This window comes from Anopheles ziemanni, chromosome 2 (genome assembly GCF_943734765.1).
Source record: "Anopheles ziemanni chromosome 2, idAnoZiCoDA_A2_x.2, whole genome shotgun sequence".
Classification (NCBI taxonomy): Eukaryota; Metazoa; Arthropoda; class Insecta; order Diptera; family Culicidae; genus Anopheles; species Anopheles ziemanni.
In genome coordinates this window covers 44,692,600-44,755,157 of record NC_080705.1, presented here as the reverse complement: position 1 = coordinate 44,755,157, position 62,558 = coordinate 44,692,600, and the positions used below count along the sequence as shown (strand labels likewise).

The following is a 62,558-nucleotide window of genomic DNA, read 5'->3' as shown; positions in this document are numbered from 1 at the left end:
CCGGTGGTGTTTGCAGGTCGATGCTGCGGTGTGAGTACGGTCATGCTGCCACGTACAAGCGGCACATGGTCGCCGAGAGTTCAAAGAAGAAATACCGCTACATGCGGCTGGCAAGAGGCCGGCCCGGCTAGACGGGTAGCCGGGAAAGGTGGCTTCCATTCAACCATCCATCCGCCAAAGTGTCCGATTTGAGCATATGTGTTTGTGGGTGTGTGAGTGTGTCGGTGCGGTCAGGCGCGATAAAGGAGTCTGTCGTGGTGGTTGTACGAATGCAGCTGCAAATGCATATTAACGCTTTGATGCTGTTTCCTGTTTATTTATTCCGTTTGGTCTCTCTTCTATCGTTGCCCATCCATGGCAAATCGAGATCGTGATCGGAGCTGTCCGACTCGGACTCGTGGATGCTAGTAGGGTAGGGGACGGGTTGGCATGAAAGGGCAAGCACACATCACGGGCGGTGTACTTAGGGATTTGTTCAAGCAATCCTGATGATAATGATTAGATGATTTTAGACGAAAGCTCAACCAGAGTTCATGAAGCGATAGCACCGACCGTTGATCTATCAATTTGCTCAGGTGAATACTACGCACCATAAACCGCCGGCAACATTGGCTTTGGCGTAGTAATTCCAGCCTCGTGTTTTCCTCGTTACTACAGCCCCACAAGTTCTAATTAGACTCCTAGTGGCTTCTGCAGAATCGTAGAAAACCGTTGGTTGATACTGGGTGCCACATTGGGTCGCAATCTTACAATAACCATTTTGAATAGATGACACGATAAAATCGAGTTTAATGTTTCCATCTCCCAATGATAAACCCGCAAAAGACGAAGTTTTTCAAAAAATTACGAAAACTTAGAAGACTATTGAACTATCTGCACATTTTTGCAAAGTTTTCATTAAAAACTGGGAATGGTTTCAAAACGCCATATTTGCACCGTAGACATACTTCTTGAAGCGCAAATACTTTTGCAATCAATTGTAAACTAGATTTAAGAAAAACGTAAAATTTTTATTAGAACAGATTTTTTTTATTTTATTAGTTCTTGGACACACGGTGAAAATGAAGGTAACAGTATAATATGGTGAGTGAGCAATATCCGAGCATAAATAATTGAATTCCTTTTAAACTACTGGTTTAAATGCTATTAACCATTGTTTACTAGTAGGAAAAATTTATTAGAAATGGTTTATTAACTTTAAGGTATCGTTGATATCGTAAGTCGTCAACAAAAACTGCAGATCTCAAACCTCAGACCGCAGAGGGAGAGGTAAAACAATTCTTCTTCTCTCGAGTTAAAAGTCCTCTCTGTTTTGTAAATTCCCCATGTAACGAAACGCTGTGATTGGATGACGAACCGGTATTCTCCGATCCGAGGATAGGTAATTTCGACCTTGATGCGCAAAAGCCTTCGGCTGTATTCCTCTGAAGGTCATTTCACCGGTAATTAAAGCTCATCGGAAGCGGGGAGGAGAATTGAATAGCTATAGCTGTCTCACTCTCATAAAGTAAGTAAATTTTCTCAAAACATAGAACAGATGGTAAAATCAGTTCTTGAACAAAGTTGTGTGCATTGAAAAGACCTTTCAGTTGAGGGGTCAATTACAAAAATCGGTCACTGGAGTAGAAAGTTTCAAACGAACTGGCTATCGCCGCCAAAACCTGACATCTAGAGGGTTGCTGTCTCTTTTCCACACGATTATTTAGGAACGTAACGTATCCCTCCACTTCAGCATAGCTCTTTCATTCAGTACTGATCCATTCGCGGCGCCGTGAGCACACACGTTCCTGTCCGTTTGCTTGTCAGTCGGTCGGAATCAATTCGTCTTCTGTTTTTGTGGTGCCGTTGTGTATGCTCGTCGACGGGGCCCAATTTGTAAACAGCCAGCATACACCGATCGTTTACCGTGCGCCTCTCGGACGGGACGAGTTGGGCGTCTTTGTACGTGTGTGTTTACAATTTTGCTTTGACTCGCTGCTGGATCGGCAGCTAAGCTTGCAAGTGAAACAAAAAGGAGTAAAAATAAATGAAAAAATAACCGACAAAGCTCCGCAGCGGAAGGATGTGAGCTTCACACCAGTGCAGTGCCAAGATTCAGTGCGTCCAGATCCCGACGGCGTTACTTTGAAGGTAGTCATGCTTTCCGGTGTGGTTGACACGTTTAACGATACAGTTTCCCCGTGACAGTCATCATACCCGTGTCGGTGGTTCTGTTAACGAGTGTAAAACCACGTGAAAAAGAGAAATAACACCGGGGAGTGTTGCTTTTCAAACCCCTTTGATGAAGTGGTCGTTGTCACGGAAACGGAAGAGCAGACCCAGAGATGCGAGCGCAGAGTAGACGTTTTACCCGGCGTAGTTGAACGGAATGGAATCAAACAGAAATGACCGTCGTGCAAACAGGTTAGAGTCGGTCCGGTTGGTGTAGTGACGAATTCTACCCATTCTACTCTCATCTTGTACGTTTGTGTGGACCACGACATCAGAGGAGCGACAGTGAAAAAAAACAGCGATTTAGACCTGAACACAATTTTGTGGACGACTCCATTTGTAGTAAAGTAGTGAAACCAAAAATTGGGTCCATAGAAATAGGGCGATAGAATTGCGCAAGCCTGCGGAAAGATCGCCATACCTGACGGATTTGGGGTCGTAGTTTGTGGCCCTCACGGTTTATGAATGTAAAACAAACGCCAAAGAGGGAGAGAGAGAGAGAGAAAGAGAGTGCAGCAAGCTAAGATCGCGAAATTGTGTGTGTGTATTAGTGCAGCAATGCAGATCATGTAAAACCGATTTGTGAGCCCCAGCTGGCGATGATCGTTGTTAGAAGTGTCATAATTGTTTCGAGTTCATTAACTCTAAGCAGTTTATCTACCTACGAATGGTTCTGCAGTTTTACAGTAACAAATAAGCAATTTGAAGGGGTCTCTCGAAAATGTTTCATTTTTCCTAAACTGACATGTTTGTAAACGAAATACCGATACTGACCGTTTAAATTAGTGTTCATTACCTGCACAAACATGGGATGGAAGAGTAAAACGGAATCTACCGTCGAAGAGAATAGCCGAATCAAACGATGATTTCAAACTCGAGCTGTCGTTGATGATGTTTATATTCAACCCCGCAGTGATCGTTCAGCGAGTAGAAGGAGTTTCTGTTTTCGGTGTAACATTTCCTACCCGATTTCTCACGGGAGCGGTCGACGGTAGAAGATAAACAAAAACAACTGCTGTTAGTAGTTCTGAAAATAACAGTCTGCAAAACGCTCCCCTCTCAGGTGATGTAGTATGCACGTGCGTGTACCATGTATGATGCACTGTTCAGAAACACGTGCGATGGAGCAGCTTCGGCGTGAAGAAGTGGTGTTGTTCATAAGTGCAAAATAGAAAAAAAGGAGGAGAAAGAAGGGTTACTTTGAGTGATTCATTAATTCGTGTCACGAAAACTGTGTCTAAAACAGTCCCAGGCCAGCAATGAAGCGGTCGGCAGAAAAGTGCTTCACAATGGCATCTGGTGAGAGTTGTCGTAATTGGATTATTGTGCTCTGTATTGGCACGTTCATATTCTCTTCAAGCAGCGATGCCTTGGGTGCTGCACCAGGACAAGGACTACCGACCTGGATGTAAGTATGAAAAGATGTTCTGTTGTAGTGCTAGAAGGCGATGTTGAGGTTCTATTGCACTGTCGTTTCCATTGCAATAAGTTATGTGTTTAAATGTTATGCAGATCATACGGGTACAGATGAGTTGAAAAGTTATAATAGATATAATAGATTTACTTACTTATTTTCAAAAAACAAGATGGTTGCAGAGGTTCAAATTATGTACCAGTGATATGAAGCAGAAGTCACAGTCAGCGGCTAAAACAAAGTTCTCGATGTCACAACAGCTACTAGCAATCGTTGGGGTGTTCAAGTATTCAGATAAAATTTACCAATGTTGCGGGAAGGCAAATATTTTCCTGGGATCGTATGATTGTTGTTGATAGACTCACTGTTCGTTTGAGGAATGAAATAAAAGTAACAACAAATGTTTATTTTTGCCATCGTTCCATTGTGCCAGTATCTGGTTGCGGTTTCAAAGTTAGCAAAACTTAAACAAATGACGGAATCCCACGAATCTGAACACCGTTCCAGGGCTCAAATGAAATGCGTATGTGTGCGAAATTGTATGCACATTGGCATAAAAAGTAATGCAAACTAAAAACATACATCTGGCGCGTTATGAGAAGAGTCATAAAGTCTCGATTGGAAATGGTAGGAAAAGGAAATCTGATTCTGTTTACAGAGTCAAGATTTGTTAAGACGGATAGATGCTCGATTACGATTAAATTACAAATTTTCAAATATATATTTGAGCTGGTACAGTTTATCTGCAAATATTGTATTAAAAAACTATAATTTACGAACATTTCAGTACGCAGACTACCATCTTTCGAATGGCAACCACAAATAGAAAGGTGTGTTAACCGAAACAGAACTGCGAAGCTTTTCCGAACATCAATATTTTGACTTAAACTACTCGGAAAGCGGACCATCGCAATGTATAGAACACGTAACACTCATCGTTTGTAACCGACAATCGTTCTATTTAAAGTCGATTTATAAAATTCCGAGCAGAACGTCTTACACGGATGAGCGGTAAGGGTAATGATGGACGTCCCTGGTTCCGGCTCCAGACGACTGTGTCATGTGCGCGGAGGTGTAATTTAGACAAATTCCAGCTAGCAAGTGTTTAAAACCGTGCGGAGGTGTCGCAAGCATCCTTTGTGCGTAACCGGAAAGCGCAATATGAGCGAAGAAAGTGAAATAAATTGGCTATAAGTAGCACTGGTGCCTGCTTCGGACGTGTCATGAATGAAGTTAATTTTCTACAACATCAGAATGAGCTAGCTTTTTGTAGGTTTACTTTTATTCCTCCTTCCGTCAAAGCAAGGGTGACTGAACGCCTTGTCCTTCGTGCACGTATGGTTGACCGTGTGTGGGTTTGTATTCGCTTTTTAAATGTTTTAATCACATAGGAAACATTCAATTATGTCTGACGAAGGTTGTAATACAATTACATAATGAAATAAAACGCAATTGCAGTCTTGTAGAAGGTCCTAGGGGTGCTTTTACCGCTAGGCAATTGCATGCACGGCGACAAGAACGCTATTTCCGGCGGAATGGTATCGGGGCCGACCTACCTTTACCGTCCCCGTCCCTCGTCATAGTGGTCGTATTCAATTTCGTTGGAGCCTAATGATTGGGTATGAATCCTTTCCCAGATACGTACACAAACACGCGAGTACAGGCAATATACAAAAAACATTCGTCCAGGGACACGCATCAAGATTCACGTGACGGTTTGGAAAACCCACATCAAACCGATGCCCGCGTTTTCCCTGCGTTTTGGCCCGAGAGCTAAAGGACGTCTTTTGGGAGCGCCCCGGGTTTCGTCGGGAGGGTTGCTACCACCACCTTAAAGGATCGGGGTGAACTGGGCCGGTACGCTCGCTTTGTGGACGGTTCGGTCGGGCTGCTCGATTCGGGAACATGATATCGGTAATCCGCTTTCTTTAGTTGGATCCGAACAATGGGCTTCCGAAATCAGTGGCAACAGCTGGCTGACTGGCTGGCAATAGTTTGGAGTGGCCTCCGATTTGATTCAGAATGGCAAGTCAAGCATCACGTCTTGCCTGGAAAGGGGTTATGCGCACTTCGCATATACGCTTTCGCCTTCTGCACGGTCGCTGTCACCGCCAATAGTGTGCGGACGGACCGGTGGGTTATTATGTCCATCACTCCGTGACACAATACTTTCTCCCTGTGACGAGTTGATGACTCTGGATGACGATGTGCCAGGGGTCGCAGGGCGCTTCGGAAAAGGGTGCCACCGAAATGTGTCGATCTTGGGACACATTACACAATCACGTACAATGTCGAATAATGCATGCGCATTTAGAAGTGCAAAGAATAATACTGCTGTCGTTCTCTGCATCGTTCCAGTTGAATGCATTTAATGTTCTATTGTGGGGCGATTATTTTATCAATGGTTTAGTCAAACTTTGTTTACTGGTTTATTTTTATTTACGACAATTTAAGGGAAGAAATTCGGATGTTGCTTTAGTGATACATATATTCCTGTTCGTCGAATATATAGTTGCATAGTTAGAACAAAATTATACTTTCTTAAACATTTTCTGGAATCTCAAACAGGCAGTGGGTTTGTATGTGTGCGATACGATCTCTTCATTTAAGAAAAGAACCTGCAGAAGCAGGCGAAGGCATTGCAATTATGAAACCAACGTTGTTCTACGTTTAGTTCAGTTTAGTTTGTGGTATTTTTCTTGCATAAACATATTGATGCGATTATGTCAGTTATGAAGTAACAGCGATCTAACTTGCAACTAGAATGAATATATTAATTTTTCGAATTTTTTTTTATTTTTTCTGACTTAACCAAAAATCAAATTTAATTTCGTTTTATGTGACACATACCACAAAGTAATAAGAAAATATTTGTAGGTGCTATATTTTCTTCTAGACCTTTAATTCAAGCTATCTTGCCTGTACAAGAAGCTTCTGACAATTGACCTTTCTTGTAATCGATTTGCTCATTCTAGTTTGATTTCCGGATATTGCAACATTAAAAAACCTTACTGAATAGCAAAATATTATCGTGAGAATAAATTACCTGTCTTGAATAATGATTTATTTTGATATCAAGATCAATACATCGCCAAAAGGCCTTTTTTATATATTTTTAGAAAATTGTGATATGCATTCTTCACAACACTTCAAATTTGCAGTCTTGTATCTTCATTGCGTTGAGAAAAACATACACTTATTAAGAGCCTTTCTTCACAAAAAATTCTGTTCGTCGAAAGCATACCAAATTTTCAACGGCAGATGCGTTATTCAAATTATTTTGCTACACGATCGTACTATTCGTTTTTTTTTTCTTTGAAATTGTATCAAGGGTTTGAGTTTGTTTGATCAACCCCGAGGTGGTTTACAGGAGATAAGTATGACGAGGGCTGTTTACTTTTCCAGGCCAAAATTGTCTTTCATAAAGAACTGTTTAAGAGCATGCCGGATGGTTCTTGAATAAAGCTCTACCAGAGATAGGTCATGTACCGGGAAAAGGTACTGACTGATCGAATCGTTATAAGCTTAAAAGTAAACCTTAAAAATCTAACCGTTCCTATGCCGCAACGGGGTGGAGATAACCCTGCCGCCTTGCTGCCCTCTGGTGAAGGCGTCCCTTAGTCCCGATTCGGGCGGGATTCATTAGTTCGCTTACCCTTATCCGTGTTTCAGGGAAAGTTTTAATGGTATGTGCATAACGCTTCCCATCTGGGAGAATGGATACGATTTTTATGGCCTCACCAGCACCGGTGACGAGATTTTCCTACACTGTCTAGTCTGTCCCAACGTCCGGTAACATCTTCCAAACAGCGCTACGAAGGAGCAGCCGGAAAGTTAAAAATATGATAATAGGCACTTGATTTTATTATGATGCCTCTTGAGTGGTGAGGCCCATAAGTGATAGAGGTGAGAAAAATTTATGTATTATAGTTATTAATTTCATTGACCCAGCTTACACGGTTCGGTGATTATGGCGGTACGTTGTTAATAGTCAACCATTTGTTTGAAAATCAAAGAAAAAGGCATCGGTGGTAGATATTTGCATCACAAAGTCGATGACAAATGGCATTTAGGTGCGGCTACGGCTAGTGGGTTCGTGAGTAAGGCCATGATACCGAAAACACCTCCCTTTTCTGGGTTAATCCTTCTAAGCTCAACTTAGGGTGGCTAAAATGTGAGAGGATAAATTGTCTGTTGTCCAGAGATGCTGGTTCTTGGGCTATATGTTGGTGTTAGTATTACATTGTAGCACAAACCCAAGCTATAGCATGGCTGTAACATCGAGTGTTTTAAGCACTCGTTTTAGTAATACGTGAAAGAATCGTTCATGGAAAGTGAATCGTGTGTATTTAAAAAACTGTGTAAAAGATGCGATCGTTTAAGCAAGTATATTGTACAAAATGGGACGGTCAATTAAATAACTACGTGGATTTACCCGAATAATGAGTGTAATATGTTGTGCTCAATGGTGTTTTCTATAGCATTCAGAGCAGCATCCGTACAATTAATTCGTGTAATCGGTTTTCCAATGGTGGTGAATGATGAGACACGGTTAGATAGCTAAGACCGCTCGTTTATTCTTCAATCCTCCTTTTGAGCAGATTATAGCTGTACTGGGGATTTGGTGCCTTAAAACTTATGAGAATATCATTTTTTTTTTTGCATTGACGTTTGTATTTTTGTTTTTCAGACGTTTATGAATGGTCTTAAAGATTTTTGTTATTAGTGTCAGTGTGTCTTTTTTTACTTCACTTGTTACACGACCAAATTTCATATATTAGTAACAAACAGCAAAATGTTGAAAATATTTTGATTGCTCAAGCGACATTCGGAAGGTACAGTTTCACTCTTTCGATTGGTATATAATTCTTGTATGCACATCACTGTGCTAGGGTTAGACAAAATTAGTCGGGCTGGAGAGAACCTCGCGTAAAAATGAGATCTGCATAGCTGACACAGTCACCAAAAGTTTAATCATTTTAAGATGAAAAATTAACTCCACAAATCATACAAAAAATCTTTATCAGATAAGAGCTTAATTTGAAAGGACTAAAAATACAAAAGTTAAACCTGGTACGATTCACAGAAATATGCGAATTGAAACAGTAAAAAAATGCTAAATCTTTGATGAATGTGCAGGTCTAACTCAATCACAAAGTCTTTTTATTTGTTTTTCGAGTTATAACGGAGATTGAGACCCAAACAAAGTAAAGACCGTATTTGCATCAAATTTACGCACTAGTATAATAAGTGTTAAGCTTATTTTACTCTCTATCGACTAAACTAAACATGTGTGTAAAATGTAAAATATGCTCGGAGTGTAAGTTTAATTAAACTAAACAATTTATTGGTATCAATATGGAGACTTAGAATTTAAGTAATTTGTTTTGTCATACACTCTTTCCGATGCCTTATAGCACTTTTTTACTTTAACTGATAACCTGCCTAAAATCATTTTATCTAAACGGAAATACAAATGCCAATATTGTATGTCTCAGGGTACTGTTTTTACTAGTTGGATGTTATTAAAACTGTACACAATTTATACGATTATGACTACAGCATCGATGGAATATGTACTGACTGTAATTTATTTTTCCAGATCACTTGGGATAAAATCACCGTTCGTTGTGTTCCGCTCCGAGCATGAAGTGCTGTCGAACAACAGCGTTTTGCTAAATCTAACCGAAATAAGGAACAAATTGAAAGCCGTACAAAACCTAGACCACTTCATCCGACCCATCGACAGCAGCAGCAGTAGTCGCAGGGAGCTAACCACCGGGGGGAAGGGTGGTGAAGGGACGCTCAGGCACGTCAGCGGTACAGAGCCACCGACGGTACCCCCCGCCGCACCCCCCGTGTTCAGTGCCGAGAGTGCGTTCAGCGGAAGAAATGTGTCGATAACTTTCCTAACCACGGTGGCTCCGTCGTTCGTGAACCACTTCGAGAAGACCTCCAGAGGCGGCGGTGTCCTGAGCCGGCCAACGGCAGCGATGGGCCAACATTCTGCGCCTAGTGTGATCGGCACGGCAGACCACATGATATCGGATGACGATGGCGGCAGTAAAAAGGAGCGCAAGTACATCATTCCCCTCGCGCTGAAAACATCCACGAATGAGAAGGAGAAAACCTCATCCGTATTCCACGGGTCATCTACTAATATCGATGACCTGAAACGGCACATTTTGATGTTGCAAAATCTCACCCAATCGGATAAAAACTTCCAGAGCAAGTTCGTGGTGTTTCCCTCGCTGCAGAAGAACGGAACGACGCCCGGTCCGACGCCATCGGTAGCAGCAAACCCGTCGATAGCTGGCATCCCGAACACCGATCCGCAGCGCCAGTTGGCAATGGCAACGGGACTCCCGACACCGTCGAGGGGTGAGGTGTCGCAGAAGGAGTATCGCAACGTGCCCATCCCAGGCCGTGGCCGGGCAGCGATGGGAGAGAAAAACAGTTCCAGTCAACAAGCGACGATGCGCACGGCGGGCTACGGTGCCACTGCTAGCGGATCGATCAACGTGCCAAAGAAAGCGTTTCCCGAAGCACACGACATACTTTCCGATAGGAAGGACGCCGCGGTTGGCGAGGCGTCCGGGGGCCTGCAAATGTACAAGACGGAAAAAATCACAATTGTGCCCCAAGTATTCCTGCAGAACGATCAAACAAGTGAAACTGTCAGCGATAAGGAGGAGAACTTGGGTGAACCTGTCGCTAAAGTTGTTTCCGTGCCCGCTGGTGGTAAAACGATAGTTCCCATCGAGCAAGAAAATCCGACGCTGTTGAGAACACGTGCAACCAAGAGAAAAAACGCCGCACGAAGGACCAGCCATAAATCAGTGACCTCAGCCAGCATTAGTGCCGAAGGAAGCAACCAAACTGGCCTCATGAGAAGTAGTACCGTTTCTGCTGGTGGCAATAGCAAGAAGTTGGTGAACTTGAAGGCAGACGGGCAGCAATGGGTGCCGAGCGATGGACAGCTGGTCAATGGTACCACTGTACCGCTTGTGGCTGGTTCTGGAGGTCGGAAAGGCGAAGGCAAGAAAAAACGCAAAAATGGCCGTCGGCGGGGAGACGGTGTTGGCGGACGGAAGCAAACTGTCAAGAGCAACGACGAAAGCGAACTACCGAAAACTGTAATATTGAATGACGATGCTTCAATACAAATTGACGGTAACGATCGCCAAGATGCGGGACGCGACAAGGACCATGCCGCCAAGTTGCAGCAACACGGTCCTGGCATCTCCGGAAGTCGAAAGTGGAATCCGTCTTCTCGAGTGCGGCGAAACGACTTCGGGGGAAGACAACAAGTGACCGGCAAGCAACAGCAGCAGCACCAGCAGCAGTATTACGCCACAAATGGGCGAACGTACCCGATTGGGAAGGGCGAACGCCATGATAGCCGAATGATGACCGGATCCCTGGAATCTCTCTTTGTTTCGGAAGCCAGCGGAGCCGAGGCATCCAGCGAATACAACAATAGAAACCAGGGGGACCACCGCAATCGAACGTCCGGTGATGGCATCGAGAAGGATATTGTAGATTTGAATCCGGATCTATGCTACACGCTCGGTGCCCTTAGCAGCGGACAGCAGAAACTGTGCTCCCAGCACACGAGCATCATGCCCGCCATAAGCCGAGGAGCACGTGCAGCGATACAGGTGAGCAGCATGCTTTTGTATGCGACCTTCTATTCGTGGCCCGGGGGCACCGGAATGCATGGTACTCGTGGTGGTAGATTGCTATGTTCCGACGCCATCGCTACAGAGTTTACTACATTTACTACATCATCCCCTCTTCTGTACCTTTCACACAAAGGAATGCAAACATCAATTCCGGAATCGTCGATGGAATTGCAGTATCGTCGATGATGATACCGTTTTCGGCCCAATATCGAATATAGGTGAGTACAAACATTTACAATGATAAGGATTTAGGGTTTTCACCGGACTGGATTGCGATAATTGGATTGCTTACGTGTATCACTCGAGGCTGGCGATCAGTAACACGAGGAATAAATTGAAAACTCGAGATTGTTTCGTGTTAATAGACTAACGTGTTAGGTTGTTTAGAAAATTCTTTGAAACATTTCTTTGCCATATTGAGCAGATGGTTGGCTAAAATGAAATAATTTGTGTAACCATTTCTTGTCTAATAGAAATTACATATAGTTTTTCCCCCGACAGAGCTATCTCTTGTAATCAAATTATTAACTACTATGTATTTTACTACATCTCAAAACAGAATCAAAATTATACTAAAAAATTACGTTTCCCTTTACGTACATTGTTATTCCTATCGTAGAGTCCAGGGTAGTCTGGGATTCGAACAAACCCCTTAGAAGGGGTTCATTAGGGCGCACGGCTTGATTTTCTTAACTTAGTTTGAAATAAAAATTCTAAATATTAGTTTAAGATTGTTTTGAACTTTTGGTATAGCGATCTAGCGAGGGCTAGTTTTGTTTAAGTGAATACGTATTTTTGTCTTCATAAATAGACTCGTCCCAGGATTTCTTCTAATATTAATAGTTCACAAAAATTACTTAAAGTTTATCAACAAACTATCCTAGATTAATTTGAAACTAATTTTAGCATAATAGAAAAATTCAAAACTAAAAGTAAAATCAACATTCCAAGGAAGAGAACTTTCCGGAGTCTCGCAGTGTTATGTTAAGCTTTCGACGTGCGTCAAGAAAACGAAGATGTAACGTAAACTAAGAATGTGTACTAACAATCTAAGAAATCTGTAAGAACCATCCAGCTTGTTCCTACATTTTTTCCCTGGAGAATTATTCTCCTCCCGAACTGTTCGAACTATCGAACAAGCAAATAGGTTTCAAACTCATGCTTCAAGCTTTAAAATAACAACTAGTATATGCTATCTAAGATACAAGAATTTCAACAGAACTAAGGATATTTCGCACTCCAAAATCATACAGTCCCAGATGGTAAAACTCATACAAAGGTTTAAAAGGTTTTAAGTGAAATCAGTCAAGAACGACTTGGGCTGAATTCGCTAAACCACGAACGCTTTCGACGGAAAAGTTCGGGTCCCTGTAATGGGGCCTTGTTCTTCAAACACTTCCTTTGAAGTCCACTCTTATTTTCGTTGGCGTTCATCTCTCAGTCATATTTAATTAGCCTTGGTTCACAGAATACACGATAACAGATTGAATTGTGTAGATAGTGTCAAAACAGTTTGCTTGGAATTATTATCATTTGGAATTGGCTTCTGATCTAAAAAGATTCGCATTTCCATCCCTTGAGACACACTGTAGGCTTTATTTAGGGTTGCAGCTCTGTGCTGAACAAGATTAGTGAGTATGTTTAAGAGGTGTCAACTTTTAAACTTCTTGGAACATGAACGTTGATTTGTTTAGTTTGCTTAGAAAACTTGGCTGAGTAAAAATTTATCTTTTATTACAAGCAATGTCCTTTATTAGATATTTTATAGTACAAAGACTTAGGCATTGAGGTTCGTGTAGAATAAATTAAAATAACGCTAGGAATAAATACGATCTCCATTACGTATGATATCGTTCGCTCCAACTGAAAAATGGTTATCGTTGGAAGAAATGTGTACAAATAGTGCGTATGAGGTTAAAAATATGTATTAAAAGTTGCAACGTATGCGTATGAACAACGTTTGCAAAAAAAAGGCCATGACTAATTGCACAGCTAGCATGCTGGTGGTATTATACATACATACGTACGTGCTCTTGGGTAGCATCAACCCTCCAACTGAGGCTGCCTGATACCATATCCCTGTTCCTTCGAAAATGTTCCGCTACATTAGCAGCCAGTAGAACGGCGGTATGAGGGTACCCGAGGAGACCTCGTCGATGTTCAGCTGTTACACAATTTTACCATAAGTCCGTAACGAATTTCCGATTTTCCATACATAAAATGGCGTGACCGGTGCGATGAAACTGGCACAGGAAAAGCTGAAACAGGCCTCTCTTGGCCGGACCATGGTGGCCGCTGCAAAGTGAAGGATACCCTCCCTAGGACGCAATCTCGTTTGATAGCGGTAGAACAGTCATGCCAGGCACCTATTGCTTGCATGTGGTCGAATTATCATAGAGCCTATTGTTGAATATCACGGTGAAAACGCGACAGGCTGAAGGGACGACCTGGGAAAGGCGTAGGACAAATTCGTCGACCTACGGCACCCGTTCATATTTTCCCCTCTATCACGCAGCGGGTGCATATCCAGGATTCGGGGGAATGAGAAAAGATGCTTTGACTCTCGGTTGAAGAAATCGGTCTGCTCGGGAGACCAAAAGCTCGATAAAGAGAAAGAACGTCGTTACTCGAGAAGCGGTGAACGATGAAAGTAATATAACACGGGGCGAGCACGAAAGACTGAACGCTTCTTTCTCCCTGGAAGACGTATTGCTGTGGTGGCCGCTCGACTGACACTGCAACAGGTGGTCAATTAGTGGCGGAATCACGTTGCTGGAAAGAATCGGTGTCAGCCAGAGGGTAAACGCATAAGGTTGTCGAAGACGTCAGAGAGCCCGGGACAAAGCGTGCTTTGTGGCCAGATTTTATCTCGAACGTCTCCCAAGCTGGATCGTATTGTGCTTCCTTCCATCGCTAGGTTCCTCCAACGCAACGAAAGTGATAAAAAAACGTGGCAATCGATTTCGTGATTTCGATGCTTATTTTTACGCATACGGGGGCAGTGAGTGGCGGGCTCGATTTTTCCCGATTGTAGCGGTGCCCTTCCCATCTCATCCAACGATTGACTGTGGCTTGGGGGTTGCCGATTCATTACAAATTTTAATGAGGCTGGGTTTAGTTACTCTAATATTCAATTAATAAGATAGAAGAAAGCGGAATAGCTAAGCGACGTCATGCGGCAAAAAATGCGGTTTTACCCAGCCCCAAGGATTTGCTACAGTGATGACCACTTAAACATCACAAGGTAAAATTTCAAGTGTTGTTGATTTGAAAATAGTACATTTAAAATTTGGTGGCTACTTTTATAAGTAAACCCGTTGCACAAAGTACTTATTGTAAGAAATAAAATGTATTATACAAACATCGTGTAAAGTAATACTATAACAAAATTTAAGTTAAACAGCGCTTCCTCATAGTTATGTTGTAATAGACAAAATTTAAAATGTTCAACAGTTGCATAGCACATTGTGATTTCACGATATTCACAATTTCAGCACGCAGTGATTCACTGTGGGCTGGAGGTAATACCATTTTTCCAACAACCAACATTGGCAGCCGGACCAATTGGGAAAGAAGTAATGTTGCTGCTTGAAAACAAACGGCTCGCTTTCTCTCCATTCCCCTGCGGCGGCATAACTCCTCACCCACCAGCCATGTTCTGGCTACGTACGAAGGTTTGAATCGTTTCGCAAAAGTATTCGAGGCAAGTTCATCAAAAAATGGTTAATAATGTATCAACATTGCATAGAATTATACAAATTTAATGAACTCTAAGGAAAACCCGCCCGAATGAACGAAGCGCCGCATGGCGTCCTAGTCCTGTTAGCCGTGTTGCGGTGTATGTGTACTGGACGTGGTGGCACGAGCGATGCTGACGGTGCACCGCGAGGAGAACGGGAAATTGTAAAGCAAAGAAAATCTGTACCGACGGAAGCACCGACCGCAGCTAGCCAAACCCACTCGCCCGGAAAAACCGTTCCCGTTCGTCTTCGAAAATGAGATGAACTTCATTACGCATACAAAAGACACACACAATAACCGGCAGTATGGTCTTTCGCCAGTTCTGTACCGTCCTTTCGCTCGTTCGTTCGTTCACTCGTTGGGTTGGTTGGTTTCGTAGTGGAGTTCCTCTTTTAACATGCTCGGGAAAAGAATTTCCCAGGATACCACGCGGGAGCTGATGGCGCAACGATCAGCAGGCAACGGAGGCGGATAAATTGTCGTTATCAGCGCAAAACCATCCCCACAAATTGCCGCAAGGAGTGGAGCCAGCAGACATACAGACTGTATGCTCGGTTACGATGATGGAATTTAGTTAGTTAATAATACCGGCTTCTCTTGTTCCCCTGACGAAATGGCGATAGTCTTGGCAGTGGTGAAAATATGTTTACAAAATCAAATACGAACCAACCGCGCACGTTAAAGAGTGACCAGATTTATAATCCAATCTCCGGCAGTCCTGAAAAAGAGAGTCAATATTTACTTCAAGCGAACAGGAGGAAGCACGGAGATAAGCAATGGGAATTGGGAGTACCGAAGGGTGCGAAAATCCGTAATAACCCATTAAATATTTACTGGTACGAAGTTTTTGTCTGCTTTCGTATTCGGTTGAAAACTTGTCATGTTATCGGTAGCAAAAGAACGTTATGTATGTTATGGTTTACTGTTTGGTAAAGCAAATGGAACAATCAAAGTTACGATCAGAAAAATCCTGTAGCATTGTCAACATGAAACCGTTTAACAGTTCGTAACAACTCATGCTAAAGAAACTAGTGCATGTTTTATTGAAAAACAAAAATAGTTTGAAAACATTCTACTACAGTTAAATAAACAAGTTTATTCGTTTACACGTTCGGAAATAATATTAATAATGCTGTTAAGACAATTAACAAAACATCAAAAAACATTTCATTACACTTTAACTCAAAGTGCAGCTCAAAGTTGGCCAATAGTTGACCATTGTTGAATTTCTACGAAGGTCCATGTTTTCCCCCAATGACGGTTTTTAATATATATGTATGAAAATTGGCAGCTCGATCGATCGGATTAATTCGATCGAAGACCGTGCTAAGGCTGAATGTCTCAAAGGGGACAAAAAAACTTCAATAAGTTTGCATATGTAAGTGCAATTTGAAATTAAATCATTTCCTTAATATGGTGAAATCAAATAAATAAAGCTGTACTTGTAGTCAATGCTAGTAAAATTAATTTATTCATTTATAATTTATTACAAACTGCCAGTTAAGTTACATTTGGAAGCACATACGGCCGACCAGGCGGTAAAGTGTATCCATATTGGATAACAACACCACCCGCCTCGGCTTTCATCTTTCCATAACAAGATGATTAAAACATGAATCGCTTCCAGCGTTGAAGGATTTTAGGCACAGCGTATAGTATAGCGTATAGCTATACACTGCGCCCCAAAATGATAGCTTCACCTAGTTTTTTCTATGCAGGGCATTTTCTACCGAGCATATAATTTGTTTCTAAAAATACACAAATATTTTTTAGTAAACAATGACTACTTTGTATAAATATTGTTGAAAAAAACGAATGAACAATCCCTTTTGTACCAAGAAACTAAAATCAGTGGTGTCCCAAAATGAGAGCCTCACTTAGGATTTTGATTAAATTATCAACAAAAATAGCATAAATGGATTCAAAAGTCATAATTTATCTATCAGTGGGTCCCCCATTACGATTTCTTGCTTGGAAAATTCTTGATGGCATGATCTCCGATAATTTTTCTAACGTATTTACTGATAAGGAACGCCAAGCAGTTCGGATAGCAAGTTTAAGCTCCTATATGGTCTCGTAATGTCTCCCATCTTCATAAATCTCTTGAACTAGCCTTCCACAAACAGTTTCTATTGGATTTAGGTCGGGGGAAACGGCTGGCTTGTTTCGATACTCGATCGTGCATGGTGAGTTCTTTCACCAACATTTTCTTGCTTAAAAATGAGCTGTTGAGCGTTGTGATTTTCCAGATAAAGCTTTAAATGATTGTCCAGGATGTCGATAAACATATTGTTGTTCATACGTGATGGTAGGGGTGGATGGGGTAATACGCACCCCTTAAGGAAAACTATAAAATTTTCTAACAACTTGGCTCTTGATGGTTGATTTTATGACTGAATCACCTTTATGAATCCTAAAGGTTCAAACTATTTACCAGTTCAGGAATGGTTGTTTTTTTTGCAAAGAAAAACGTAATTTTTTCAGTTTTGAAAAAGTTCAATTTTTGATCGATCTGTATCTGGTTGAGGCAAAACGCACCTTTGCTAGGGGTAATACGCACCACAACAAAGAGGCAATACGTACCACAACAAAGAGGCAGCATAGACCGTCAAATAAAGATAGTTTGTTTACAAACTGGTGCATTTTACCCCGACATACTGGGTGCATATTGCCCCCATTCATAGTTGAACACATTTTCAACTAAATTATGAGTAAATCTGCATACTTTCCGAAATTTTCATGAACAGTCTCAAGCACTGATTCTTAATTCACTAAATTTCGTATTCCTCGTGGGTAAATATCGGTTTTTGCACTTAATATTCCTTAGCGGAATGGTACGTCACATTATAACAAAAACTGTCTGAGCTGAGAATGATTTTGTTTTGCGTTTATTTCGCGTTTCTGTTGATGTAGAGCTATCAAACTCACAGTGTGACCATATTTTAGTTTGATCTTACAGGGCGATTACTTTTTACGCGTCCAAAACTCGTTTTTCAAGGGAAATGGGAAAGGGTGCGTATTGCCTCAGGGGTGCGTATTACCCCAGCCACCCCTATAATCGCCAATTCACTTGTTGGAAACTGTTCCAACGTTGTGCAAGCAAAGAAAGAAACAAGAAATTTGTTAGGGACCGCTGTGGTGCGGAACCAAAAAATTAGTCTTTATTTTACAGGTAATGTTTGCACAATCGCTCATCGCGCCCAAACGTGCCCTATTTATAGCCTCCTGCCGGCGAAGCCGACGCCAAGGGTCATCGCTACTCTCGATCAGCCGATCCGTCAGCTGATCGATGAAGTTCCCTTTTGGCTTATCACTATCATCAGGCTGCCTGTTCTTAGCCGAATTGACAGCTGGCGTTAGAAACAAAAGTGTTTCTAACATCACTTCTACTAAGACCACTGAACGCAGCCCAAATTATGACCGATTCACCTTCAAAATTGCGACTAGAGAAAAAAACGTGGGTAACGTCTTAAATCTCTCCGGTAATGGATGTTTCCATCCGGTCCATCAAGATTGAACATTTTTTCATCATTATAATCCACCTAACATGAATTATTATAACAATACTACAAAGTGACAACTTACGTTTCTCCACCCATTCTTCCATGTCATATGTTCTGTAGCAAACTCCAATCTAGCGACTTTTTGGTGAAGTTTGAGGGCAGAAACTTTCTTCATGGACTCTCTTACAATATCAGAACATGAATTCAAAGCTCGCAACACAGCATTTTTGTGCACATTCAACCAGAAATCGTTTTTTGTCCTACGGCAACCTTTGGTTGAATCGAAAGCAACTTAAAAAATCCTCCGATTATCACGCAAGGAAAGATTTTGAAGACGACCAGGAGTCTTCTGAAGCCCATATTAACTGGAATCTTTTACATAATCGTTAATGACGTTTGTGGATCTATTTATTAGCACACCACTCTCATGGTTTGACTTGCCATTAAAGCGAAAAGCATCAATTTGACTTTTTCCTCGTTCCTAGAGTTGTTAAGTAAGAAGTAAGAGAACTTAAAAATTACTTTTGGCAACTGATGACGTGGCTAGGAACTGGGTTGCTTTGTTAATTTGAATGATTTTTGAAATGAGGCTATCATTATGGGACACTCCATTTTTAAATTTTTTGACCAAAATGTTATAATTAAACTTTTTTTCTGATAAATTAGAAGTGAAAAACATTTCTTTTAGATTAAGAAATATGTTTCTGTCGTTTATTTTACCTTGCGATCATTTAAAATAGCATATGAGTGAAAAAATTGGGTGAGGCTATCATTTTGGGGTGCAGTGTAGTAGCGTATAGTTACAATACAATTATTTTATGATTCTATTAGAAGTGATATTCCTAGAATTGAATACTAAAGAAATTGCTCCATGGTCAGCGACTGATACATGATTATAGTAAACTTTGGTCAAATGAGGAAACATTTTTTGTTTTACAAAAATTTTACTAATCTTCCAGGAGAGATTTTTACCGCAATCAGCAAGTATACTATAATTTAACCACAAGGTGGACAAAAAATTTGTAAGTTTTGCACTTTAAAAACGATTTCATTGTGGTCTATAATCAATCGAGAATCAGCTGATGGACTGATATAAATTCTAAGTTCAATGATTAATACAAAAAAAAGGTTTAATGATTACACAAAATAGTATCTCGATTATGCGGTCGGATTGCCTGCTGTTTAATGCAGTCTGTATTTTTTTTTATTTCTAGTTTTACGTGCCGTATTGTAGAAGTCAAGAATGTACAAATAGTTTAACAGGTTCTTTTAGTTTCTTTTTAACCCTACAAACATTTCAGGAAGTAACAAAAGCTAAGACCAGTCTTTGACACCTCCTTACTCTTGTTAATTGTCCTATAAGTGAAAACAACCAGTCTGCTCATCGGTATATGTATATGTTGCCAAACTTTCCGGGGATCTGGTCGAGGGAAGAAAGATTAATTATTTTATGGAATCTTTGGGGAGAAAATTGGAAATAAACGCAGGAGGATACATTGGATTAACTAAAAGATACTCTCTGTTTTCAGGTTCCCCCGAAATGGCTTTTGTGTACGCAATGGCAGCGGCTGCAGCCTCCAGCTTCATTGCCCGGGCTTGTCGCGATGGGCAGCTGGCCTCCTGCGGATGTTCCCGAAGCAGCCGGCCGTCGAAGCTGAACGAGGATTGGACCTGGGGTGGCTGCGGTGACGATATGGAATTCGGGTACAAGTAAGTAGGGAGGACTCTTCAGTCTGTTGCTGGCAGGCGGACAACTCAAGCCCAGCAGTGCCATAGCCCCGGTCTACCTGACGCGTACGCAATACGTGTGAATGTTTCTGCGCATAGTTAGCCATCGTCAGCCTTTCCGAACAGAACGTGGCAATGGCGTCTGGCCGTTCCTGGGGTCGACCAGGGAACTCCACTATGTTGGTGCATGTGGCGTAGTATGTTATAATTCAAAAACACCCGATGACACTCGATGTCGGCAACAGTGGCATTTTGATCATGTTTTGCATAAAACCCGACACAGATTTACATACGGCGGTTATTATGGCGGTACATCAGAGGCGGGTAGGGTCACCGATTCAGTTCCTAAGCACCCGGGAGGGTACGATCCGCCCGGGGGCCTTTTTTCAGCTACCAGCCAAACCCTGCCTGTGGCGAACGCTGAGAAGTGTTGCTAATTGTGGGCGATTAAAGGCCATTTTTGGCAGTTGCCGGTCGACTGGGGAGGAATTTCGGTCGTTGCAGGCTATTTGTATGCACGATTGTTACCACCCTACTTTGCCATATGCTCGGATGACACGTACGCGCGACCAGAGGGGGTCGGGATTGTCGGGTAGGCAAAGGCACGAAGAGGAATAAGAATATGGTTGCTGTCGAAACGACAATCTGTTACAACAAGGGCCACTACCGCGTATACGTGTCGTGTGATGCGACGAAAATGCAAGAGGTCATAAATTTGTTCATTAAATCGGCATTACTGCTAAAGTCTGCACCTAAGTAGGCAATGATCTTCTGCGTACTGAGATTGTCCCTTCTGGTAGCACCGGCAATGTGTTGTCATAGCTTTGTAGAATCAAAACTATATGGCAGTTTTTAGACGCAGTGCGGTCGATTTAGCCATATGTGGTTTCAGTTTTAAATATGGTGATGGAATAACAATATAAAGTATAAACACCTACAGTTTGTATGGTAAGCACACAATTCTTAAACGTGGTTTTTAATCACAAGTAGCATAGCAGTGGGACATAAAGCGACATTCCAGTACCAAGCAACAATAACAAATATCACTACTGTTATAAATATTACTAGACGGTAACTTTACTTTCGAGAAAGAATACCATTGTTTACCGTTTGGCATTTAGTCATATGGAACATTATAGGAACTACTATTCGATAACGATATCAATTGGAGCTCCACTATACATTGTACAGTAATAGCTGAAACTAGCAAAACTATTCTATTTGATAACGAATAAAAGCCATGCAGTTGAACATTTCAGGTAAAAGACTTTTTTTTTGTTCGTTATTTTGGTAAAAACTTTGCTTGGGTATGCCAAGGTATTTATTTGTGCATCTTGTACAACAAATACTATCTTCAGGGTAAAAAGCCAAGTTTTTCTTGCGTAAATTAACTTATTTGTTAGGTGATTTCTGCAGATAAGAACTGTTGAGAAATGCTGTTTGTCTTTCATTATGCTTTTTTATGCAGCTATTCTGTAATATGAGTCACAATACGTTTGGAGAGCCAAAAAAAAACGAAACAACTTCGCGGGAACGATGGTACGAAGTATTCGAAATCAGCTCCACTACATACGGTCGGATGTTCGGTTTTGCAACGTTGGCCTTTCTTTTATATCTACACACGGCCCAGATTGGTTGGGCATCAAAAATATGACAAATGGCACTTTTTACATCTCTCTTGGAGCTGCGGAATGCTTGGTGGCAACCATTTTTGGGCTATGTTTCTTTTCCAAGTTTTCTATTGGCCCTTAGTTCGATATCGTCGGTTTGTTTTGTGTTCGTTTTTATTGATGTTCTTTTATCATGCCGATGTTCTTTTATCGTTTTCATCTTCAGGTTTACGCAAACATTCATAGACATCCGGGAAAAGGAGAAAAAACGAGGCACACGTGGGTTGGTCTCGATACCGGCCAAATATCCGAAAATAATCGAACGTCTGCTGGATGCGCTGAACGATACGACCAAAACCGGCGGAATGCTCAACGAAACCGACACAATCGTCCGACCCGACGATCTGGAAAAACTGCAGGACAAAATTGCTAAGGAGATCGCCAATTCGAATCTCAATCCCAAAGAAATCAGCGACCTACAGGTAAGGGCACATGGGAGAGGGGATGGCACGCAGCTCAAATAGTCAAAAGGGCGGATAGCTGGTATATTAGGAAAGGGAAAACAGCTTCCAGTGAAGTTGTGACGCGAACGATTGCTCGGGAGGAGGTGCGCCCTTTACTACCAAACAAAGGTGGCCACAATGTTAAGCTGGCAGTCGTTGTGGATGTATGTCGGTGGTACTGGTTTAACATTCAAAGGTCTCATATGCTATTTTCCGTTTTCTCTTTCCCATCTTTTGTGATTATGATTAGGAGCGGATTAACAAGGAAATCACCAACTCCGAGGTATTCAACCTGAAAAACGTCAACATCTATGATAAATTGAAAAAGATATTCAGAAAACCCGAGAAAACACTCAACGGAGTACAGTTTAGTGCGTCGGCCAAGGCACGAGCCCTGATGAATTTGCATAATAATGAAGCTGGTCGAAGGGTAAGCAAAACGCAACATTCAACATCTTGTCGGTTGTGCCTTAGGGTATGGTAATGTCATGGGGAAGTCGGGACGAAAGTTGGCAAGAGTTGTTCCGGTGGGGCTTTAAGCTTACCGATGTTTTCCTTATTCTCAGCCAATATGTGATTTAAAATGGTCGTCGCTGTGGGAAGATTTTGTGTACCTGTTTTCACAAGTCGCTGAATATTTCAAACGACCGGCTGTTTATAAACGGAGCATTTTCGTATTGCCTGAACTCCTCTCAATATATTGATTCTGAAGCAGAATATAGATAAAATTATTTTACAATATGTTTTAACCATTGCCTCCCATATGTTTCGTAGGCCGTCATTAAAAAGTCACGCATCATCTGTAAATGTCACGGAGTTTCCGGATCCTGTAGTTTGATAACCTGTTGGCAGCAGTTATCATCAATAAGAGAAATAGGTGAGTGCAATTGTTTCATTTCTTTACTTCCGAACGTGCATAGCAAAAAACAAGTATCACTCAATCTGATATAGCTTTGCTCTTACGTTGGTTTGAAAGCCGCCACACCTCATCACTAAAAACATGCTTTCCAAGAGCAATCCATACATTAAAATATAGGTTAACGCTAAAAATATGGATATATAAAACATTGATAAAATAACAAAAATACTGACTATGCTGGAGCCACAAAGCTGCCATGGCTTGATAAAACTCAATCGTATACCACTTACGGTTGGCTGAGGTTTCGCCAACGTTATCTTTTGACCGATATTTATTTGTTTATTATTGTTGTTAATTATTATGTACAATTCAACGGACAGAACAGAGCCCCAATGAGAATCTAAAACTAAAAACTAGTGTAGACGCATGTGAACAGACTTTAAAAACAAACACATAAAAAATTATGTGACAAATAAACATAAAAAAAATTCGGGTCCATTGCTAGGCGTAACTTAACACGTTGCGTACCAAGCGTTTTAGCACAATTTTTAGTACAATTTTTTACATAATAATTTGTTTATAATATTTGTTAAACCGATTGTTTTCGAAGGCCAAGCAAAAACTTAGCGTCCCAAAAAATTTATATAAAATATGAAAATAATTTGAATGTTGCATTTTCATTTATTTATGGGTTAAAAACTTTTTAGAACTAGAACTGCTGTCACCCATATTTGGGTGACGCGGTACGGAACGTGTTAAAGGGATTAGCGCGTTATCACAGAAATTGAAAGCGTAGTTAGCTCGATTAAAAGTATTGCTCATAGCGTATATTGGAGCAAACTAGAAATAAAGCAAATTTGTTGTTGGAGGTTGATCTTAGAAATTCCGAATTACGAAGCTGTCTAAAAGGTGCGTTGAACTAGTTCTAGCAGGTTTGGGGCATCAATCTCACCCTGAATCAGTTTACCAGTAAACATTGTCTGTGCTATCAGTCGTCGTTTTTTCAATGTTTGCAGTCCTAAAAGAAGGCAACGCGAGTGATAGGAAGGGTATGGATCTGAGTTTCATCTGGAAGCGATCGTATCGCCAATCTCGTAAACCTTTTCTGAGCGTTCTCAATCCTATCTTGCCAAAATTTGAAGTGCGGAAACCATATTACACTATTGAATTCCAGAATAGAGCGAACTAAACTAACATACAACGTTTTAAGACATATTGGGTCATTAAATTCTTTCGTGTTTCTAAGGACTCCTAGAGTCTTATTTGCTTCAGTTGTAATATCATTATAGTGGTCGTAAAAAGTAAGCTTACTATCTAGAATAACGTCTAAGTCACGAATCGAATTTCTTCTGTGGCTTTGGTTCTATGAAACGACACATTAAGTTGATTCCAATCACACCAAAGACTTAGATTGTTGAGAGAACCCTGTAGTCGAGAACAATCCCTGAAATCTGATACTTCACTATAGAGTTTGTGGACATCAACGTAAAGCAGCACAGACACATTATGACAAACCGTACACGCGTAATTGACGAATAGAACAAATAACAGCGGACCTAAATTGCCACTTTGTGGAACTCCACAGAGAGACTAGTGAAGGGTTGCGACAGAGTTTCATTAAGTTTTACCAGCTTTAGTGATTATCAGAATTGGCCAAGCTTCTCGAGGTGTTGAGGACAACTAGAGTGAAATGAATTAATTACACAGGATAAATATTTAATTGATTAACTGGTTTGTACCGGCTGTGCGACTTGTAACCTAACAAACACTAACCTTATGATAATGATCTCTTTTCCCAGGTGACTTTTTACGGGAAAAGTACGACGAAGCTACACAGGTGAAGGTCAACAAGCGAGGACGGTTACAGGTGAAAGATCCGCGGTACCAAATTCCCTCCGCACTGGATCTGATCTATCTGGACGAAAGCCCCGATTGGTGTCGCATAAATCGTCAACTTAAGTGGCAAGGTAAAAAGTAGCAAAAGATCGCATAACTGCAGAAAACACTTCCTAACTTCCATCCTCTCCTTCAGGGACGCACGGCCGGGTGTGTAACAAGACATCAACCGGTTTGGACGGCTGTTCGATTCTATGTTGCGGCCGTGGATACAACACGAAAAAGATCATCGTTAAAGAGCGCTGCAACTGCAAATTCCAGTGGTGCTGTCAGGTCAAGTGCGAGATTTGCACACGCAGCATCGAGGAGTACACCTGTAAATAGTGAAACTAAATTATTATGAAGAAATTGGTTATTTTGTGGACAACAAGGCAGTGTAGGCAAAGTACCAAATTAAAACGTCATGAGAAGTTCTCAATCGCAGCTCAAGCTTACTGTATGCATCCAGCAAACAGTATCGAAAATATGTGATTTTCCTTCGAGCGATAATAACTACTACTCAGTTGGTCAATTTTACAGTGTGACTTTGAATTTCCCTTTGAGTACGTGATAATAAGTAGGTGGTTGTAGGATTATACTCCTCCGAAGAGTCCTACCCTTTTTCCATTTCATCATGACCGATTTTTCATCAACAGTTGTATATAGCAGTTATGTCAGTGAATGTTTAAGATATGATACACAAGTAGAATCAGCAGTATTATTAGATACAGTTTTACTTAAACTTATATTTATGCTTCCCACGCACTTAAACTCGTGGAAGAGATTGGTGTAACGTGTGGGACGTCGTCCGGCAAATACTAGTATCTCCAAAAATGAGATGATCCGTGCGAAAGATAGATGGTTATACATTTATTGGGCTGGCGAGCTCCCATCTCCAGTTGGATTAGGTTGGTCTAGTTTGCCTTTCATAAATACAAATCTTGTTGTAGATATCACATTTAAATATTAGCACAGCTTGTGAGCATGAAAATGGGCGATTCAATCTTAATATGTTCTACCTACCATATTGTGAATCTGCCGTTAGATTTTGAACGTATTCTTCAAATTACATTTTTAGATGTATCTTTGAGGCATGAATTTGTGTGTGCATACATACACAAACCCACACATACACTCTCATGATAATACGTAGTCAGGAAAACCCATGCGCTCCTTCATAAAGTTCAAGATGTGTAACGGCAAGGGACACATTGCAAACTGAAGAAATCATATGCCATCGAACGACTAATCTACCTATTTTTAGTGTTAATGCACTATTGGAAGTGAACTTCTTTGTATCGCAGGCATCTTTGAATTGTTAACATTCATAGAGTACTAGTAAACAGAAAACTAATAAAGATTGTATTGAAAAAATAACACTAATTTCCTCTTTTATTGAAGCATCTTTATTTTCCTGGGTCATATATTCAAATGAATTGTATGCATTAAACAGTACTCTTGGTCATGCCTGTCCCGTTAGGGGCTTACGAGACTTGTTTCCCTGTTGTACGTGGATAATCAGTCTTCTCTTGTACAGGGGAGCGTCCGGTCTCGGTTGGGATTCGAACTCACACCGTCAACATTGGCGCTCATGGGCCGATTTTCTTACCGGCGCTACCGCTCGGCTGTCGCGGACCCCCGAAATGCTGCCTATTCCTTTTAGTTTTAGAAACTGAGTATTTTCATTGAAAACGTATATTTTCCAAAGCAAAAAACGTAATAATCCCTACTACTGGTAGGGATTTTGGTGTATAGCACTAGCTTTTAATAGTCATGAATAAATTAGCTTTAATGCTAATTTTAAGCTATTCATAGTTTATCAACGCCGATTATGTGTTTGCAATAAGGTTTCGTTATCTCTTTCCCACATAGGAAATTTACACCGGAACTTTTCGTCTTTAAAAAAAGAGAATTTAAAATTAAAAAGTTATAAAAAAAACCGCCATTGTTTTTAATAGTGATACTTGGTTTTTAAAGCTTTGTTCAAGTAACCTTGGTCGCAAGGTAAATGTTTTTATCGACTCAATCAAGGTTACTGGAGCGAAGCAATACTTCTATCCAGCGTTCAACTTGAGTAAACTTAAATCAATTACATTGTCTCTAGATCGACTAATTATGTGACTAAACGACTCAAATCATTGTGAGTCGATTCAAACAGTTTAGGATCAAGTCAGAATCGAATCAAATCGAGTCCCAAACCAATCAAATCTGATTCGAATCCTAATCGAATCAAATCTTTAGAATCTGTCAGACAGGATTCGAATCTTTTGAAACCGTCAAATGGGATTCGAATCTTTAGAATCCGTCTAGGGATCGAATCTTCGAATCTTCCGAATCCCGATTCTGCCAACACTATGCCAAACATAGCACTTTCCAGTTTAAGAAAACGCATTTAACAAGTTTGTGAAAGTAATAGTTCTTTTAATTCGTCGTTTTGTCTGTAGTACCAAGAGTGTCTTTTGATTGTGTAAGAAAGTCGTGCGTGATACGAAAAGTAAACAGAAAGAGCTGCTGCGTGTGGTAAAAATGGTGGACAAATTAGGTGAGTCGAGTTTGATTGCGCTACGTCCCCCATGACCGAGGATTCTTTCTTTTTCGTGCGTAAATACGTAAATTTACCACTAATAAGTCATAGACGGAACTGCGTGTAAAGAATTCCTGTGAAACTCAACTTGAAACCTAGTCAAAGTGGTTATTAATATCTACTGCTGAGGAATGCTGCTGTGTGCATTACTGTACTTATTTTGATGGCAATGTTGGTTGGTGGTGGTGAGGGTGAATCATACAAGTTCCATAGTAGTTTTACCTGATTTAATCAGCTCTTTTACGAACAACGAAATATGTAGGAAAAGAAAGTGTCATCTGGTACCTATGTGGGAGGGGGGAGCATTGCAACGAAAGCATCGTTTGTTTCGAACATGCTTAGCTTTATCCGATTGATGCATAATAGACTAGATGAATCATTACCCCAAATAAGCCGCTTTGTTGAATCATCTGATGGAGGAAATTCTTAGTTCCACCAACTATCAGCATTATGCTATGCGTATACAGTTTTGTTCAAAGTGTAATAAAACCCGCCTTCTTTATCACACTTGAATGAATTCATGTCAACAGTGAACAGTGAAGCGAATGCCCGTCGGATACAGATGGTGGAAAATTGTTTCGGAACATCCGGACAACCTTTGTTTCTACCTGGCCGGGTGCTGGTTGGCGAAGGTGTGCTGACAAAAATGTGCCGCAAACGACCTAAGGCACGCCAGTTCTTCCTTTTCAACGATATCTTGGTCTACGGGAACATTGTTATTGCTAAAATGAAGTATAACAAACAGCATCTTATTCCGCTCGAAGAGGTCCAACTGCAGGCACTGGAAGATAGTGGCCGTAAGTGTATATTAATGCAATTCGTTTCGTTAATCGTGGATAACATTGCCTCATTACACATACCATTCCGTAGAGTACCGAAACGGATGGCTTATTCGAACGGCTACAAAATCATTTGCGGTGTACGCAGCAACGCAAACGGAGAAACAGGAATGGATGGCCCACATCAACAAATGTATAGAGGATTTATTACGCAAAAGTAAGGTTTTAATTTTATAACTATTACGAGTTTCGAATGATATTTGTTGCTGTTGCAGGTGGCAAAAAACCGGTCGAAACGCATGCGGCCGTATGGGTGCCGGATAGCGAAGCGACTATTTGCATGCACTGTAAAAAGACACAGTTTACCATGTTAATTAGAAGGGTGAGTAGCAACGAATGGATTATGTTTTATTTTCATAATCTATCAAAAGGCAAATGATATCATATGTTATATTTGCAATTTATCTTTAAAGCACCACTGCCGAAACTGTGGCGCAGTCGTTTGCGGCCCATGCTCGTCAAAAAAGTTTATTCTACCAGGACAAAGCAATAAACCCCTGCGTGTATGTCTCGACTGCTACGACAATCTAACTTCCCTGAAGCGTGATGGAGTGCGTATAATGCATACGTGGAAGCGCCTCACAATGCCACTAATTTTTGTACTGCCTCTTTCTCCCAAAAACAGAACAAACCTCAAATTGCCGGCCAAAATAACAATAAGCCGGCCAACTCCCCGGAAAGCTCCGGCGAAGATGACTCGGGAGACGAGGAAGAATCTGTCAAGGAGAGCGATACGCACGATGAAGTGAGTTATACATTTAATAGGAATCCAAGACTGTGCATTCTGGTCTCTGTAAAGCGGAAGGCGGTGGACTCTTATCAGTTATTTACTTGCATCCGAGACAGTGATGAATCAATCATCAACTAGGCAACAACGATACCTAACAAAAGAATATCTTTTTTTTTCTTACTCCTTATCCGTTTCTTTGCTACAAACTTATGGATTTTCCACATTGCAGGGCTTTAAAAGTCACTGCCCTCAAACAGTGGTATGTGTGTGATAGAAAAGCAACAGCCGGAAGGATCGTTTCGATAAATACGTTGTTGCAGGATGCTGATCCATATTGATATGGAAGTAGTTTCTACTTAACCTGTCACATATAAACCTTAATGGTCAGTCTAAATTGATAGAAAAGTGTTCATGTGTTGTTGTTTTTGTCGAAGATACATTTTTGTTCATTTATTCTTTCATAACATTTTAAACATACTTTCAAAGCTTCGTTACGTTTGTGCTAGTAAAATTTGAAATTGCCATCAAGGATTGTGTTAAGTTAAATTATCATTATTACAATATTTATTCAGGAAACATGCGGTGTAACATACCATATCCCTTTTGTTGCTTTGCAACTGTTAAAAGTTTGGGCCACCAAATTGATGCACGATGCACGTTAATTCCTGAATGGCTAATGTTAGCTGTTGGTTAAAAATCAAATAATCATATTCTATTCATACAACAAACAAAAAAAAATTCTGCTCATAATGGTGATCAAATAACATGCTATTTTAAAGGAGTTTGAAAGTATATTCAGCTTAAATTGGAATTACTGCTTGACTTCACGATGTTTTTTCATTAAAATTCATATCATGTATATTCTCATTTGTTCGCCCAATTTTGGAAGGCTGATTTGGTTTTTTGTTTGTTTTTGTTTTGCTCGATTTGTTTTATCTCGTTGAAAATGTAGTTTCCAACATCACACTTTAAAGAATGGCAGTCCCGCTTATAAATTAATGATTGTTTATTAATACTGACGATTTTTTGTTTTAATTTTTTCAGCCTAAATTCTACAATGACGTTAAAATTGAAAAATGATGTTATGAGAAAGGATCTATTGGAACAACATACAAGCAACGTACGGGAAAAAACTTTAAGAGCGATATCAAAGAGAAAAATAGTTGGACACAGCTTTCCATCGCAGATGTCGGTGTTGTGAGACGAAAGAACGCATAATTTCATTTTAATATTTTCTCCTATATATGTATCTTATTATATTGTTTAAGCAAAATCAATGACTCTTCGGAGAGTATTGCATTGTTCAATCATTCACGTGTATAAACATCTGGGTTGGAACAACATTCATTGGGAAACTAAATCCATAAGCTACTAGAACATACAAAACACCAAAATATCTGGCCCTACATGCACTGTTGGAAGTTGAAAAGAAGAAAAAGCTGTGTACACCTTCGCTTAGTCGAATTTTAGAAAATGACTCCTAATTTGAGGTTTGCTGGTTCAAACGAGTAAAAAGCAAGACAACGTCAAAATTTTAGCACCACGACACGATTTTCAGAGAAAGTGTGATTGCCTTTACATAATGACAGTTTGCATTCAATCGAAATTTTTCCATCAAAATTCTGAAATTCAAATCCACAGAACTAAATTCAACTGGTAAATGAGTTTGGGATTTTGCTTCTTTGCACCGAAATTGTTGATAAAATCAATTTAATGTCAAATTCTCAATAGTTGGAATAAGCGAACGTGTATGTAATATTCAACTTAAATTTACCATACATAAATTTGGATTGCCTTCCAGTGTTTGTTGTTGGACTCACAATGTGTAATGCTTGGTTTCATTTCGCAGACTATTAATTTTTTAATTTTACTACAGTTTCAAACAGTAGCATTCTAAAGTAACCATACATTTTGAACCATTTGTTACTCAACTATAAATCCATTCGATTTATCAATTGTATACTGAAAGCAGGGGCTTGAGCCGAATCGTAATAGCTAAATGGTAAAAAATATAGAACTCAACGCACTATTAAAACGATGGAAAAGGAAAAAAATCAAGCAAAGAATGGAAAATGATTGATCTTGGCCAAAAAGAAATCAAAATCATAAGAATATTAGACATTTTGAATGAACCTAGTACAGCTGGTGAAGCAGTTCCTTTGTAACTGTAGGTGTATATTCACATTTTCATGTTTAAACCCTAAACTTGAAATGCATTATTTGAAGATGAAAAAAGTTTTATAATGTTAAACATATGACTACACCATAGCTCATTACGATGATCATAAAGCAATTATCCATCGAACATAAAACAATTTGAATGTCAATCAAAGAACCAATATCCATTAAACATAAATCAGTAACGTTGGAAAATTTTGATGGAGGTCGAAAATAGGAAATATGATTACTCTAAGATATGAACTAAACATCTAAATTTGGCACATCCACTACTCTGTATGTGATCGAAACGGGAATGGCTACTACAAATATAATTTTGACATGAACCAAGAGAAAAGTAGGCATCAATTCATAAAAATATTATTCAAATAATTAGTTAATAGTGATTTGATTATAAAGTATAAATTATTTTCGAACTGAAAACATGTATTTAAAATTAATTAAAGTGTTGCTGCAATGGCGTATTGTTGTTGGGTTAGTATATTAATCTTAAGCATCACCTCATCATATGTGTGTTTAATTTCCTTTCAGATTCCATCGTGTTTTATTATTTTTTTGTCAAAATTCCTTCTACACAACAACAAAACACTTGAGCTGCCAATTTCAAAATTTTATTTTGCATCATTCCGCTGTCTCGCGAATAGAAAATAGTTCGAATCAAAATAAAATACTTTTTGAATCCAGACCGTGACCCACAAAAAGATGCAACGGTTAGTATCTTCTTCTTCTTTTCTGGCCCGCTCACAGTTGAGCTCGTCGTGCTGACATGGCCTGATCACCAATCGCTTTCCAGGTAGCTCGATCAATGGCTGCAGCCCTCCAACCCCGGTCGCATCCGATGTCTCTCTCTGGTTCTACTCCACTTGGTCCATCCAGCAGCTGAGCTCCTCGTCGTCTCGTGCCGGGCGGGTCGCTGGTGAGCACCTTCTTGGTGGGGCATGAGTCCTCTTGACATGCCCCAACCAACGAATCCTGCCGGCCTTCGCCACTGTCAGGATGTCCGGCTCGCCATACAGCTCAGCTAACTCGTGGTTCATCCTTCTCCTCCACACGCCCTGCTCACACACACCACCAAAGATAGACCGAAGCACGCGCCTCTCGAAGACTGTGAGGGCGTTGCAACGCGTTGGCGTCCTCCGTGAGCAGAGTCCAGGATTCATGCCCATAGAGAACGACCGGTCTTATCAGCGTGCGGTATATGACACATTTCGTGCGTGGGAGAAGCCATTTGGACCGTAGGAGTTTGTGGAGTCCATAGTAGGCACGATTCCCCTGAACAATGCGCCTCCGGATTTCGCAGCTCACGTTGTTGTCCGGAGTTACGACATTGTCGAGGTAGCAAAACTCCTCTACTACCTCAAGTTCGTCGCCGTCCCCAGCCTGGCTCTGTCACTGTCAGAGCCTCCGACGAGCAGGTACTTTGTTTTCGTCGCATTGATCATCAATCCAATCCTTGCGGCCTCGCTTTTCAGTCGGGTGTACGCCTCGCACACAGTCCTAGTGTTCCGCCCGATGGTGTCGATGTCACCCGCGAAACCGAGAAATTGGAGAGAGCGGGTGAAAATCGTGCCACGGATGTCGAAGTCCGCGCTCCTCATGACACCTTCCAGAGCGATGTTGAATAGAAGGCAGGAGAGTCCATCACCTTGCCTCAGACCCCGATGAGATTCGAACGAATCTGACAGCTTGTTCGTAATCCTCACCTTACACAGCGAAATCCTCACCTCCATTGTGGCCTCTAGCAGTCAATGTGGGGTCATTACTGGCCTCCTCGTGGTGCCACTGGACCTCCTGGCAACAGGGGTGACGAACAGAGATCTGGGTCCCGTGCACTATCAGAGTGAAACCCTCGAAGGTGTATTTCTATGTCTGCTCGGTTTCTGACACGACTGTAGCATTCTTGATCATGACTGGACGGGGTATGGTAGTGTGTCGCAGACCGAACGGGCCTTGTAAGGTATCTTTAATCCTGGTTTTAAATATCTAGCCCTCTGGTCTGTTTAGCCTCTCCGGAGGTTAGGATGGACCCTATGTCAGCGGACAGGACCGTGAAGACGTAGGGAGTGTTTCGGAAGGGACTCACTCTCCTGGAAGATTCACGGGCGCAGAAGTCACCAGTGCTTAAGTGTGGGAGCACGACTGATGCGCAAGCCGCTTAGCGAACTTCCGGACACGAAGGGGCTGCCTTGTGCTTTTCCTGGGGATGCTGGTCTCGCCCAGCAGCAGACCGGTAATTCGCTCGTGGCACCAACAGGCACGTTTAGTGCAGTCACGCAAGTGCAACGTGGTCACATTAAGTGCAGGTTAGTGGGCACGTATAGTGCAGTTAAGAGAAGTGAGGCTATGCCTCAGATAAAGGAAAGCACCATTAGTGCAGTACGTGGATGATTGACATCAAGAGGTGTCAGAACCTAGTGTGAGAACCCGGCACGTAGACTGAGCAGGAGCTTAGTATTACGGGCCGACGATCAAGAGGTGTCAGAACCTACCGAGAGTCCACTTTCGGGTTTTTAGGAGGTAGTGGTGTCAGATAAGTCACCTGTCGGATCGATCTCCTGAGCCGCTTAAGTTTGCACTGCACCGAGTCCGTTGCTTTAGGCGTGGGAAACATGACCCTGGTAGGCAGGGGGTAACTGTCAGACCTTTAGCAACACGCGCTTTCACCCTTCAGGAGTTAGTTGCGTGCCACAGCGTCCGTAAACTGAGATTTTAACCTAAGGACAGACGCCTCTTCCGTCATTGCTTCTACCGTGAAGGTGCATAGCGTGATGGAAGGTGAAAGGCAAGAGGAAGGAGTAGGGTTGGTTGTGGTCCAACGGGGTTACGGCCAATCTGAACCCTCGTCAAAAAAAAAAAAAAATTGTGGCTTCTAGCAGCCGTACCAGCTTCTCGGGATAGCTGTGCTGCCGCATAGTCTTCCATAGCTCCTTCCTGTCTATGGTATCGTAGACCACCAAGGATGGTGGGAGCACATCGTCGTCTACCTCCTGGCTAATGGCTCCCCTAATTCCGCTCCGTTCAGGTGCCCGTTGAAGTAGCACTTCCTCCTTTCGATCACCTTTCGCTCGTCCGTAAGAATGTTGCCCTCCTCGTCTCGACACATTGCGACGTTTGGCGTGTAGCCGCCTCGTGTCTTCTGCAATATCCTGTAGAATTGGCGAGTTTCCCCCGACTGAGTTAGCTGCTCCAACAGTTGTTCATCCGACTCCTCGAAGCGGCGCTTCTTGCTCTCGAAGAGCCGGATTTGCTGTGTCCTCAGTCGTGTGTAGTGTTCCCCGTTCTGATGGGTTTCGCGCTGTAGCATTCGGGCGCGCACTGCGTTCTTCTCGGATAGTGGCTGGCCCTACTACCAATTTTGAATGAACTCAGGCCTATCCCCGTGGATCGGAGCGAGACGAAGCGACTGACTTATGCTCCGTCGCATTCGCGCTGCAGCGCCGAAATTTTTCAACCCGCTTTTGAGTGAAACTTTGCATGAAAAATGAAATAAAGCGACGGATGGAAAGCATAAACCGTTACAGTTTGAACGGAAAGCACCGGCACTGCCACCAACGGTAGAATATTTTCCAATGTAAACAAAATTGACGCTTTCAAATCTGTTATCGATGCACAATAAAGGGAAGAAATAAAACAAAAATAGCTCCTTAATGGTTATTCCTAGCCAAGTGCATCATTGAGACAAAACATAGTTCCACCTAATACCTATGCAATAATATTTATATCATCTCAATCGCCTCAGAAATGACTGTGTTTTAGATGATCAAAGATGTATGATTTCAAAAGCACTCGAAGCATTCTCGTGCGGTCTCTTCAAAGGAACACTCGATAGAATAAAGAATCCTTCGACAGAATTTCTATATGTGGGAAAGTTTTCATTTACGTTATTACAAAATCGTATATGGGTTACATACTTATAATGACAACGACAAAATAGACAAATGTTATTCAATTTATTAATGATATTTATCTGTTGGCTCGAAACGATCTGTTTGCGCATGCACATGCACATGCATATCAGCAATTAAAGCGCTAGAAAAACAAATTACGAGTTTGCTAGTTGCTGGCTCAAGTTATGTTCTAAGAAGGGTGGATGCGATATTTTTTTCTCCCGCATTCAATTTTTACTCTTCTCCCGCAGTTGCTACCATTGCTACCGCTGTACGTTTTACACCTGTGAATAAACGAATGCATATCAAACTAACATATGTTCGGTTATTCACAAAGTGTGTCCATTATATTCAAAACATCAAAAATATATCCCAGCGATACATTGATCATTTGAATCAATGATCTCGAACGCAAATTATTGCGAGGTGTTTGATGTCATGTTCGCCATTTGATATTTGAAATATAGAATTCTTTTTCGAGTTTTACCTTCGGGCGTGAAAGATGTCCAAAAGTGGGGCGTTTTATTTTTTAAATAATCGACATAGACTGTCCTTATACCGATCAAATCTTGATTAGTGACGAGCGTTTGCATTTCGGGAATATTACAATAACGTTTGCATTTAAATTTTTTTTTTCAGAGACAAATTATAACGACTTTTCATGGTAAAACGGAATACGTTAGCAACTTTCTGTTAAAAGCAAATTAAAGAGTAGCATTTCGTTTAAATTTAGAACAAGTTTGACAACAACCATCTACGTTTGATTGTGTGTTAAACATCCAGCTTAATAGCGGACCACGTGACCAACGATTATTTAAAACCAGACGGCGACAAGTGGTAAAAAAGCCTAGTACTTTATATTGCTTTTGAAGCTTGTTACAGTATTTTTAAAGTGTTTTGTGGTCCCTAAACTCCCATAGAACGGCATATCGTGGCTGAAAATCAGCGAGGATTTGCCCAAAGTCGCTGTTCTTCCTGTCAAGACTTCCGGCGTATGGAGAAGTGTATAGTGTGCAGTGTCTTCCGAAATAAATCCACTTTATCAGAAAACACGATAAAGAGTACGATTCAGTGGTTTGGACATACCTAGCCACAGTAAATCATGGAGGAGTTGAACGGATCAAATATAATTGAAATATCCCACACTGGTAACCTTGCTCATGCCTATCAACTCCAACCAATCGAAAAAAAAAAACATTTACAACAACTGAAAACATTCATACATGATTGGTTTGGTTGGCTATGACAAAAGTTTGGAAAAGGCCAACTGGCCGTCGGAAGTTATTTTGAAAGTACTATAAATATGTAGTCTTACAATAAAATTTACTTTATTCAATATACTTGGTTGACTTTTTTCTTATCGCCGACGAAAATTTGTCTATTTTTTAATGCAATCGTTAATGCCGTGTTTCTCAGTACAAAGTAACGGTAATCTTTGTCCGGCAGTGATTAATTTTCTATCCGCCTGAGCAGTTGCTACACGAGTTTATGTACTTATATTAGGGTTACCAGCATTAAACAACGAATGCATTTTGACTAAGGAGTGCCATTAACCTGCTCTCTTTTAAACTGTCAATACATGATTTCACCTTATGCTGGAAAACGATTATGTTTCCGGCGGAAGAAGATGTTGGAGCGTTGCATACAAAAGTAGCTTTTGATAAGAGCTAGATTTTTATCCGATACTTCCGAATGCTGTCTCCAATCGGTGTATAAATCATCTGTGTGTAGATCTTTACTAGTTTCCAAAAGACGTAATCTCATGAAACAATCAAATGTTAAGCAATGAAAAATGCGATGCGACATCGAAATCTGAAAAAAAAATCATTGCAACTAGCAGTGACTTGGATTTAGTGGATGTAAGCTGTGCAATTATTTTTAACCAGATTTTGGCATGGCCTATCTTTGTAAAAGTGATTTCTTATCTGTATCATATTGCAAGCTAGGTATGATGCAAAGTTCCTCGTGGAGGAAAAAGTACATCTTTGATCTTTCGTATTGTTCTTTGCTCCGCATCCTCTTTCGTTTTGCATGTTCTTAACGTAAAAAGCACATGTTACACAAAAGCATGCAACTTAATCGCTTGATCACTGTTAATGACGCCGGCAGTACACTGCGCCTAGCGCCAGTTTGTATTGAAATTTAAATCAATCATTTTGCGGTCATATTTTAGTACCTTTTATTACATGTTAAACATGTGAGGAACAACTGTAATGAAAACACAAAGAAATTCCATGCGCATATGTATATTTAATGCTGCACGAAAATATAACAAAGATAATTATACGGTGCGATCGGTTGTCGCCACACCAGTGTGGCAAAACAAGAATCAGCTGATTCTTGTTAGCGGGTCTATTTACAAGGTCAACGCGCGTGCGTTATACACATGTGTGTACCAAGCGACGCGTGCGTGTACTGCCACGCAAACGCCAAAGCGATTAAAGAAAACCCTAGTTAAACCCGAGGGTATACAAGAATCTCGGTGGACTACTGGAACAATTCGAGATTAACACCCCACACGCTTCGGACTGGCAGAATCAAATGGTAAGTAAAAACTTTAATAACAAAGACAAATATATACATCTTTCACCCTCAGGCAACATATGAACTCCCAAAGCCGAAGGAACGGCGGAACACCTGCTACCAGGCGAGCAGAACACATCCGGAGGTTACAAGAGGACCGCAGAGGGGAGCGAGGCAGCAGAACGAGAAGGGCAGAACAGAACAGAAGAAAAAGGAACAAACGGAACAAGAGTTGTGGAAACAGCTTTTTTTTGCAAAGTTTCAAAACAACGCTTAAAGCTGCATCGTGTAAGCTTTCTACAGTCGAGACACTTAAATTATTTCATGAACTGCAGTGCTGCTTCTGAATGAACGGAGCTGCTTTAATAGGAAAAGCAGCTGAACACTCCACAGAAAAGCAGCGGTCATTTTCCATAGCGAAATGTTGCCTGGGGAGGTGCCTAGAATAATAGACAACAAACGTATAGGACAATTTCGCACCAGTTTAGGGTAGATCAGAAACAACTATTATCGATCGGCGCCACGAAACGAACCCAACATGTAAATTCTCGTTACCTCTCGCGGGGATGGGAAAAAACCGATCGGTAAAAAACCCAAAAGAGGATCACCGATCCTTTTTACCACGCACATTCATTTAAGTAATCCAAACTTTTGTACATACACAAATACCATGAAGAAACTCTGGTATATAAACAGAAACAATTCATAGAATAAATCAGTGTTAAGTTGAAACTCAGACGATTCACTTCGTAGGTTCAAAATGACCGCTACACTCGCTGGTATTCTGCCACTGAAAGAAAGTTCGAAACGATCAACTCTTCCCATCTGTTGCATAGGCCTCCGTCATAAGCTTGAGGCAACTAGCTTGATGGTAATAGAGAGTCAGAGACTTCGACAATTTTGTCCCGGCAGATACCAGTAATCCTTCCCCCTACTTTATTTAAAAAACCGTTACCACGCGGAATAGCAAGCTAGGAGGTCTACCTTCGCGGGGCCTGTTTGCTAGAACGCGCCGTAACACCATTATTATAGGAGTTACAGACCTTCAAAGTTGATGGATTTTTTTTCCAATTTTTCATGCATTTCATGAAAATATTCACAAATCTTGACTTTGACGGGCTGTTTCTCAGAACCTGGAAGAACAGAGGCTCTAGTTTTTGGATCATTTCTTAGTTTCATCTTGTAGTTTAAGAAAACATATCTCATTTTTCTGAAATCCAAAATGAATTTTTGATTTTTATCCCGGCTTCGCTCCATCGTGCACTGGGCCATAAGCCACGTAACCAGAAAAAAGAGTGGTTCGATGACGAGTGCAGGCGGGCACTGGCTGGTATCGCGAACGAATCGATCGAGACGATTTCGATCAAAAGAATTAGTCGAACGAAATCTAAATCTGCTCGAAATAGCTATCGGCAACGGGATTTCTGTTTCGATCGATGAACTATGGGCGGTCGTAAAGTCGAGCAGCAAGCAAGCAGTCAGATCGATGTTGTTTACGTTTCTGGTATCACCAACGCTGCTGTGTTTTGTGTAATTAAGTGAGTCAAAAATTGTTTGAAATGGAAATTAAACATGATTTCTTCGACGTTTTTTATAAACGATGTTGAAGCGGATGCAATCGACCTGGCGAAAAATCGTAGGAAATTACGGAAGGAATTTAAACTCTTTGCATTTGTCGGAGATAGCGTAAGTGACAAACACTGCAAAGAAGAATCTGTTGATGTGTGTTTGAAGAGTATGGGGTACCAATATTTTTTCACGAATTTGTTGTGCACCACGCAGCTGCACCGGTCATGGGGTATTAGCCATCGCGGCACTCAGCTCAATTTTTTTAGTATATTTCGGATAACATGGGGTACCAATAATTTTTATGAATCCGAATAATTGAACCCAATTTATAAAAACATCAAAAATCACTTTAATACGTCTTCGTTGAATCTGTTTATTTAAAGGAAACATGTTTGCTAATGCTTATGCGACCGCTCTCGATAGCTCTCGACCTGTCTAAATCATTTCGATCGAGAAAAGGCGTATGCAATAGGAATTCTCGATCGAAATCGAGTGAACTGTTGACTGCTTGAACATTTTGTTGAAATACTAAGTAATGTCTTTTGGTTTCTGTGGAAATACTCCACCCTTGGATCAAACACCAACACTATAGAGGAAAGCAACAAGAAAACACGTGTTGTCTCTCTGAAAGTCCAGTAACAATAATTTATTTCATACAGTTCAAGTTACGTTGACAGCCAAATGCAGTGCTGCCAACTTAAGTTCTTTTCTGGCCAAGGTTTAAAAGCAGAGGTATCCACCCATTTCCAACAAATTTATAGATCGTTTGCTTCTACGTTTCGATCGCGAAAGGTCGCATAACTTTTGCACACAAAAGTAGCTTTTGATAAGAGCTAGATTTTTATCCGTTACTTCCGAATGCTGTCTCCAATTGGTTTATAGATTTATGTGTAGATCTTTACTAGTTTCCAAAAGACGTAATCTCATGAAACAATCAAATGCTAAGCAATGAAAAATGCGAGGCGACATCGAAATCTGAAAAAAAAAATCATTGCAACTTGCAGTTGGATGTAGTGGATGTGGGTAAGCTGTGCAATTATTTTTTAACCAGATTTTGGCATGGCCTATCTTTGTAAAAGTAATTTCTTATCTGTAATATATTTCAAGCTAGGTATGAAGCAAAGTTTCTCGTAGAGGAAAAAGTACATCTTTCATCATTCGTACTGTTCTTTGCTCCGCATCCACTTTTGTTTTGCATGTTCTTAACGTATAAAGCACATGTTGCGGTCATATTTTAGTACCTTTTATTGCATGTTAAAAATGTGACGAACAACTGTAATGATAACACAAAGAAATTCCATGCGCATATGTATATTTAATGCTGCGCGAAAATATAACAAAAATAATCATACGGTGCGATCGGTTGTCGCCACACGAGTGTGGCAAAACAAGAATCAGCTGGTTCTTGTTAGCGGTTCTATTTACAAGGTCAACGCGCGTGCGTTATACACATGTGTATATCAAGCGACGCGTCCGTGTACTGTCACGCAAACACCAAAGCGGTCAAAGAAAACCCTAGTTAAACCCGAGGGTGTACAAGAATCTCGGTGGACTACTGGAACAATTCGAGATTAACACCCCACACGCTTCGGACTGGCAGAATCAAATGGTAAGTAAAAACTTTAATAACAAAGACAAATATATATATCTTTCACCCTCAGGCAACATATCAACTCCCAAAGCCGAAGGAACGGCGGAACACCTGCTACCAGGCGAGCAGAACACATCCGGAGGTTACAAGAGGACCGCAGAGGGGAGCGAGGCAGCAGAACGAGAAGGGCAGAACAGAACAGAAGAAAAAGGAACAAACGGAACAAGAGTTGTGGAAACAGCTTTTTTTGCAAAGTTTCAAAACAACGCTTAAAGCTGCATCGTGTAAGCTTTCTACAGTCGAGACACTTAAATTATTTCATGAACTGCAGTGCTGCTTCTGAATGAACGGAGCTGCTTTAATAGGAAAAGCAGCTGAACACTCCACAGAAAAGCAGCGGTCATTTTCCATAGCGAAATGTTGCCTGGGTGGTAGTAGGGTCATGAGCCGACCGACGTTCATGAATCCACACCGGCCCACGCATGCGCCGACCCGCACTTTGGGCACCATGACGGACAGAATGCAATGTGCCGCGAATAATAATTGATATAAAATGTTCCGCATTTGAATCAAAGTTAAACATTTTGTAGTGACACATTTGAGCCCATCTAAAAAGGCATATTTGTATGTGTCTTTTTGCATAAAAAGCTAACATTTTTTGTCAAACGCGAATAAGAAATTGAGTTTCATAATTTTGTCCAGACAAGTGTTCATGGTGTGGAGTGGCTAATTCGGCGCATGCGCCGACCGGCGTTCATGAACCCACGCCGTCCCACGCATGCGCCGACCCGCACTTTGGGCACCATGACGGACAGAATGCAATATGCCGCGAATAACAAATGGTATAAAATGTTCCACATTTGAATCAAAGTTAAACATTTTGTAGTGACACATTTGTGCCCAACTGAAAAGGAATATTTGTATACCGTAGATGTACCATATTTGGCGCAGTTAAGGAAATTCTGCATAAAAAGTTGAATAACCAATTCAATGTTCGGTCAAATCATACCATTTTTTGCACAGTGCTAGCCTAACTACCATAGAATATAAGAAAATAAGTGAGAAACTCTTAAATTGATATTTCTTCAAGTTTCATAAACTATTTGTGTGGCACATTATGTTCCTAACTTGGCGCATGGTTTTTGCAATGTTCCTTACTTGGCGCGATGTGTTCCTTACTTGGCGCACTAAAATAAAATGGATGTAGTTCATCGAGTTGAACAGCTTTATTCAAACTTAAAACAATAGAAACACTTTTCAACAGCATTTTAAAAAACAATTTAGCTTTTTTTTGTAGCGGAGTTTGGCTTCTCTCGTGAAAATAAAACTATCTTATCGCTAACTTTTATAATCTCATTCATCAAAGCCTTCTATGATTCAAAAATAGCTAGCAGTGCGAACAGTCATATTCTCCACGGTGAATAATTAGGAACACTGTGAGCCAAACTTGGCGCAAAATATTTTCGCTTCAAAATTAGTATAAAAATCTCAAAAAGCGCCGAATATAACCACGATTCATTGGAAATACTTACGTTTTAACAGTTTCTGATAAAAAAAAACACCTAATAATTTTTCCTTTGCGGATAAATGATTCAAAACGGTTTCACCATCTCCTTAGCAGCGTTGCTAACGCGGGTAAAAAATGGCGCACTTGTGGGATGGAATTTTTCATTTAATTAAATATACATTCAATAACAAAAAATCAATAACATGTTTTGATGCGGATGTATTGTACAAACATAAACAAATATTTGACTTCATATTTAAGGTTGAAATGTTTTGGAAATAGTCTAATATCGAAGAAAATATTAGGAAGTGCGCCATGTTTGGACCCGCGCCAAGTATGGTGCTTCTACGGTATCTCTTTCTGTATAACAAGCAAACATTTTTTGTCAAAAGCGAATAAGAAATTGAGTTTTATAATTTTGTCCAGACAAGTGTTCATGGTGCGGAATGGCTAAATCCGGTTCATGCTTTGCAAGAGTCCCCGCTATAGCTGGCTGGCATTTGTTGCACTGAAATTCGATATTTGATAATTGCTAGCATATTTGGTATAACTCGCTGTATGTTTTTAACGACATCAAGTAGAAATGTTAGGCAATGCGTTATGAACAAAATTAAGTTGATTGACATGGCGAACATGTTTGTCTTGCCGTTATAACGTTAAGTCAAGCTAGCCCTAGTATACTCGGGCCCCGTCAAAAATATGTTACAATAAATTAAGAATTTCAAAACCGACCATAATTTTTTTAACCATTTAAAACTGATGGGGCACTAGCGCATCCATCACGCACCAACTCTTGTCCAACAACTCCGGTGATAGTAAAGACTTTTAAATGTTTTGGGCGTGGGCACTCGTGTAGATAAAAAGTCGATTACAATCCATGCAATCCAGGCGCGGGCTTTGGCCACGCGTGTATCGTGTATTATACTTTCAGTATTCACCGATGGCCGCCGGTTAGTGTTCGACTCCAGCTACGAACATCTGATGACCCAAACGAAAAGGAACTACCAGGAGCGCAGACACAGTGAGGAGCATGCAGATAGCTAGCACGAAGACCATGCGGCGGCGTTAGTGCGAGAGAAGAGTTAGGGCCACCAAGGGGGAAGTGGGGTTCATGTTTTGCTGGAATGAATTCCCGATGAATTTTCATGAACACCGGATGTGTATAGCAAAGGCTAGTGCAACTGCTATAGCAATTCTTATAGATACTTCGTTTTATGGGTGTATGCGGGTGAATTGCGTTCATTTTGGCTGGCTGGCCCAGCCAGCCAAATGAATAGAAAAATTCATGATTTACCCTCAAATTCATCAAAATCGCTCGATCTTTGGATGTATTGGGTATCTGTACACGGGCTCACACCGGTGAATTCGTTGCGGTGAACATTTTCTGGCAGACGCGGGAGCGCACAACCCGCACACACCTTTAAACAGAATAATCGATAAGACCGCTCGCGTGTTCACTGCAGTGAACCACGTACACACCCATAAAAAGAAGTATCTGTAAGACCGGACGTTCGTGTAAATCCAATCGTTCATGCGCCGACCGACGTTCATGAACCCACGCCGTTCCACGCATGCGCCGACCCGCACTTTGGGCACCATGACGGACAGAATGCAATGTGCCACGAATAATAATGGATATAAAATGTTCCGCATTTGAATCAAAGTTAAACATTTTGTTGTGACACATTTGTGCCCAACTAAAAAGGCATATTTGTATGTGTCTTTCTGCATAAAAAGCTAACATTTTTTGTCAAACGCGAATAAGAAATTGAGTTTTATAATTTTGTCCAGACAAGTGTTCATGGTGTGGAAGGCTAATTCGGCGCATGCGCCGACCGACGTTCATGAACCCACGCCGTCCCACGCATGCGCCGACCCGCACTTTGGGCACCATGACGGACAGAATGCAATATGCCGCGAACAACAATTGATATAAAATGTTCCACATTTGAATCAAAGTTGAACATTTTGTAGTGACACATTTGTGCCCAACTGAAAAGGCATATTTGTATATTTCTTTCTGTATAACAAGCGAACATTTTATGACAAAAGCGAATAAGAAATTGAGTTTTATAATTTTGTCCAGACAAGTGTTCATGGTGCGGAGTGGCTAAATCCGGTTCATGCTTTGCAAGAGTCCCCGCTGTAGCTGGCTGGCATTTGTTGCACTGAAATTCGATATTTGATAATTGCTAGCATATTTGGTATAACTCGCTGTATGTTTTTAACGACATCAAGTAGAAATGTTAGGCAATGCGTTATGAACAAAATTAAGTTGATTGACATGGCGAACATGTTTGTCTTGCCGTTATAACGTTAAGTCAAGCTAGCCCTAGTATACTCGGGCCCCATCAAAAATATGTTACAATAAATTAATAATTTCAAAACCGACCATAATTTTTTTATCCATTATTTAAAACTGATGGGGAACTAGCGCATCCATCACGCACCAACTCTTGTCCAACAACTCCGGTGATAGTAAAGACTTTTAAACGTTTTGGGCGTGGGCACTCCTGTAGATAAAAAGTCGATTACAATCCATGCAATCCAGGCGCGGGCTTTGGCCACGCGTGTATCGTGTATCATACTTTCAGTATTGACCGATGGCCGCCGGTTAGTGTTCGACTCCAGCCACGAACATCTGAAGACCCAAACGAAAAGGAACTACCAGGAGCGCAGACACAGCGAGGAGCATGCAGATAGCTAGCACGAAGACCATGCGGCGGCGTTAGTGCGAGAGAAGAGTTAGGGCCACCAAGGGGGAAGCGGGGTTCATGTTTTGCTGGAATGAATTCCCGATGAATTTTCATGAACACCGGATATGTATAGCAAAGGCTAGTGCAACTGCTATAGCAATTCTTATAGATACTTCGTTTTATGGGTGTATGCGGGTGAATTGCGTTCATTTTGGCTGGCTGGGGGGTCGTTTCCGGTACGTCGTGTCCTTTTCGGAAACTTTTATTTGGACCAATGATCATACCGGGTACTGAGATGTTACAGTTTATGGTGGGGTTTTTCCTATGTTGTGGTTCGACTCAAGGGGGTAGCGTTATAATGTTTTTGGGTTTTATGGTGCAGTTCCGTTCGGGTTCGAACAGGCCGTAACTATTTTGTTGTTTGAATATTTTCCGTTGAGCACCTCGTTGGTGCAGCAACAAATGGTCGGAATCAAATTTCAAGCACAGTTTTAGAAAGGTATATTATCATGCTTTAAAATTGTTTACAGTTTAAGTAAATTGAAATTGAATGTCACAAAATATTAAGCATTGTTTCGGAAAACTCCTGGAAAATTTTTCAATTTTCTGTTTTTAATCTTATGCCATCGCTAAGGATTGTGAAAGATTGTAATATGATGCACACCCACTTATAGTCTAGAATGTTTTGTAACAATAAATGATAGTTTTTTTTGCGCATACGCGCGCATCTTTACGTTATTCTGTACTTTATATGTGAAGCTTATAGTTTATCACCTACTAGGCGTCTCCATCATGCCATACGCAGCATCATGTGTGGTAAGAAATATATGAAATTCTCATTCAATGAAATATAGGTCGATAATCGAATCGTAAAAATCTGAAGCAGGGTAGGGGTTGAACATCACGTAAAAGGGGAAAGACAAGCCAAGTCAATGGCAAAGAATGAAATTTGGTTTGGTTTGCTTTGAATGTATTTGGTCGCTTTTTCTTGTTCTACAGCTCACAAACCCATCTTTTTATACCCAAAATTCCTATTAATAATGTACCCTACACTAACATTTTGTTTTGTTTGTACCCTTACCTGTAAAAGTTGAAGTTAATCTTCAAGAGTTGGTGAATCACACTGCGTGTAGAATAATTGAAATGCAAAAAGCAAAAATCTTGCGGCACATTTTCTTTGTGTGATTCACTAAGCGTCGTATTATTGCGCTTGTGGGGCATTGGCGGATCTAGTGGACACAGCATTTGCAATCAACTGTTTCATGGTTTCGGAGAAAATACTGCATCAGACAGTGATTTACTAGTATCGGCAATAACTCCTATCCGTCTTTCCTTCATTAGTGACAATTCAGATATCATCTGGATAAACTTGATGCCCCAAAGTGTTGGTTCTGCAGGCCAATTGTGATCAAGTTTGCGAATGAGTCAAAAGAAAAAGTTTTATAAACAGTAGATGAAATCAAAAGCCAAATAACCAGGTTAGTTCCTTATACAATTCAGCTAAATGAAACAAGTTAAGTGACGGTAAATTACTCATTGTACATGAGTTGAATTGATGGAAAAATTTTGACTTATTTAACCGACACTATGTATACGCAAACATGTTGTATATATGGTGCAAAACCAACAGAAATGAACAGTGTAGAGCACTTATAAAATGGATTTATTCCATATCCTGAGAATTTATCTTGTGACTTATATACGACTGCACTGAACTGTTGGATGAGATTTTTTGAATGCTTGCCTCACATTTCGTACAGAATTGAATTAAAAAAAACGGAAGGTTACTAAAAATTATAAAAACATGTACAATGATCGAAAAAAAATTGTATTGGAAAAGATGTACAAGGAATTTGGTGTTAAAGTAGATGAACCAAGGTAAATGGGTGGAAATAGTACGACGGGAAATGTTTGTCGTAGGGCTTTTTCAAACATTGAAAAATTGAGCGATATTTTGCAAATAGAAACAGAACTTATAGAAAGGTTTCGAAATATTTTAATAGCCATCACCTGTTCACAGTCTTTAAATCCAAAAACTATTACTCTATATTGCATAGACACATACATGTTTTACATACATCATTACAATTGGTACAAAATGCCTTCTACTGTCCATAAAGTTCTTGCGCATGTAGATGAAATAATTGTAAATGCCCCAGCTCCATTGGGATCCTTAGGAGAGGAAGCAGCAGAATGTAGAAATAAAATGTACAGAAGGGATAGCATTGCAATCATCAGAATAGTTCAGAAGTTATGTCCGCGTTAGATGCTTTAAATATCAATTATTTTCCAGATAACAATATTTTGAATGAAATTTTTTTGTAAATTTAGTTTGTTTTTTAACAAACTAAAAACAATTTTTAAGTCAATGTAAAAAAAAAGATTGAAAAGTTAATGCACCCACAGAAAAGTCCAAAAATATGAGGTTTTTGCAGCGCCACCTGGCGGGATTGTTCAGAAACATCATAATTTCGTGTAATTTAATAGTACTACACGATATTACAATGACAAAATTGCAAAACATTTGATTCCGAATTTTATCCCTGCAATTCGCTCTTTTCGCTCCATAGTGGACCTGGAGAAAACAGGAATCATAGAGAAGGTCGAAAGTTATAGTGACTGGGTATCCCCACTAGTGATTATAATTAAAAACAACGGAGACCTGAGGCTATGTGTGGATATGCGGATGGCGAACAAGGCCGTCAAACGGGAACACCACCTAATGCCAACGATTGACGATTTCTTACCAAGGCTCAAGTCTGCCAATGTTTTTTCTAGACTAGATATCAAGGATGCGTTTCATCAGATATAATTGGACGAGTCGAGCCGACATATTACCACTTTTATTACGCACCGAGGAATGTATCGCTATAAAAGGCTAATGTTCGGAATTAGCTGTGCTCCGGAAATGTTTCAGAAGATCATGGAGCAGTTATTGGCGACTTGTGAGAACGTGATAAATTTTATCGGCGACATTTTCGTTTTTGGGGAGAACGAAGAAGAGCACAACCGTTGCCTGCAGAAAGTGCTAGCCGTTTTGAAAAACCGGAACGTTCTTCTTAATACGGATAAATGTCTCTTTAGAGTCATTGAGGTGAAGTTTTTAGGACACCACATTTCGGATCAAGGAATTTGTCCAGCGGACGATAAGATCTCGGCCCTGAAAGCATTTAGACCACCCAAAGATGCCGAAGAGCTAAGGAGTTTTCTGGGCATGGTTACGTACGTAGGAAGATTTCTGCCAAATTTGGGAACAGTATCGGCACCACTCCATGAACTAACCCTACAGGGAACACCATTTCAATGGAATAAGGTCCACAATGAATGCTTCGAGAGGCTTTAAAGCATGATCACCGCCGCGAAGCATCTAAAATTTTTCGATAACACATTACGAACAAGAGTCATCGCCGATGCTTCTCCGGTTGCGATGGGAGCAGTGCTGATCCAATTCAAGAATCAAAACAGTGACGAAGATCCACGGGTAATTTCATATGCTAGCAAGAGTCTTTCTGCCACGGAACAACGCTACTGCCAAACAGAAAAGGAGGCTTTGGCTCTCGTGTGGGCCGTAGAAAGATTTGCTACATACAGTCTGACAAGAAAGTATCCGTACAGTCACCAATTTCAACTTCAAGCCTAGTTATCTCAGCGACTACGTGATCTAGAACAATCATTTAAACGACATCTCGTAGATAAACTTCTATTCTATCCAATGAGTACTTAACATTTCGAAAAAGTTACTTGTAGGTCACTTTGTTCTAAAGAAACCCCAAAAAAGGCTAAAAATTGATGACAAAAAAGTATCCGTACATGATTAGTATTGATGATGTGCCATCCGTACATGATGTGCCAATATGTTACAAACAATGCCACTTGCCTCAATAATGGCCTGCAAGTGCCAAGGCATCATTTCTACCAGTTTTTTTTTTCCGAAAGATGCTGGAAATTTGACCCGATTTCTATAATGTTTCTAAAGGGGTCTACTAAGATCAAGATAATGTCCCGTTCATGGTAAATCGGCTTTCGATAAATGTTGTATAGAGATCGATTCCGGAGACTTTGGGAGTATCGTCAACACTTGTACGGTCTCATAAAGTGGTAATTCTTGGACAATACATGGCCTATTCTTGGGATCGTTATTTTACTCAGTTCTCGTTATTGAACATTTAAAGTTTAACCTAGCCATGGCTTGTCCAAGTGACAAAATGGGCGAAGTAGACTATGTCCCACAGATGATTCATACTTAATTCATTATTTCCAATTCGATTAATGGCCTTGGAACACCATAACACAAACTCTCAACTACTGTGTTTTATAGTTGGAACAACGTTGCTCGTAATGAGTTCGACGTCTGGTGTCTATTGTTATTCGTTTTTTGGCCAAAATTGCTTAATTTTGTCTGTATTAAGTCTGCATATAGTGCATAAAACACTGAGCCTACACGCCAATGGGATCAAAATACAGCGATTTGCAAATCCCCAGTCTTTTTTTATTCTTTCCTAGGAGATGAAAAGTTTTCAACTTACAATAATGCAATGTAATTGTTATTTCCAAAAAACCTTCTTAAGAGTTGAAACCCAAATCATATGATAGATGATCTAGGCATTTCGTTCGTCATGTTTGAGGACTCGAAGTATGGAGAACTTAATAGCTTTTCGAGCAATCACCCAGATTGAGTAACCACGAAAGATGTCTGTTTGCAGGGTTTAGTCTAGTTGCATCCTGGTTAATTCGACAAATTATAAGTTCCTGAGACTTAGCATGAGATTTTTCACAGGGTTCATCAACTTGCCAAGTTAGGTTCCCTTTACATCACATGAAAAAGATAGTTCTCTATCGGTTGCAGCTGTTCGCCTAGTTTAACCGGCCATTTCACGTTAAATGATGATATAAAATTGTTGCCGCCATACTTTTAGACACTTGATAACTCTAAATAATGACTAGGTTGATATTTTGCCTACTAGAACATCACCAAAACGGTGTTTTTCTTTAAGAAACGTGATTGTCGTTTAATGATTGTCCTAGGTCACGTAGTCGCTAAGATAACTAGGCTTGAAGTTGAAATTGGTGACTGTACGGATACTTTCTTGTCAGACTGTATTTGATCGGTCGCAAGTTTGAATTGGAAACAGACCACAAACCATTAGAGAAGATTTTCTCCTCGACATCAAGACCATGTCCGAGGATAGAACGCTGGGTTCTGCGCTTACAATCCTTCAACTAAAGCCTGTCTCATAGTAAATTGAGCCAAAGAAAGCGCGCTACTGTGGCGCCTCTAGTAGCGTCAGCCGGAAACTAATATTTTTAGTAGTATAAGTGAATAGTAACAATCAAGTTGTGAAAGTTTCAGATCTGTACTATTGTTTTTCGCTAAATGCCGTATAATGGAAATTGAACGACCCAAAATAAATCCGCACAAATAACTGGAGCGCCGGTGGACAGATTGACAAGGTCTGGAATCCATAATAAAAGCAAAGAAAAATTAAAAGTATTTTTCATTTATACAGTTATACATAAGGTTTGTTATAAAAATAGGTTTTTACCTTTTGCGTGTTCCCTGTTCTTATAAATTCACGTACTTTTTTTGGCCGATTTTTCGACCTGCCATTATTCCAAGGTTGTCTCGGAGTGGTACTGGGCCAATAAGATCACTTGGTACCAAAACCAAATTTCCCAGCGTTTCACCCCATCAAAAAAATCTGGGCAATCACAAAACTTCGTCTTAGACAAAGTGGTGAAACAGTTACAGATGTTCTTGGGAAGAGGAAGTTAACGGAGGTTGCGAAAACGGTGTTCAATTCCACGACATGGGCGTTAATGCAGGAAACAAAAACAAACTACGTGAATTTAAAAGAACAGGGAACACGTAAATAGTAAAAACATATTTTTATAACAAACCTTATGTAAAACTGTATAAAAGAAAAATACTTGTCATTTTTTTGTTTTTTATTTCAATGGGTTCCCGGTATATTCAATTTGCTCAGTTGCCTTGGTGCTATAGTATTTTGTGCGGATTTATTTTTGGTCGCTTAATTTCCATTGTACGGTATTTCACGAAAAAAATAGTACAGGTTTGAAACTTTCACAACTTCATTGTTACTATTCATTAATACTACTAAAAATATTAGTTTCCGGCTGACGCTACTAGAGGCGCCACAGTAGCGCGCTTTCTTTGGCTCAATTTACTATGAGACAGGCTTTATGAGGTAAAATATCGGAAGGGTTCAAGCAACATTGCCGACCCGCTGTCTCGTTTAACTGATCATCTACCAGCAGAACCCGATAACAAGAATCACCACGAGAAGTTTTTAGTATTGGCAATTTTGGAATCAGCTGCTATCGACATCAGCGAAATCGAAGAAGAGTCAAGGAAGGACATCGAGCTCACATTAGTCAGAGATAGTTTACGCAGCGGAACGTGGACGAACATCGAAACTAAACTGTATGAACCATTTCAGGGAGAGCTCGGTGTCGTTGAAGACCTAGTAGTACGAGAGAATAAAATGGTAATTCCAAAAAGCCTGGAGAAACGCTTCCTTCAGTTGGCACATGAAGGACACCCAGGGGAATCGGCGATGAAACTGAGACTTCGCGAAAGAGTATGGTGGCCAGGAATGGACAAAGAGACTATCAAGTGGGTAGCAGGGTGCGAAGGATGCCGATTAGTAGGTCTACCCCAAAAACCCGAACCTCTGCGCAGACGACCTTTACCGGAAGAAGCATGGACAGATGTGGCGATTGATTTTCTTGGTCCGTTACCCTCCGGAGAATATATCCTTGTCATCATTGACTACTTCAGCAAGTATAAGGAGATCGAAATCATGACAAGAATTACAGCAAGTGAGACAGTCGACCGACTACATAAAATTTTTAGGCGGTTAGGATTTCCAAGAACGATTACCCTCTGTGATATCCCGTGGAACACATTGATACACCAGGGTTAAACACGTCCGTTCTTTATTCCCGTTCTCCAACGACTGCCTCTTTCTCAACTCAGCTCTCTCCACTTGATACCTGTTCCGCTCTCATACCTAATACCTAGGTATAATACCTTATACCTAGTAGCTACTATACCACACCCTCGACAACGGGAAACAATTTGTTAGTCGGGAGTTTAGAGACTACTGTAAACAAAAAGAGATCTTGTTGAACCACAGCACCCCATACTGGCCTCAACAGAATGGAGAAGTCGAGCGACAAAACCGTTCGTTATTGATGCGCCTTCAAATCAGCTGTGCGTTGAAACGGAATTGGCGGCAGGACCTGGACGACTATCTTACAATGTACTATTCTACACCACATTCAGCCACCGGTAAGACTCCAACGGAACTCCTATTAGGCCGCACCATAAGAACCAAGATACCCTCACTGAAAGACATCCAATCGGCCCCACCGAACGAAGAGTTTAGTGATCGTGATTGGGTTCAAAAATATCAATCCATCGATTGGGAGAACTCTAGGCGACACGCCAAGGAATCGCTGATTGAAACCGGAGATAAAGTTCTGATGCAAAACCTACAGCCTGAAAACAAATTATGCACAACATACATCCCCACGCAATTCACAGTCTTAAGCAAGGAGGGGACACGAGTGACAGTCCAGAACGACGAAACTGGAAGTGTTTTTCAGCGAAATGCAGCGCATCTTAAGCGTATCGACCACTCGCCCTGGTAACACAAAATGAACTTTTCTCCATACAAAATGGAAGCCGGTTGTCTGTCCGGTTCTCTGCACGGTCTTCCAGTAGAAACGACTAAATTCATTCGATCCGCGATACCGATTACACCGTGTTGCATACTTATAGGAGCTGAGAAACCCGGGTTTTGTCCCGGGTAATTGGGTCGGTATGCAAAAGTCACGCACAAAACGGCAAAAAAAAGTTCCCACGCTTTCCCCATATCGGTTATTGCCTTGCCTAACTCTTCTCTTTCGTTCCGCTGGTGTGTGCGCGTACGCCCACACTCAGCGGTCGGAGTCGGGTCGGTCAGTCGGCAGTTGATGCTCCTGCGGAATGGACGTGTACTCGGGGTGGTGTTGGCTCTTGCCGCACACGTGGTTCCGTCTCGTTCGCTCTTGCATCGTCGTCGTGTATGTAGCGCTGTTGACGTCTCGAACCCTTGAAATGGCATGATTGAATCTGAAAAAGTTCTTGCACACATTGCCAATGTTGGCGCCAACTTTCACTGCCAATACGCAGATTCTATGGTATCGCCATCTGTCGGAAAAAAATGCAACCAAATCTTGCTCAACCAAAAAATTTTGGTTTCAACCTCGCCAATGTTTGACAATTCAATATTACCTAGTACAGAAATGGTAAACAAACCAGTATACCAAGCGTAAACAACCATTCGCATTCAAACACAACTGGTGTTGTTTATTTTTAATGTAAAAACGAGTATAGAATGAAATTTACAACAATGTTGTCGTCGACAACTTGTCGACAACTTGCGGTGGTACTTCACACATGAGCAATGCCAAGGCAAGCTATTTTGGCAGAAAAACAGAGGTTGTCAAGTATTGCTTTGGTGTTACCTTGGCAGGCATTGCTCAGGTGTGCAAGAGTTTAAAGAAATACTGGAAACAAGGTAGGCTATTGCCAACCTGAAATCCAACACGTTGTGTACCCAATATATATCAACGAGTTTGGGACATGAGGTTCACACACCAAACGGACGAAATTTAAAAAAAACAAGCAAGATAAATTATCTTGGGTATGGCGACGCCCGGTCGGTGATGTAGTCAAGGGGCAATCAGGGACGTATTGAATTGATGGTCGTCATTTTTTATTCGAAAAATATAAATATTTTTTGACCAAAAAATTTTTGTTCAAGAAATCGAATGCGCGTCATCTCATTGTGTACTGATGTCAATGACTTTTGTAGGATTCAATGGGAACATGTTTTTTGGCACTTGCGCCCAAACGGTGGTAGATAGCGGCTTGCGGTCTTAGACAAACTTCAAGTCCTTTTTAAAACACAACTTTTAAAGTTCCACGAAGATTCCCTCAGACCCTTGCTTCTGCCCGTAAATACAACCCAAATGTATAAATAGGTGCCCTTGCAAAAATTGTCACAAACCATTCAAAACAAAATTCCTCACTCGTTTTACCACTCGGTCGGTCACACCAGTGTGATGTGAAGGCAAACACACACTATAAAAATTTAAATCATCCACTCGGAATCTTCTAGTGTTGTTGGAGTAAAATTGTTGCAAAACGATGCAAAGGTGGTTATAATGTAACAAGTTCTGTTTATTATGAAAAAAAAGGAAAACGAGAATACCATGTACCAGCGGATATGATGCAATGCAAGATAACGATTTTCAAAGCCATGATTTTTCCAGAAGAAACTTTTATTCATACTTAGCTTACAAAATTGAACAGACCGGATAGATCGGGTAATGATAACGATATTTACAAGATATTTCACAGTATTTCCTTTTCTCCTGCCACCCAGCACCCCCATGTTGCCATGTGTTTAATGCAGAAATCGGCTTCGGATCGGAGTTTTCAGCCTAGCTTGTCATTTGAGGAAATCAGAGCGTTTACGCTAGTTTTGATCCCAACATGACTTTTCACTCACACGGTTTCCTCTCCAAACGTTAGCAATTTGCAACATATCTATATTGTTATTTTTTACTGTATTATGATGGCTTCAAGCTGGTGATGCCAATCTTAAAGAGAAAAGATTTCGTCAAGCTAATGTAATTTTATTTATAAAAATATATTTCAAAATATTATTGTTCAATTGCATTTGTTTACTCGGCGTGGGTAATGCTGTTGCAAAACATAAGCTTGTATTACTGTAGCAACTACACGCGCCGATAGAAAAAAGATCACTACCGGACAAATTATCATTACTTTGTAAGTTTCCTAGGAACACAAATGCTTGGGTTTCGAAATTACATGGCCTTATTGTAATATTGGAGTTCGTCTAGTGATGCGATTGTATTATGAAAATCGATCGAGTGGATTATTGAAAACATAAAGTCTTTGGACAAAACGTTGGCATGCATTCAATTATTCAGTGTTGGTGACACTGTTGCAAAACATACTGCAATATCTGATGTAGCATCTACGCGAGAGGAGTGATCGAGGCCGGAAAAATAATACCGTTATACCGTACCTTTCCTTTAAGCACAGGAAATGCACATAGTTTGATTGCGCATTCATAAAAGGTGCTTTGAGCCTGGCACTACTTGAGCCTAGTGCAATGGAAAAGTTGTGATTTGTTTGTTTGTTGATTGAAAACGAGGTTGGATGCGTGGTTGGATTGAAAATGCAACGCGGTCGTCGGAATTTTAAATGCATCAACATTACTTTCATGCTAACTTGTAAATATTATAAATGACTCGATTGTGTATTTGTTGAACCTTGCTCTTGTTACAAATGCTTATGTTTTACACCACGGCGTAAGCGCTTGTTATTTTCATTGATGTTGAACTGTGATCGATTTTTTCAAACAACTTGTCAAACGCGTGGTATCTCCCCGCAGCTACCATATTTGTCCAAGAAGACATCTTTCTACCAGTTGTTGTTTGGTAGGAAACATATGGAAATGTTGAAAATGCATTCAAAATCATTGATCTTTGATCGTTCAAAACTCCATCAGTTGAAAAGCGATTTAGTAGTTATGACCTGAGTTGAAAAGATCCTTTTCAGGTTAACATTATGTCTTCGGATTGTGTTTAGCTACGAAAAACCCCAAAAGAGATATTTTGGAATTTATATCATGCATTTTTGAAACTTCGTGTATACACGAAAGAAAGACAGAAATCTAGTTTTCTTTCCGACTCTTCACTGCATCGAATGGTAGAACGGAACATAAACAAAACAAATGTATGAAAAAAACGTGCGGCGTACGCGCGAACACAACGAACTTGCATACATTTTACGTTCTTCATTCTTCGCTCTCACATACAATTCGAATCGGTGATACCGTTTCCCATACGATTTCCATACAGAGTCCCTGCAGGTATGCAATTTTTGCGAGCGCTTGGTACAAAATCGAATCGGTTACATCTTTTCCCAACCGGAAATTTTGAACGCCGGCGGTGCGAGTGCGACGGCAAATTCGACTGGTGTATGCGTCACTCTCTGATCCACGGTGGAGGCGTGACCGGTTCGCGATCGAAACGGTTCTTGCTGGTGGGGGGGGCGGTTGATCACCCGCCGGCGTTCAAAATTTCCGGTTGGGAAAAGATGTAACCGATTTCTGCATTAAACACATGGCAACATGGGGGTGCTGGGTGGCAGGAGAAAAGGAAATACTGTGAAATATCTTGTAAATATCGTTATCATTACCCGATCTATCCGGTCTGTTCAATTTTGGAAGCTAAGTATGAATAAAAGTTTCTTCTGGAAAAATCATAGCTTTGAAAATCGTTAACTTGCATTGCATCATATCCGCTGGTACATGGTATTCTCGTTTTCCTTTTATTCATAATAAACAGAACTTGTAACATTATAACCACCTTTGCATCGTTTTGCAACAATTTTACTCCAACAACACTAGAAGATTCCGAGTGGATGATTTAAATTTTTATAGTGTGTGTTTGCCTTCACATCACCCTGGTGTGACCGACCGAGTGGTAAAACGAGTGAGGAATTATGTTTTGAATGGTTTGTGACAGTTTTTGCAAGGGCACCTATTTATACATTTGGGTTGTATTTACGGGCAGAAGCAAGGGTCTGAGGGAATCTTCGTGGAACTTTAAAAGTTGTGTTTTAAAAAGGACTTGAAGTTTGTCTAAGACCGCAAGCCGCTATCTACCACCGTTTGGGCGCAAGTGCCAAAAAACATGTTCCCATTGAATCCTACAAAAGTCATTGACATCAGTACACAATGAGATTGTGGCATCCTGGGTTTCGGGTTACACGGATACAGGGTAGTCAGTATGGATCGGACTCTGAATAGAGACGGTCGTGTGTGGCGACCGATGCCCGTTGACTCGCAGCGTATGCGTTGATACAGTAATATACGAGCATGGTGGATATCACATTGGCGATCCTGCCATGATAACGAAGTGGAAAATTGATAACCGGTAGTGATGAAGAAAGGAGGACGCGTATGTGAGTTTTAGGGAAGAAAGTTGAGTCGGGTTCGGCCCATGACCAACAGAAAGGCAAAATCGGAGACACCACTGAGTCGGGTTCGGCCCATGGCCAGTGAGAGAGAGTGCGACAGTTGAGTCGGGTTCGGCCCATGACCAACAGAAAGGCAAAATCGGAGACACCACTGAGTCGGGTTCGGCCCATGGCCAGTGAGAGAGAGTGCGACAGTTGAGTCGGGTTCGGCCCATGACCAACAGAGAGGTAATATCGGAGACACCACTGAGTCGGGTTCGGCCCATGGCCAGTGAGAGAGAGAGTACGAAAGTTGAGTCGGGTTCGGCCCATGACCAACAGAGCGGTGCGGTGATCGCGAACGTCACTGAGTAGGGTTCGGCCCATGACCAGTGCAGAAAAGCGTTGAGTTTTGTTTTGTTTTGTTTGTTTTTGTTTTAGACTGCTTGAAGGGCAAACGGTAGCCCATATGCACGAATAAAGAAACAGGATGAAACATGAATATTAGGCCGGTGGCACGGAACAGCGGTTTGGTATTGGTGAGTAAGGTGAAAATCAAGCTGATGCTGATTGCCGGTGAAATCAAATAGATGATCACCGGGTGCCCTATGACTCCGCAGTTCGATTCCAATAGCGATGGGGATTCCCGGTTGGTACATTGCGTGCTTGGTTCTGAGAGGTTCACATTCCTAATCGACTCCGGGGCCACGGTAAATACCATCACGACCCAGGGGTGGCAAATAATAAGACAAAAGTTCCACGCTATTGGCCAGGATTTGACGGTGCATCCAGAAGAGGTATTAAAAGGGTATGTGGTTGCATACAACTCATGGCCGCATCACGTGACGAAAATTCCTCCAGCACAATTGATTGTTTGGTAGAGCAGTGAGGAATCTGCTCCCCAATATTAATGTTGATTCAGCACGTCCTCAAGACGAGGAGTTGAGGGATCGGGACCAAGTTGCCAAATTTGACCGTAATGCGAGGGAAGATAGGAAGAGTCATTCAAAGAGAATCCGAGGTCTGAAGGGCGTAGCGGTAGGAAAATAAGACCACCGAAGCGGTATTTTGAACATGTGTGTAGAGAGTAGAGAATTGTGGGAATAGGTAACGCTTTATTTTTGCCAAAGGGAGGATGTGGCATCCTGGGTTTCGGGTTACACGGATACAGGGTAGTCAGTATGGATCGGACTCTGAATAGAGACGGTCGTGTGTGGCGACCGATGCCCGTTGACTCGCAGTGTATGCGTTGATACAGTAATATACGAGCATGGTGGATATCACAGAGATGACGCGCATTCGATTTCTTGAACAAAAATTTTTTGGTCAAAAAATATTTATATTTTTCGAATAAAAAATGACCCTGATTGCCTCTTGACTACATCACCGACCGGGCGTCTCCATACCCAAGATAGTTTATCTTGCTTGTTTTTTTTTTATTTCGTCCGTTTGGTGTGTGAACCTCATGTCTCAAACTCGTTGATATATATTGGGTACACAACGTGTTGGATTTCAGGTTGGCTATAGCCTACCTTGTTTCCAGTATTTCTTTCAGATTCAATCATGCCATTCCAAGGGTTCGAGACGTCAACAGCGCTACATACACGACGACGATGCAAGAGCGAACGAGACGGAAACACATGTGCGGCAAGAACCAACACCCCGAGTACACGTCCATTGAGCAGGAGCATCAACTGCCGACTGACCGACCCGACTCCGACCGCTGAGTGTGGGCGTACGCGCACACACCAGCGGAACGAAAGAGAAGAGTTAGCAAGGCAATAACCGATAGGGGGAAAGCGTGGGATCTTTTTTTGCCGTTTTGTGCGTGCCTTTTGCATACCGACCCAATTACACGGGACAAAACCCGGGTTTCTCAGCTCCTATAAGTATGCAACACGGTGTAATCGGTAACGCGGATCGAATGAATTTAGTCGTTTTTACTGGAAGACCGTGCAGAGAACCGGACAGACAACCGGCTTCCATTTTGTATCGAGAAAAGTTCATTTCGTGTTACCAGGGCGCCGTCCTTCCAAACTAGACGATTACGTCTAAGAGCCCCGCTACACGACCCGCAAACTCAAAAACTTTGCGGCGCAAAGAGGGGAACAACCGAAAAGTTTGCGTCAGAAACTTTTCAGCTCCGTGAGCTGAAAACTGCACCCGCGAAGTTTTGGCAGCTAACCGCAAACTCAAATGCGCCAGAAGAAGAAGATGAAGAAGAAATAAATGTAAACATAACAAATCTCAAAAACAAAATAATCGAACATATGGTGATAAATTTACGTGTTTATTTTGCAGCTACAGTAATATTTTGTGTAAAAGAGTAAATGAGGCCCCGGGCTAGATTCTCCTATTCCTGCTGGTTCACATTAAGCGCCTGAAGCTATGCAAAACGCGACGCATGCATTCTTTTCGAATATTTGATCGCTAACGGTTCGCTTAAAAGAACATAACGGTTTAAATTAATCACGCAGTGGAGGTTGAATGCGGGTTAACATACTTTTACATGTTAAGTTACTAGTAAGTAAACTATACCACACATGATGGACAGCAGCGAGCGCAGCGAGCGGACTGCGTCTACCGAAAAAGAGAGTTTGTTATAGTTTTGAGAAATAAGGGGGGCCCGTGGGCCCCCCTCATACCGCACCCCCTAGGTTGATTGCGTAGCCGAAATTAACCCCTGTTGACAGAAATTGACATTGTTGCTGGTACTATATAGTTCCAGCAAGAGTCCCAGCAATCTGCCATGGAAAAACTTGCTGGTACTACATGACAGCTGCAAAAAATTTGAATTTTTGCCAACCGGGAACGGTACACACTACAGTTCAAATATTCGTAGGTTGAATTTCACGAATTAATGTATCACCAATTGCATACATTCAGTTTAAACGTCCACAAGAGGTGTAGCCACGATCGAAAACATGGCGGCCGGGGCCTCATTTACTCTTTTACCATATTTTGTTATTTTATAGCTAGAATATCAATTATAAATTCACTATAGATCAGGGGTCGGCAAAGTCCGCCCCACCAACTGATTTTATCCAAAAGTTTCAAAAAGTTTAATGATAAAGATTAAAATATTTTATCCTACCACTTTTTATGTAACTTGAGAACATCAAAATCTTCCTTCTTCATGCGAAGAAAGTTAATTATAGTTTCATTTGCTTGCTCTGCTACAGTATTTTCCAGCAAACGGTTGCCATCTTCTTGCCGCCGGCAAAAATTGGACGCATCCACTACCTACGCGCAATACGCCTGTTGCGTTGCCTGTTGCGTTGCAAGTTTTGGGTACTCAACTCGACGAATTGAAATAAGATCTTGTTTGCTTTGAAGGAAGATTTTTGAGTTAACTGAAATATCAAAAACATAAACCTCTTTGCGCCGCAAAGTTTTTGAGTTTGCGGCTCGTGTAGCGTGGCTCACAGAATTGGTACCGCAAAACGCGGCTGCACGAACCGCAAAGATTTTGACGTAAACTTATACGGTTTTTGAGTTTGCGGTTGGAGTTTGCGGCTCGTGTAGCAGGCCGGTATGGATCATTTGGTTCAAATCTTTTTATAACTAGTATTGTTACTTACTTGTGTTGGTGTTTGCTGCTTCTGAGGCTCGAACTGCTTGGGACAAGAAGAGATACGAGGGCTAACAATAAAGTAAGGTCTCCAACGCTGCAACTTCGCCGGATCACGCGCTAGGCGAAATCTGGCAACACCGCCGTGTTCCTTGGTTCCCCCACTACCACTGGGTGAGGCTTCCCCGACCGCTCAGTCTTGGCTGAGCAGCCGTCAACGATGGAGGTACCCCTCGCGTCAGCGTCCAAGTGCGAATTGCGTTCTGTAATACGTTTTTTGAGTGCGAAAAAGGTGACACCTATTGAAATCTATCGTCAACTAGTTGAAGGCAGCGCTCTGTGAACAGTCCAACAAACACGACAAACACGACACTGTTCGAAGGGTGCTCTGCGAATTGTCGTGAAGAACTGTCACTCTCCCAGCAGCAAGGTAGCAGAATAAACAAGGTATATACAGTTTCACCGTGGGATACAGCCCTGCACGACAAAATCAAACTGTTTTGTTCTGTGTCGTGTTTGTCTGACATGTTCGATGCAGGTTGACAGAGCACCTCCATATGATTGCATGGATTTGATCTTTTTTTTTTGTCGTGTTTGTCGTGTTTGTCTTGTTCGATAGCTCACAGAGCGCTGCCGAAGTTTACGGGGAAAAGTGTACGGACATAAAAAACGTGCGTAACTGGAGCCGCGAGTTCAATTCCGGGCGCACTAATGTTCACGACGAGGAGAGAAGTGGCCGACCGTCGGTCTCGGATGCGATTGTTCAAGCAGTGGAGGCAAAAATGCTCAAAAACCGCCGTGCGACAATTAGGGACTTGGAAGAGAAGCTTGGAGGAGTGTGTAGCAGCGAAACAATCCGTCATATCCATATCCTGAAAAAACATCTCGGAGGGAAGAAGTTTGAAAGTGACGCGGAGGTTCAGAAATAGGTCAACACCTGGCTGCGCGAGGCGGACGGAGAGTGGTATTCTGCCGGCATAGACAAGTTCATCGTGCGGATGCGCAAGGTGTTGGAAAAAAATGGCGATTATGTAGAAAAGTAGCCAAGACCTTGGCCTTTCCAACGGTGTATCGCTTTTTGTAAATAAATGTCATTTTCTATGAAAAAAAATTGGAGACCTTACTTTATTGTCAGCCCTCGTATGTTGTTGTCGGCTCACCAAATCACATGAGCCACGCTCCGCTTCGACGATTGGTAGCTTAATTGCCAATATCTATCAACAAACATTTTCAACAGGTGATGACCACAGTTATTCCTTGGCACAACGAAAAGCACCAGTCTGTAAAAGTAGCCGCAATATATCTGTATGAATCTGTATGCTGATGCACTGCTTTTGCTTTGATTCACTATATGCTGCCACCAAACGATTAAATCTTTCTTTTTGATCTTGGTTTTGCAGGTGCGTCTTGTGGATCATAATTTGGTTGCTTGCTTTGGGTAATTCCGTGGAGATGAATGTCGGCGCATCACTTGGTGGAGCATCATTTTCATTGTGTGTTTCATTGATTTGGCTACTTTTCCAACCGAATGGTGCTTTTCATAATTCCATCGAATGATTGTGAATTGAAAACTGAAAAGTGATTTGCTATTGGGTTTTTTTTAACTACACTATTGTGATTTCCATTTTGTTAATTGGTTTCTCTAGTGTTTATGTACACTAATAATCGATATTTCTTTTATGTGTAGAAT

At 41.1% G+C, this 62,558-nt stretch overlaps 2 protein-coding genes across 2 annotated transcripts; both read left to right on the top strand.

The window, feature by feature from the left end:
- The first annotated feature begins 3,470 nt into the window (after positions 1-3,470).
- On the top strand, positions 3,471-26,428 carry LOC131293647 (protein Wnt-5). The gene is made up of 9 exons (XM_058321723.1): positions 3,471-3,619; positions 9,228-11,286; positions 11,444-11,528; positions 20,084-20,264; positions 22,119-22,374; positions 22,646-22,825; positions 23,170-23,272; positions 25,054-25,221; positions 25,287-26,428. Exons 1-9 carry the CDS (start codon positions 3,471-3,473, stop codon positions 25,472-25,474), a joined length of 3,369 nt encoding a protein of 1,122 aa, XP_058177706.1. The 3' UTR covers positions 25,475-26,428.
- Positions 26,429-27,474: 1,046 nt separating this feature from the next.
- LOC131291949 (pleckstrin homology domain-containing family F member 2) lies at positions 27,475-30,698 on the top strand. The gene is made up of 7 exons (XM_058320761.1): positions 27,475-27,671; positions 28,244-28,510; positions 28,584-28,709; positions 28,768-28,874; positions 28,966-29,103; positions 29,178-29,297; positions 30,327-30,698. The coding sequence occupies exons 1-7, from the start codon at positions 27,656-27,658 to the stop codon at positions 30,360-30,362; spliced, it is 810 nt and encodes a 269-aa protein (XP_058176744.1). The 5' UTR covers positions 27,475-27,655; the 3' UTR covers positions 30,363-30,698.
- Positions 30,699-62,558: the final 31,860 nt, after the last annotated feature.

What these genes read in the sequence shown, in the direction of transcription:
- LOC131293647 (XM_058321723.1), top strand. Translation starts at nt 3,471, where the DNA reads ATGAAGCGGTCGGCAGAAAAGTGCTTCACAATGGCATCTGGTGAGAGT. An exon ending in CGGCCCAATATCGAATATAG is followed by an intron (nt 11,529 to 20,083) that starts GTGAGTACAAAC and finishes CTCTGTTTTCAG; the next exon opens with GTTCCCCCGAAATGGCTTTT. An exon ending in TCGTCAACTTAAGTGGCAAG is followed by an intron (nt 25,222 to 25,286) that starts GTAAAAAGTAGC and finishes CCTCTCCTTCAG; the next exon opens with GGACGCACGGCCGGGTGTGT.
- LOC131291949 (XM_058320761.1), top strand. An exon ending in AGAGGATTTATTACGCAAAA is followed by an intron (nt 28,710 to 28,767) that starts GTAAGGTTTTAA and finishes TTGCTGTTGCAG; the next exon opens with GTGGCAAAAAACCGGTCGAA. An exon ending in TTACCATGTTAATTAGAAGG is followed by an intron (nt 28,875 to 28,965) that starts GTGAGTAGCAAC and finishes TTATCTTTAAAG; the next exon opens with CACCACTGCCGAAACTGTGG.